This window comes from Trifolium pratense, linkage group LG2 (genome assembly GCF_020283565.1).
Source record: "Trifolium pratense cultivar HEN17-A07 linkage group LG2, ARS_RC_1.1, whole genome shotgun sequence".
Taxonomy (NCBI): domain Eukaryota; kingdom Viridiplantae; phylum Streptophyta; class Magnoliopsida; order Fabales; family Fabaceae; genus Trifolium; species Trifolium pratense.
Genome location: NC_060060.1, coordinates 63,241,884 through 63,313,972, shown reverse-complemented (window position 1 = coordinate 63,313,972; position 72,089 = coordinate 63,241,884). Strand labels below are relative to the sequence as shown.

The 72,089-nt window shown below is 35.8% G+C and overlaps 1 protein-coding gene across 1 annotated transcript; it reads right to left on the bottom strand.

The window, feature by feature from the left end:
• Positions 1-22,707: 22,707 nt before the first annotated feature.
• LOC123905195 (kinetochore protein NUF2 homolog) lies at positions 22,708-65,197 on the bottom strand. Its single transcript, XM_045954821.1, has 4 exons — positions 65,126-65,197; positions 23,977-24,156; positions 23,495-23,584; positions 22,708-22,976 (listed from the first exon to the last, which is right to left on the bottom strand). Exons 1-4 carry the CDS (start codon positions 65,195-65,197, stop codon positions 22,806-22,808), a joined length of 513 nt encoding a protein of 170 aa, XP_045810777.1. The 3' UTR covers positions 22,708-22,805.
• Between the last annotated feature and the right edge of the window lie 6,892 nt (positions 65,198-72,089).

The window sequence follows — 72,089 nt, the reverse complement described above, 5'->3', positions numbered from 1 at the left end:
GTAGGGATTAAGTGAGGAGTTGTAAACGGGGGAGTTTAGCTCCGAATTAATACTACTGATAGTGAATTTCCTCCTGGATTGGTATCCCCCAGATTAGGCTGTTAGGCTGAACTGGGTTAACAATTATGTGTGTCGTTTATGCTTTTCAGTATATGTTTTTAATGCTCTGTTTTATTGTTCTTACTGCTAAGACAAGTGTTGCGACAAGTGTCGGCACATCGTGGACAACACTTGTCTACTGTGTACCAGAATTTCAATTGGTATCAGAGCAGGCATCCTGTTCTGTATCTGGGTGAGATCCTAGGGAAGATACTTTCTGGTTATGAACAAGTAAGGAATACTGAAAAGTTGTTTGGACTTGAAGAAGTTCATATTTGTTTGAATGGTCCCTAGAAGTGGAGGATGGACTATTCATGGCACGATGTATAGCTTTGATGTTTGAGCTTCTGTATGGTTTGATTTATTTTCAAACCTTTGTTAACCTGTTGCACCTGAAGTGTGGAGTTTGTGCAAAGGTCATTATGGTGTGCCTGAAGTTTGTTGAGGAGTTTTCTGGTTTGAATTCCGCTGCATACATATATGATGGGAAAACTCCTGGTGGTTTTGAGTGTGCTACACTCTGTTCTCCTCTAGTGAGGTTCAACTAACTTGTTGGAGATGCCAACGATACTTGAGGGTGATCTCAAGTCCACTCATAAAGGCACTCATATATGAGTTTGTTGAAGAGAGATCTGAACGAAGTTGTGAGCAATTTATTTTTGCTTCTAACCCTAAAAGCCAACTTCCAGTGGCTTTGATAAAGGATCTCTTGGTGTGTTCCTTGAGAAGGGGACTGATGTCGTCCCAGATGTTGCTACATCTGACCAGCAGTATGCAGAATCTTGTTGGATTTATTTTGACACTAGAAACTTATGGTTGACTTCTTGGGTGAGTTTATTTCTGATCCAAGTAAGTGGTAGTGCAGATGTGTGTTTTGCTTTTCCTGTGTAAGCTTGATAAAGGATCTATTATTATGGTACCTGAGAAGGGGACTGATGTGCTCCCAGATGTTGGTACATCTGACCTGCAGATTATGCAGAATCGTGTTGGATGACAATTTGGCATGTAAGGTGCTTGGAATTATGCATAGGAGTGCTCAAGTTGTATGGTCAGAAGAAGCTTATCTGCCTATGTGAATCAGAATGTGGAGGTTCTGATCTTTCTTTAATAGTATGCTCTAGCAATGCATGACTATTGATTCCACTAGTAGTGGATGTAAGGGCAGCAAAATATTGTCAGATACTGAGGTCTGATAATTGTCTTTGGTTATCTACTGCAAGTCACTCGAGAAAAGGGCTGATAATCAGAATCTTAGTCAAGCTTTTAAGCAAACTAAGAAGTTTTGGAGTTTGTGAGTTACTTCACACTTATTAAGCATGACATCTTGCCTATTCAAAAGGTCATGATACAGAGTGTGGTTCTGCAAGGACAGTGATCAAGATGTGTCCTTGTTAAGTAAAAGGGTTAGAGTGTTGTTCAAACATGTGTGGATGATCTGGTATTGAAGGTTAATCAACTACTGATGGTTGATCCTCTTGTGTCCCCCCTGCTGTTGTTAATTGTGACTTTGGTGCTTCCACTAAGGCCACAAGTGATTGTGTTGGTGAAACTCTCAAGGAAACTATCCCTGAGACAAATGTTGTACCAAGTGTAGGTACATTTGTGGCACCTGCAACTGCCACATATTTTGATACATCTGCAGCACCTGAAACTATAATAGATCATAATGTTTCAGATATTTCTTACCAGATGAATACTACTGAGAAAGAGAATACTACAAAAGTAATTATGACTGGTAATAATTCTGCTGATCACTGTGTTGTGAACTATAAATCTGATGAGAGTATTAGGTCTTTGTTTGCTGATAAAGAACATTCTGTTGACAAAAGTGTGGGTGATGATCCTGATGTTGTCATTGTGAATGATATAGTGGCTGGTAACAAGTCACTAGATAAGACACCTAGTGCTAATGTTGTAGGAAGAATCAGAAGTAGGGCTGGTAAAAATGTGACAACTGTCAATACACTTGTCCAGAAATCTAAATCATGAAAGGTGATAAGATTTGTTGGGAAGAAACCTTTTTACGGTCCACCAAGGACAAAGAGTAATAATGTATCTGTTACTGGGAGAAGAAAAAGAGTCTGAAAAGAAAGAACCCCCTTCTAGTAAATCAGACTTTGAAAGGGAGACAAGTGTAGCTACATTTGGTGACACATTCAGAAGAAGTGTGAAAGGAATGAAGGTCTGATGAGAACAGTGTCTGATCTAGGTGACTGTTTTGATAAGCTGGTAAGGGGATTTGTAGTGAATGTTGGTGACAATTGTGATGATCCTAAAAACCCTGAGTATAGGCAGGTTTTTGTGAGAGGAAGGTGTGTTCACTTCTCACCCTCTATAATCAACAAATTTTTGGGAAGAAGTAATGAGGAAGTAGCTGAGCTGGAAGTCACAGATAATATTTGTAGAACAATCACTGGGAATAGGCTGAAGCAATGGCCTTGTCAAATGAAACTTTCTGCATCTCAACTATCTCCTTTATATGCAGTTCTGAATAAGATTGTTGTTGTTAATCGGGTTCCTACCACTCATTCCAGTAATGTAGCCAAAGAATTGGTTAGGTTCATTTATGTTGTTGGAACTAAGGCCAGGTTTGATTATGGTGCTTATGTCTTTTATGCCACTTTGGAACATGCTAAATCTTTTGCTCTACCCATAGCATTTCCTACTTTACTGTGTGGTATTGTTCTTGACCAACATCCAAATATTCTTGTGGACACTGATGTCCCTTGTAAAAGAAAAGGAAAGCTGAATATTGAGCAAAGGCTGCTTGCAGGGACAAATGTTGCAGCAGGTGTTGGTACATCTGTCCAGCAAAAGCTGGTGCTCTCACTAGGCAGCAAATGATAACTGACTTGATTGAGTCTAGTAGAGCTCTCAGGAAACTGAAGACTGTGATGATCCTTTGAGCAAAGAATTCATGAAGGTTTTTGACATGGGTAGATGTGTTGAATTTTCACCTGATGTGATTAATAAGTTTTTGGGCAGGAGTGAAGAACCTGAAGCTGAGGTAGAGTTTTCTGACAGTGCTATAGGCTTGAGTAACTTTATCTACACTGTTGGTACCAAGACCAAATGGGATTTTGACTCTTATATTTTTCAAACTACTAAGCATGCTAAGCCTTTGGATGTGAAGATGCCAACAACATTTCCAATGTGCTTTGTAGTACTATTCTTGATCAGCATCCTAGTATTTTGATCAGCTCTGATGTTATCTGTAAGAGGGAATCTCCTCTGACATTGCACTATAGACTAGTTGAAGGGACAAATGTCTCACATAATGTTGCAACATCTGGCACGAAAACTTCTAGGTTCATGACCAGAAAAAGAGATGATTGCTGATTTGATGAGACCTATGCAAGTTGAAAACCTTGTTCGAAAGAAGTATGTCTTTTTAGTTGTTGATGATTCCTCCAGATTTACTTGGGTAAATTTTATTAATATCGAATCAAATGTTGTTACTCATGTTAAAGGTTCTGTCAGTTCAAATGTTGTGGGTAGTGTTGGAACATCTGTCAGATGTACCTCTGAAACTTTCAATCTGGTATGAATGTTGCTGTTGTTGATGACACTATTGTTGAAATCGTGCATGTGTCATCTTCCAAGGTTGTTGGTTCTGACACTTTGTCATCCCTCACTAAAGTTGTGGTTGAGTCCCCCAAAGGAACCTAACATAAGTCTAATGTCATATCGGATGTTGAAACATCCTGGACCAACCAGTTAGTGTTGTTGAAACCTGTTCTGCAATCCCCCAAACTTATGCTGATATGGTTCTGAGAGTCCTCAATCTAATGAGGTTGAAGATCAACTAATGGTGGTTTGGAGTATTAAGGTTTTGAATGTGGTAGAAGAAACTAATCTTGATGATCTTCCACTTGACCAAAGTTGTTGCTCAAAGTGTGACTAAAAGAGAACTAGCATGGTACGATTGTTTGGATGTGCATTCTGCTGAGAAGTATTATATGTGTTCAAATGTGTTATGATCAGATGCGATAATGCTCAGATATGTGATGATCAAAGGTGATTACTACTATGGTAAGTGATTGTTTCAGACCTGTTTCTGAAACCTCTAGTTTGATGTTCTTATGTGATGACAATATATCTATTGTTGAAGATGCTTTTGGTATATGTCTCTTGAGATTGACACTGAATAATACTCATCTGTGTTGAATAACTTGTCTGTTCTGGTACGAGATGTTGTAACATCTGTCTCAACATCGTGTTATCTCAAGTGTTCCAACATTGTGTACAACATCTGTCACCAAAATGCTAGAATGTGGTTGACTATGAGCCAAATATTGAGGATGATGTTCTGGGCATCATTGTCACTTGACAGGAAGAGAGTTGACATCTCTTCTGTCCTCTTAGAGAATGTTTCATTCATTCTGAAGAAAATGTCTAGAAATAGAAATTTGTGTTTTGAAGGAGATAATGTTATGAGAAGCTGGATTTTTTTTGTGAGTATGTTTTTAATTATGAAGCAAGCTACAACGTTTATGGTGAAGCTACCAATAACCTTTATGGGTGTAATCTCTAAGAGTATTATGAGACAACTCTTTGAGATCGAAAGATCAGAAGCACTCCAAAGTCAAAAAAAAAAAAAAAAAAAAAAGGAGTGTCTTTGACTTCTGACTATAGATTTCTTTTGTCGGACCACATGTTCCTAACATTGTTTTCTCTGTCGGTTGGTACATGTTGGTTCCAAGAACAATGTTTTCTCATGCTCTTGTCATGTTGTGGAAACAAGGGGAAAATGTCTATTTTATGAGTGTTAACTATGGAGTTTGATGTGGTATATGATATGGCTCCTCCACTTCTGATATATATCTGATGAACTATGTATCCCATGGGGTTATATTTGGTTGTAGTAGCTCTGTGCACTATGTGGTTGATGTGATGAAGATAGTATAGGTTTATGCCTTGTTACTTATGATCTTCATGCTATACTGTTGGAGTTTGGTCATGGTATTGTGGATGAAAGCGCGCATGTTCTCTTTCCACTACTTTTGTTCTCCGTATCTTTTGTGGGCTAGGCCATGGATTTCTAGCACCTGTATGTGCCTATGGTCTGGAATATCTGCACTCTGGATATTTCTGTTTTTGCTACTCTGTGTTCTGATATGTATGATGTTTGTCAAAATTATGACTAAAAAGGAGGAGTAGTGTGTGTGTGGACAAATGTGTGGACTGATGTTCTTACATTTGGTGAAGTTGTTGTTCTTATGCTTCTATGCTCGTATTGAGGGGGAGTGTGAGTTATATATATATATGCATGTGTTGAGGGGGAGAAATGCTATTCAGGAGGAGTAGTAGTGTGTAGCTAGCTTGATAATGTGTTCTGCTAGCTTATGCTCTGATAGTGTGTTTAATGGTTGTGGGAGTGTTATGTTCCTGATGTGTGATGTCATGTCTGATGTCTAGACATCCTGATCTGATGTGTGAGAATTTATTTTTCTCAGTATGTGGGAGTTTATTTCTCCCTATGTGGTTCTTTTGTGAGAGTTTAGTTCTCTCTGTTATGTAACTTGCACTTCTGATACTGCTATGGTACCTCTTTGCCTCTATTCTTTTGTTTAATGCACACTGACTTTATTTGTCAGAATTTGTGGCTAAAAAGGGGGAGTAGTGATCTGTGACATCTGGTATCTATCTGTGTGGACAGATGTGCTGACAGATGTGCTGACATCTGGTATCTGCGTGATGTATGGACAGATGTGCTGACATCTGGTATCTGCGTGATGTGTGGACAGATGTGCTGACATCTGGTGTGTATGTTGTTGCGGTTCTTTCTGCGATGTGTTAATCTTCTAGGCCTATGTCTGAGTGGAGTAAATGTTACCTTCAGCTCTGTGTGATGTGTTGCAAGAATTCCAAAAAGCATTTAAATTTGTAGCATAGGGCATGATCATAATCATAGTCATAGAAATATGGATGATTCATCGTGCTTAGTCATAATCATAGAAATATGGATGACTTTTATGCTTAGGATCACAGTCATAGAAATATGGGTGATTTAGGTCACATTCATAGCAATATGGGTGACTTAGTTAGTTACATTCATAGAAATATGGGTAACTTGTACATGCTTATTTATGAATGCACACATGTGTGTCTACAACAACTATTAAGCGTTAACAACTATATGTTGTTGCGGTTCTTTCTGCGATGTGTTAATCTTCTAGGCCTATGTCTGAGTGGAGTAAATGTTACCTTCAGCTCTGTGTGATGTGTTGCAAGAATTCCAAAAAGCATTTAAATTTGTAGCATAGGGCATGATCATAATCATAGTCATAGAAATATGGATGATTCATCGTGCTTAGTCATAATCATAGAAATATGGATGACTTTTATGCTTAGGATCACAGTCATAGAAATATGGGTGATTTAGGTCACATTCATAGCAATATGGGTGACTTAGTTAGTTACATTCATAGAAATATGGGTAACTTGTACATGCTTATTTATGAATGCACACATGTGTGTCTACAACAACTATTAAGCGTTAATCACTCTGATTGAATGCTTCTGCTATTACAAGGATGTTGTAGTTCCTATGGTTGATTACATTGTATGCTTGTGCTCTGTCATGCATAAATTCAGGGGGAGTGGTAGTATGAATAAGTGACAAGTGTGATGCCAGATGCTGAGACATCTTGGCTTTATTCTCTGGTGGCTGGGAATTTATTTTTCCTAGTTCTATGTTTGTGGGAATTTATTTTTCCCTGGTGATCTTTTGTTGAATGGATGTACTCTGATTATAGGAGTTTACTTCTCCTATCTTTGAATCCACTATGAGAGTTTATTTCTCTCTATCTGCTCTGTGAGGCTATATGTGTTTATTCCTGCTATTGCATGCCTCTGATGCTACTTACCTCTCTTGGAAGTAGTCTTACTATGTGTTACTTTCTTTCCTAGTTGTGTGAACATGTTGACTCGAAGGAAAGGTAATACTGTATCTCTCTATATACTGGTCTAATATTGTTTTAGCCAAAATTTGCCAAAGGGGGAGATTGTTGGGTTTTTGTATGTTGGCTACATTTTGCAAAAACATCTTTTAGCCAAGTGTTGAGACAAATGTGCTTACGCCAAGTGTTGCGACAGATGTAGCAACACTTGTATGTCTGATTGTTCGCGCCAGCTAGCGTTTTTATTTTCTACTCAATCTTTTGAAGATTTGATTGAAGAATTGTTTCAAGGTTTCTTACAGAGGAAGGCGCACATGTTTAATGTGTTTCAGGAGGCAGCCGAAACCCTAGTTATATTTTCTAAAGGAATTATATTTTTGGAAAATATATTTTTGTGTTTCAAAAATAGAACTATTATTTTCAAAAATATATCTTGTGAATATTGCTGCAGAAAATATAAAAGATTTATTTCAAATAAATCTCTGTGCTTCCAGAAGATTAGAAGATTTAATTTTAAAATATATTTACAACAAATATATTTATGGAAGGAATATTTGATGCAAAGAAAGATTTGGTAAAAATATATATTTTGCATCTAGAAGATTTCTTGGAGCTGAAGCATTGTGAAAAGCCCACGAGGCTGTGCTATATAAAGGGTGCTGCTAACCCTATTTTATTCACCGAAACTTGAAGCTAAAATAGAATATCAAAGATGTAGTCTTTTAAGGGTTTCGTGTCTTTAAGCCACTCTCTAGGAGAGTTGGTGTAAAGTGAACCACTCGAGTTGTGAGATGGTCACCGTGTCCTCACTCAGAAACCTATAGGTAATGAGTTGAGTATTGTAATTGGAGGAAGCTTTTAAGCAACTCCAAATTGTGAACTTAGTCGTTGGCTAGGTGGTGATGTTATTGAAGTGTGTCTTCATCTTTGTCAAGGAGAGTGTCTCCATTATGTTGTTATTGAAATCCTTACTGGTTGTAAGGTTGAGGGGAGTGAGACGGGGTCTCATATCTAGGAGTTCCTAGGTAGAAGTGTCATTGGGTAGGGATTAAGTGAGGAGTTGTAAACGGGGGAGTTTAGCTCCGAATTAATACTACTGATAGTGAATTTCCTCCTGGATTGGTATCCCCCAGATTAGGCTGTTAGGCTGAACTGGGTTAACAATTATGTGTGTCGTTTATGCTTTTCAGTATATGTTTTTAATGCTCTGTTTTATTGTTCTTACTGCTAAGACAAGTGTTGCGACAAGTGTCGGCACATCGTGGACAACACTTGTCTACTGTGTACCAGAATTTCACATGTGAAGTTGTGAACTGTGAATACTGAGCACTACTCGTTCACATATTTAAATTAAAAAATTTACAAAAATTGTATAAAAAAAATACAAAATTTATTATTTAAGATATTTAATGAGTATTATAAGAACTCTAGTTAGTATTTTTTAAAGAGAAATTATTAATTAGTTTACACAATTGTCATTTATTAATTAATTTTATGAGAAAAGTAAATTGAAAAATTAAGAGAAAATAGAGTACTTCTTCTAGTTCTTTTTACGAGGAACATTTGAAAAAATCACACAGACCAATAAAACACATTGCAAATACATTTAATACTCTTAAAAATTTAAGTTTATTATATATATATACCCTTATTTAATTACTTTTAATTCAACTAACTTACTTATTTTTAAATTCTATCTCATAAGACCATCCACAATTGTTTCAACTCTCAACATCACTTTTTTCAACTCCCAACACTTCACATCATTTTCTCTTTCTTCCACCTACTCATTCAACATTCATTCAACTTTTACCCTCTCCAATAGTTTTTTCATTCAACACTCCACCCCACCACTTTTATTTCATATTCTTATTTAAATTTATATTTTTTTATGATTATATAAAATTACAATTATCGATTAAAATTAAATTAAAATAATTAATATTTAACGATTTATTTTTTAGTTTTTTTATAATAAAAACAAAATTTATTTAAATAATTTATATGATACAAATCATCTTAACTTAATTTAATATACAACACACAAGTAACGTAACTAGTACGATACAAATAATTTAAAATACAATGCAACACACAAGCAACGTAATTAGCAACGTAATTGTTGGGATAATTAGAAAAATTTTGGCTGTTGAAATGATTATTGGGATCCATTTCACAAAAAAAAAGACCAATACTTCAAGATTAACACTAAGACCATTTACAATGGTTTCACCATTCAACACCAACTTTTTCAATTCCCAACACTCCACATCATTTTCTCTTTCTTCCACCTAATAATTCAACACACATTCAACATTTATCCTCTCTAATGGTTTTTCATTCAACACTCTACCCCACCACTTTTTATTTCATATTTTATTTAAATTTAAATTTTTATTTTTATTATTACATAAAATTACAATTATTGATTAAAATTAAATTAAAATAATAAACATTTAATTGAAGGATAAGTAATTGTTGGGATAATTAGAAGAATTTTGGTTGTTGAAATGATTATTGGGATCCTTTTCACTAAAAAAAACTAAAACTTCAAAATAAACACTAATAGAAGGATAGTAATAAGATTAAGATAGTGAAAAACTTGTTTTTTTTTATCCAAATCAAATGAACCAAGTCTCTATTTATAGACAAAAAAAATCATGAATTTTGGTAAAAAAAATAAAAATAAAATTAATTTGCAATGAAATAATTGAATACAAAGTATTAATGTGATAAAAATTCATACAGCCAATGAAAACGCGCCACATGTCCCTCCTTTCAACATTCAACTATGTTGAATTTTTTCAACAACTCTTTCCTCCACATCATTCAACACACATTTTCAACATACCTCTCCAATCATTCAACACTCATTCAATACACAAACTCAACACCATTGTAAATGGTCTAGACCATGTACAATGGTCATGTTGAAGGTGGGTTTCAACTGCACAAACCAGTCCAATGGGTGTTTAAACTAGTGTTGAAAATGACATGGAAGGGAGAGAAGATGAAAAAACTCAACAGAGGTGAAACTGATAAAGGGGGACACGCGGCAGGCGTTTTGTGGTTTGCAGCAGGTGCGTGTACCACATGCGCTAAGGGTGAGAGTGAGGCAGCGAAAAACGCGGAGAGAGTGTTATCCAGCCACATGGCTGGCTGTGATTGGTTGGTTGGATTTTTATCCATTTAATACTTTGAACTCAATTATTTCGTTGCCAATTAATTTTTTATTTTTTTATTTTTTCACCAAAATTCATGATTTTTTTTTGTCTATAAATAGAGACTTGGTTCATTTGATATGGACACAGGAAAAAAAATCGATTTTTTCACTATATTAATCTTATTATTATCTTTCTATTAGTATTAATCTTGAAGTATTAGTCTTTTTTTTTTTTGTGAAATAGATCCCAATAATCATTTCAACAACCAAAATTCTTCTAATTATCCCAACGATTATCAAAATCCCAACAATTTTAAAATCACAACAATTATCAAAATCCCAACAATTTTCAAAATCCAAATCAATATATTTTCCAACCAACATCCTCAAAACATACCTAATTTTGGTTTTGCACCAAATTTCAATCAGTCATCCTCTGTTCCAAACTTTCATCCATATTATGGATCTATGATGAGAAATTCATCTCAAGCATTACCGTTTAATGGTTATATGCCAATGGTGAATGAAAATGTTCCGAGTGGTGGTGCACCTGAATTTCCCGAATTTTCCACACAAATAATTATTGCTAATGAGGATTCAACTCCTAAGAGCAAGAAAAATCAGCAACCAACATGGAACACTGAACAAAATTTGGTGCCAATTAGTAGGTGGATCAAATTTGGAACAAGCAGTGTTGTCGGGAGAAACTAGAAAGGTGAAACATATTGGGGTCAAGTTGCTGACTATTGTAATGAGCACTGCTCATTCGATCCTCCGCGTGATGGAGTTGCATGCCGAAATCGTTTTAATTATATGAACAAAATACTGGGTAAATGGATTGACGCTTATGATGGCGCTAAGCGTTTCCAAGGAAACGGTTGGTCCGATAATGATGTTTTGGCAAAAGCGCAGGAAATATACGCATGTGGGAAGAATGTTCGATTCACTTTAATGGAAGAATGGAATGCTCTCCATGATCAACCACGTTATAGTAGTCAAGTAGGATCTGGAAGTAGTGGATCTAAGAGATCTCACGAGAGTGATGCATGGGGCTCAAACTCTGTAGGATCTAGTGCTCGTCCTATGGGTAGGGAGGCAGCTAAAAAAAAGGGTAAAAAAAAAAAGCAAGGAAACCTCGGAGGTGGTGGAAAAAGAATGGGCTGAATTCAAACAATTAAGGGAGAAAGAGATTGATCAATTGGAGAAAATGACATTGATGCAACAAGAGGCTAACTGATTGGAGAAACGAAAATTGTATTTATAGTTAAGTTCTGACGAGCATCCCGATGACCAGAAGAAAAAAATGTTGGAAAAGTTGACCCAAGAACTATTTAATAATTAATTTCAAGCAAGTATTTGTCTGTAGTGTTTGCTTTAATATTATTGTGTTTGAATATGTCAGTGTAGTGTTTGCTTTAATTTTATTGCGTTGATTTATGTCAGTGTAGTGTTTGTGACATTTAAATTATTGTATGTTATCATTATTGTATGCTATCATTTTGGCAGTGTAGTATCAATCCCACATTATTGTCTGCTATCTTTATCCGATAATTAACTCTATACAATATTTATTTCAAATCCGTCAGTGGTCTACCACCCAATTCGAATCTAATCTTTAACCGATAATTAACTCTATCCGATATTTATTTCAAATCCGTCAGTGGTCTACCACCTAATTCGAATCTAATCTTTATCCGATAATTAACTCTATACAATATTTATTTCAAATCCGACAGTGGTCTACCACCCAATTCGAATCTAATCTTTATCCGATAATTAACTCTATCCAATATTTATTTCAAATCCGTCAGTGGTCTACCACCCAATTCGAATCTAATCTTTATCCGATAATTAACTCTATACAATATTTATTTCAAATCCGTCAGTAGTCTATCATTTATATATAGGGACTCATGCAACCATTTATGTACCAATCTACCTCCAATATCCCAAATCTCACCCAACTACTTCCAATATCCCAAATCTCATCCAATCTACTTCCAATATCACAACAAATGGATCCATCAAAATATCATTTTGATATCGCAACCTAAAAACAAAGACGTGAAATTGAAGACACTTATATACCCAATCGATTTAGAGAGCGTCGACAAAAAATATTGGAAGATAATGCACCTCGTACTAGAAAATATCTCAATAGAGATCATGCAGCGGCAAACCAAAGACTAATTGACGACTACTTTGCCAATGAACCTACATATGACGATGCAATGTTTCGTCGTCGCTACCGGATGCAAAAACATGTTTTCCTTTGAATCGTTGGGGACCTTTCAAGTAGTGATAACTACTTCACCTAGCGAGTTGATGCATCCAATAAAGAAGGTATATCACCTTTAGCAAAATGTACCACAGCAATGCATATGTTAGCATATGGTATGGCAGCAGATGCGGTCGATGAGTACATCAAAATAGGAGGTACACAACATTGGAGTGCTTACGTAGATTATGTAAAGGAATCATACGATTGTATGAGCAAGTGTATCTGAGAGCACCAACCCAAGATGACCTGCAAAAAATACTACATGTTAGTGAAATGCGGGGGTTCCCATGGATGATTAGGAGTATTGACTGCATGCACTGGGAGTGGAAATATTATCCTAAAGCATGGGAAGGTCAATTTACTAGGGGGGGATAAGGGAACCACCATAGTTATTCTTGAAGCAGTTGCATCTCATGATCTATGGATCTAGCATGCCTTTTTTGGATGTCAGGGAACGTTGAACGATATAAACGTTCTAGATCGGTCACTAGTGTTTGATGACGTGGAACGGGGAAATGCTCCTACTGTTAATTTCTTTGTGAATCAACGTCCCTATAATATGACATACTATCTTGCTGATGGTATCTACCCTTCTTATCCAAATTTCGTCAAATCGATTAGACTTCCTCAAAGTGAACCCGATAAGTTATTTGCAAAATATTACGAGGGATATCGAAGGACATAGAACGTGCATTTGGAGTGCTTCAAGCTCGATTTAAAATCATCCGTGAACCAGCTCGCTTGTGGGACATAGCCGATTTGGGTATCATAATGAGATCATGCATCATATTACATAATATGATTGTTGAGGATGAACGAGACTCATGCTCAACGTTGGACCGATTTTGAGCAATATGAGGAAAGTGGATCTAGTGCACCGCAACCATACTCGACCGAGGTGTTACCCTCTTTTGTAAATCATGTGCGTGCTAGATCCGAGTTCTGTGATCCAAAAGGTCATCAAGAATTGCAAGCAGATTTAGTGAACACATATGGACAAAGTTTGGAATGGGACGTGATTGAAGATGATTTGTATCGTACTAATTATTACGTTGCTTGTGTGTTGCATTGCATTTTAAATTATTTGCATCGTACTAATTACGTTACTTGTGTGTTGTATTTTAAATTAAGTTAAGATGATTTGTATCGTATAAATTATTTAAATAAATTTTGTTTTTATTACAAAAAACTAAAAAATAAATCGTTAAGTGTTAATTATTTTAATTTAATTTTAATCGATAATTGTAATTTTATGTAATCATAAAAATAAAAATATAAATTTAAATAAATATGAAATAAAAAGTGGTGGGGTAAAGTGTTGAATGACGAAACTATTGGAGAGGGTAAAAGTTGAATGAGTGTTGAATGAGTAGGTGAAAGAAAGAGAAAATGATGTGGAGTGTTAGGAGTTGAAAAAGATGGTGTTGAGTTATTTTACCATTGTAATTTTGTAAATGGTCTTATAGAAGAAGTACTATTAGGAATATTAATTAAGTAAAGTACTCATCCTTAAAAAGGGTCATGTTAACATGTGCTTTAAGGACATATATTAAGTTATCTAAGAATAAAAATTTAGTATTTAGTGATATAAAATATTTACCACATTTATCTTCTTAACATGTGTACTTAGATCACATGTTAACATTCTCAATTTATTTTTATTTATTAGTAAAAAATACGGTCAAAACAATATCTCTAAATAGTATAAACAATTAACTGGTTCACTTATGAGTTTAATTGTTGCGCACTATCGGTGTAAATATTTTTTACACATACATCCAATGACGCGTTGCCACATCATTTAATGAATGTAACACATCATGTGTTTTTAATTATCATACATGATGTGTCGGTATATTATTGGATGCATGTGCAAAATAATTTTACACCGACGGTGCATATATAAATTAAATTCTTCACTCACTTATTGCATAACAGAGAGAATATTCTATCCATATTTTTAGGGTATGACTCGGTAGAGTTGTAAAAAATGGGCGGATTGAACCAATTTGGATGTGTCAATCCTTAAAAAAGTCTATAGATACAATTGGACACTGATGTTTTCTCTTTAGACCCTCATGATTCTTTTTCTCCTCTGGATTTTACTTTTTTGCCCTCCAATAAAAACATCAGTTTTTACGAATCGATTTTTTTTCCTTGAAAAAAAAATAGCATTTCTGTTAACCAAATTTTTCCTGAATTTAAACTACAAAATACTTCGGTTTTTGCGAACCGGAGTTTTAATCAAAGAAAAAATTGAAATATTTGGGATATAAAAGATATATGAAAAACCTAAAGAGAAAACATCTTGGATACTTGGTCTTATTCTATTTAGCCTATATGAAAGTTGGATTGAGTTAGGCTAATCCATTGGGCTTTGTGATCAACCTATTCTCAAAAAATTTATGTCATTCTTGTAAAAAATAAATATCAATCACCAAAGAAAAAATTAGACGTGCATTTGACCTCTAAATGTCAAACCAAACAATCGTTATATCTTTATAAGAAAAATGTAAATGCATTTTATCATCTTAAATTTATACAAGATTTTAGCCATTTCATTTCAAAATCCATAATTTTTTGTCCTCTAATTTTACACATTGTTTAAATTTTGGTCTCAACCAAGAATTTTTAAGAAAAAAACACAACAGTGATCTTCTTTAGCCTTGAAAGCTTCAACAAGAAACACATCGTTAATCTTAAGAGGAAAAAAAAACTACTACTTCAACAAGAACATCATATGTCAAGGACCAAACCCCACAAGAACCATGGAATGAAAGAACACCTAGTTCCAATCATTTGGGACTTGGGAGCATAGCATAAGAACATGTGCCACATCAAGAAAAATTCATGCAAGATGCTCAACTGCTTAGAGACAAGTTTCTTTGATTCCACCTCTGATTTTTTACTGCTTAGATATTTAGTTCCTTCCTCGGTCACCATCACACCTCTGATTCAACCCTTCCAGATGCTCAACTGAGGAGGAAAAATCAAGCATAAAAAGATGAAGTTTTTTCATAGAAATCAATACAAAATAGCATGGCATAGTGGCATATATAATGTACACCATCACACCGTCCACTTGGAAATAGAGTACCGCCATTGCTCGCTAGCACAAGAACATACCTTTACTTTGCATTTCAACCAATTTGGCATCAAGTGACTTCTCCAGTACTTCTTCATCGCCAAGTTTAGCTTTTATTGCTTTGAGATCCTTTTCAATATATTTAGCAGAATTCACCTATAGGAAGTGCTATGATGGGTGTGTGTATGAAATTATCAGTGTAATTATGAGATATATGATATATATGGAAGGAATAATAATTTTATTAATGGAAAATATGTTTAAGTAGTACAAAACGATACATGGAAAAAACGAAAAAGCATTTGTTAGTACACTGCTAACAGCCAAGAGCGATGAATGCTCCCCAAGTCACAGACAGAGTGACCCCAGCAAAATAACTACTTTCCAGAATATCTTATTCTTTCTCTAACACCCCATTATATAGCAATCATTTTCACATAATTCATGTACTATCCTGCCACGTCATTATTCTCATTTCCTTTAACTTTCTTTCTTGTATAAACTTGCCAGACTCTTGGCTTGGGCTGCAACTCCAAGCCCAAAGTGATATCCACATTTCTATCAACACCCTCCTCCATATAAACCGCCTTGTCCTCAAGGCCAAAATCTGGAAACTGTCCACGGAGCACATCATCATCTTCCCAAGTAACATCATCAACAGACTTGCCCTTCCATTTTTCATAGTCACTCTAGTTCCCATAATCTGTTCAGGATATATCTCAATCTCATCAATAACCTCCAATTCTTTTGGAAGTTCTCCTTGAGTATGATAATTACCAACTGCCTTTTTAAGCAAAGAGACGTGAAAATCTGGATGAATCTTCGATGTGTCAGGTAGTTGCAATTTATAAGCTACCTCTCCAATCCTGGCTATTATTTTGAAAGGGCCATAAAAACGAGCAGCAAGTTTTTGATTAATTCTTTTAACCACGGATTGTTGTCGGTGAGGCCTAAGCTTCAGAAACACCCACTCTCCAATAGAGAAATTCAAATCTCTCCTTTTTCGATTAGCATAGCTAGCCATTTGTTCTTGAGCTTTCTGCAGATGTAACTTAAGTTGACTCAGTGCTTCATCCCTCTCACTCAACTCCAAAGCCACTGCAGCAACCTTAGTTTCATTTGACAGAAATTTCACAACATTGGTAGCTTGCCTTCCATACACTACTTCAAAAGGTGTCTTACCAATAGACACATTATACGTGGAATTATACCAGAATTCAGCCCACAGAATCCAAACAGTTTATCACTTTCTAGACAACGGTTTATCACTTCAACTTAGTTCCCTGCAACTTAAACAATTCCAACCAAAAATTGCTAACAAACAAGGGGTTACGATCACTGATAATTGATTTAGGGATACCATGCAGTCTTACTATTTCCTTCACAAACAACTCAGCAATACTTTTAGCACTGTTTGGGTGCTTAAGTAATATGAAATGGCTGTATTTAGACAATCTGTCTACAACAACCAACACAACATCATAACCCTTAGATTTTGGTAAACCAGTCACAAAATCCACAGATAAATCCTCCCAAATTGCATTAGGAATGGGGAGAGGCTGCAATAACCCTCCTGGAGTAGTGGCCGAGTATTTCTGTCTTTGACATGTGTCACAGGAACGAACAAAATCTCTGACAGACTTTTGCATTCCAACCCAATACAAATTATCAGCTAACCTTCTATTCGTCCTCAGGAAACCAGAATGGCCACCAGTAGGAGTACAATGGAACTCTTCCAATAACAATGGAATATGGTGATGTGGAAGAAATAACTAACCTCCCATGATAAAATAAGACTCCATTGTTGACACTGTATCCAGGCCTAGCAGCAGGATTGATTTGTAATTCTTGCAACAACTTCTGTATGTCAACATCTGTAGCTACTTCATCTAATAATTTTTTTCTGTCCACCCATGTAGGATAAGATACGATGGCACTGAACTCCACTTCATCATAACACCTAGATAAAGCATCAGCTGCCTTGTTATCCAACCCAGGCTTGTACTTCACCTCAAACTGATATCCCAGTAGTTTAGCTAACCACCCTTGTTGATCTGGAGATGTGACCCTCTGTTGCAAAAAATGCTTTAAACTTTTATGATCCGTAGAAACTGTGAATTGCTTACCCAATAGGTAATGTCTCCGATGTTGAATACAAAGTACCAAAGCCATGAGTTCTTTTTCATACACTGATTTGGCCAAATTCCCATCGGATAGAGCTTTACTAAAGTAAGCAATGGGCTTCTTTTGCTGCATTAAAACTGCTCCAATACCTCGTCCCGTTGCATCACACTCCACCTCAAATGGCAAGTCAAAATTGGGAAGAGTCAAGACAGGAGGTGAGGTCATGATTTTCTTCATTAATTGAAAGGTTTGTAATGCCTCAACACTCCACACAAAGTTGTCCTTCTTTGTTAACTCTGTTAAAGGCTTGGCCAACATACTATAATCCTTGATAAATTTTCTATAATAGCCTGTAAGTCCCAAAAATCCACGTACCCCTTTTACTAACTTCGGTTCAGGCCACTCCATAATACATTTAACCTTTTCAGGGTCTACTGCCACCCCCTCACCAGAAATATGTCCCAAGTAATCTATCAGACTACAACCAAATTTGCATTTAGCTTGATTAGCTATAAAGGAATTTGTTAACAACATAGATAGGACTTGCTGCAGATGTTTTTTGTGTTCAAAAACACCCTTACTATAAATCTAGATATCATCGAAGAATACTAGTACAAACTTCCTCAAGAAAGGTATGAAAATGTCATTCATAATAGCTTGAAAAGTAGCTGAAGCGTTCATTAAACCAAACGGCATCACCAAATATTCATAGTGTCCATTGTGTGTTATAAAAGCCGTTTTGTGTATATCATCATTATGTACCCTAATCTGGTGATAACCAGACTTTAGGTCAATTTTTGAAAAAATAGTAGCTCCATATAATTCATCTTATAACTCATCAACGATGGGAATTGGATACTTATCTGGAATGGTAGCGTTGTTTAAAGCTCTGTAATCTACACACATCCTCCAGCTTCTATCCTTTTTCTTCACCAAGATCACAGGGCTAGAATATGCACTCATGCTGGGTCTTATTATGCCTGCAGTGAGCAATTCTCTCACTTATTTCTCAATCTCTTCTTTTTGATGGTGAGGATATCTATAAGGTCTCACATTGATGGGACCATGATCTGGAAAAAGTTTGATGTGATGAACCTTTGACCTCTTAGGTGGCAACTGAATGTGTTCCTTAAATACCTCAGGAAACTGCTGCAAAATCTCATTCAACTCTAATGGAACAGAGTTGTGTGGAATTTCCATGTGTTGGTGTTGAGACCACCACCAATCAGTGCTCTATTTCATTTGTTTATCCTCTAGAAAACTATTCAAATAACTTCCTTGATTATTCCCCTGGCCCTGTAACTTCACCATCTTACTATCATGCAAGAATTGCATAGATAAAGACTTCCAATCCATCACCACTTTACCAAGAGTACTCAACCACGATACTCCCAACACCATATCCAGCCCACCCAATTCCAAAACCCACGCATCTACAGTCACCTCTATCTGTCCCAATTGAACTTTGATTCCTTTACAAATTCCTTTGGAGACAATTTTGTGACCATCTCCCAATTTAATGTGTTTTTCAGCCATTGGCGTGATGGTGAGTCCCAACGCAGTAGAAATTTGTGGAGAGATGAAATTATGTGTTGCTCCACTATCAATTAACACCAACACATCAATTTCTACAATCCTCCCTTCAATTTTCATGGTGCGATGTCCTCCCATGCTTCCTAAAATGCCCATAGATTTGCACTCCACCTCCTTCTCATCGTCTGAAATAGCCTCCTCCATAGCCACAATTTCACCATCTTCATTAACTGTCTCTCCTTCTCCCAAAATCAACACCCTTAGCGCTTTCTCAGGACACTTATGTTGAGTTAGATGCCACTTTCCTCCACACTTGAAACAAAGACCTTTGGCTCTTCTTTCAATGACCTCGTCGCTTTGAATGCTGCGTATACCTTTCCACGAACTGGATCGAATGTCGTTCTCCAGTTTTCGTCCGGTAGATGCAAGAGAAGACGAAGAATTCGTATTTGAGAATGAGTGTGAACCCGATTTTTGACTTAGGTTAGGTTTGGACTCTTTATGGATTGAACCCGACCCGCTTCTATTTGAATTGGGCCCAAACCAATCACTTCGGCCCATACGTTCTCCACCAATTTTCTTTCCAATACGACGCTCACCATCGTCGTCTTCCTCTTTCAATTCTTCTTCGACATTTTTCGCAACCCTCATCATTTGCATCCTTGATGAAGGATTCAGCATTCTTACCCTTCGCCGGATCTGAGCCTTCAACCCACTCATGAAATATCCCAGGTATTGTTCCTCTAGGAGATGCCCAACTTGTGAAGAAAGAAGCTCAAAGGCTTCAACATAGTCCTATACACTCCCTGTTTGTTTCAGCGCTGATAATTCTTCGAATGGATTCTCCAATCTCCTACCCCCGTACCTCGCAATCAACGCCTTCTTCAATTTAATCCATGACAAATCATCCTCTGTTTCAAGCAGCAAATTAAACCAATGAATCGTAGATCCCTCCATGCTTAGTCGAGCTAACTTCACCTTCATCTCTTCTGTGGTGTTCTGAACATCAAAATAGATCTCTGCGCGTGTGATCCACGCTACATGATCTTCTCCTTCAAACATCGGAAGTTTAACCTTCTTCCCAGCCAAACGAGATTCACTCAGTTCGTTTGCAAACGATCCTTCACTCTCCAGCGCCGATGACGCCGTAGTTCTCTTGCCCAATTGATTGCTCAACTCAGTCATCACCCTACTCTGTTGTTGCATCTGCTCAACTAGGGATTTCAAAGTAGCTTGAACTTCTCCCATCTGATTTTCCAACGCATCAACACGATCTCCCATTTTTGGAACGGAAGCTGTCTTTGGCATCTAAGGTATGTGTATTTATGGGTATTGATCCGGTAGGTCGGACCACTTGATGGGTGTGTGTATGAAATTATCAGTGTAATAATGAGATATATGATATATATGGAAGGAATAATAATTTTATTAATGGAAAAGATGTTTAAGTAGTACAAAACGATAAATGGAAGAAACGAAAAAGAATCTGTTAGTACACTGTTAACAGCTAAGAGCGATGAATGCTCCCCAAGTCACAGACAGAGTGACCCCACCAAAATAACTACTTTCCAGAATATCTTATTCTTTCTCTGACACCTCATTATATAGAAATCATTTTCACATAACTCATGTACTATCCTGCCACGTCATTATTCTCATTTCCTTTAACTTTCTTTCTTGTATAAACTTGCCAGACTCTTGGCTTGGGCTGCGACTCCAAGCCCAAAGTGATATCCACATTTCTATCATGCTAAAACAATCAAACAATAGGTTTTGCACAATAACTATCTTTGAAGGAAGAAAAAGCCCACAGATCATCGTATAACATCTCATATCTCTAAGATAGCTTTCCCATCGTGAGCTCCATTCAAATAAAAAAAGAGAAAGTTTTTCGTTCTTCAATATACAGTGGAAAATTCATAACAAAAATTCCAATCCTCGTGTTAAATGACAGAGCAGAAGTCAAATAACCAGAGGACGGGGAATACCTGTTCTTGTATAGCCTGCATCTGCATGTAGTGCTTTGACATTTTTTTGTGAGCCTGAAAAAGAATTGATAAATTGATCTATATTATCGAGGAAAAACATTACATCATGAATATTAGTCATAAACCCATGAGAATGAGATACTGTTTGGTTTTTGTAGTTTGCTTTCTTAAATGAATAAATTGAAGGTGTGAAAATACAAGAAGGGGGGGTTGAATTGTGTTTTAGCTAAGTTAAAACTTTTTCAAAGTTCTTAACTCAACTAAGTTCGCAGCGGATAAAAGCACAACAATAATCAAGATCAGAGAGAGAGAAAAGCACACAACAAATTTATACTGGTTCCTCTCACAAAACGAGAGTAGTCCAGTCCCCTTGCACTTCCAAGGGATTTCACTATAATCACACAAGATTACAATTGCTCAAGTACACAGCAAGAGACTTCACCACAATGCTCAAGCACACAGCAAGAGACTTCTCAAACTAAAGTAAAGTAAATCAGATTGAGAGTTAATACAAAACTCTTAAAAGAACCTTAATAACAAATACAATGAGTACAGAAAAAAATACTTCAAACTATTTTGAGTAAAACTGAGATTCAAGGTTCAGAGGATAAGAGCTTGTATTAGCAGTTGACAGATCAATGAGCGTGCGCGTATGTATATCTTCAAAATAGATGTGAAGATGTATATATATAATCCAATATGACGCTCCAGTAAAGAATGTGACCGTTGTACAAGAATCAAATTGCACAGCTAACGTTATCTTTGCAGTCTGAGATGAAAGCAACGTTTGCAGACCAAAGTGGTAGTGAGGTTTCACTACTTTGTCACGACAGAAGGTGTTTATACCAAACAGAGTAACTTTCACAGTTTGACTTCTGAGCTACGCAAGAGTGGAATAAGGTTAAATAGCTTGTTTCACAGTTAAATAGCTTGAGTAAGGTCCTTGTAACTTGGTTCCAACGTTCTCTGATTTAGCTGACAAGAAAGTGACTTCTCAGGCACACAGTTGATGGTAATCTTCTGAAGTCATGTTGCTTCTGAAGGACTATCTATCAGAGGCAGAGAGATCAGAGTGTAATTGCCTTGCATCTGATTCTCCTTCTGAACTGTTCTGGCACTTTCAGAGCTTCGTTATGTCAGAGGATACTTATAACGGTCCTGCACATTGGATTGAAAAATTAGTACTACCAATTGTTCATTTAATACTTATTGTTATCATCAAAACTTTATAGATTAAAAATCTTGGGGCTTTAGAACCAATTTTGTTCCAACATAAATGGCTACAAACATAATTGTTTAACCAATATAAATAATGTTGAAAATTGAATGATAACATTTATGATGCAAATTCTATAAAGCAGATTAAGTACTCTCATTACCCCCTTTATGTTGATGTTTATTCGTTAAGCCCCATTACAAGGGAAAATTAATTTTGCATATGTACAACAGAATTTCATCAATGGTGGCACCGCCGAATTGACTACTTGACTGATAAATTTGCTATATAGCCCTATTGGTTGAGGTTTCACAAAAGCTGAATCATATTGCAAATTTAGGTTAGGGTTGCAATTGCATCCTAAAGAAATGTTAAGTAATTAAGAAAGAAAGTCATTACAGTCCAACAAAATTATTACTTAACCCAGACCCAAAATGCTGATGAAGAGCAAAAATAAACTAGCCTTTGGCAACATACCTTGGAGAAAACTTCAACAAGGGAAGTCTTCTCATGGAAAGTGTGCATGGATAATCTTTCAGCATTTCTTGTCTCCTCTCGAGCTAACTTCTTTTCCTCTAAAGCCCTCTTCATGCAAGATAAAAAAAAAAAGCAAAGTTAAGTGGGTGGTAGAAGTAGGAAAAACACTCTAGATCACTGTACAGTCTACATGGAAAGAACGTTCTAAAATAACGTACTTTCAATTTAATTCCTACAATTTCTTTTCGATTCAACTCTCTCACACTTAAAAACATCTTCAAAAGAACTTTCTAAAATAAGAATGTGGTTTTAGTTCATCTGAACTGCAATAAAAAAATTGTGGTTAAAATAAATTTTAAACCGCTAGTTTCCACTTACTTTCAATTTAATTCCTACAATTTCTTTTCTTTTCAATTCAACTCTCACACTTAAAAACATCTTCAAAATAGTCTCCACCACCACTTTTCATTGAGTAAAAAAGAGCAATTGTTTAAAACTATCACTGTGTTAGCTGAGAACGTATTAAGTTTGATTTTGCGAACAATAGAATAGACTAAAATACAACATTAAATTTTTCATTGGCAACTGATTTATGAGGAATGGAGATAATGAACTGAAAAGGATACCTGTACTTTGTCAGGTGATTGGACAATCTTTGATCGTAGATTTCCATTCTCTTTAACATTTTGTACCAGTCTAAATTCAGCACCAGAAATCTGGGCCGAGAAAAGGAAATAGAAATTAGAATTACCAACAAATATTATAATCTATCATCAAATACCCGCAAAGCTGCAAAGGAACTAACATTTACTAGGAACTAATCAGATTAAGCTTTAATTACCGATGGTTATAAACAAAAAATGAACAAAAGGAACCTTCCAAAAATGCATCCTGCTATACATGTTCAAGTTACAAAAACAACTAGAGGTTCAATGTCCTAATCCTAACATCAATTGTTCATAGAAACCTATGCATCAATTGGCTTTTCTTCTATATACTGTTCAAAAAACCCATAAATCAAGAATATTATGTAATTCATTATGTTAACTAAGCTTCAATTATTGTTCAAAGCATATTATGATTGTGATCTATCAAATGAAAACCTCACCTTATCATCCATTTCCACAGTTTTCTCTTTCAACTTCTTTAAAGTAGTCCTCAGAGACATATGTTTGTTGTTCAGGTTTGCGATAGTTTGACGTAGCTCTTTCACTTTTGCATCTACTTCCTGAACAGAAGGCATCTCCCTTTCCCTGGATTCTTTGATTTCAGCAAACGCCGGTTTCAACTATAACAACGGAATCAAACTCAATTTATCACTACACATACAATTGGCAATCCAAAAAGAATGAAGATGTTCGGCCAAGTAATATTAATAGTTTCACTGAGTTATATCTTATCGACGATTATGCATACCTCTTTGACTTATCGACCGAGTAATATTAATATTTTCACTGAGTTATATCTTATCGACGATTATGCATACCTCTTTGACTTATCGACTTAGTAATATTAATATTTTCACTGAGTTATATCTTATCGACGTTTACGATCTTATTATTATTTTTCTATTAGTGTTTATTTTGAAGTTTTAGTCTTTTTTTAGTGAAATGGATCCCAATAATTGTAACACCCAAACCCCATATTTTAACACATGAAAACTAATAATTTGAAAATTGGGTCGTTACAATAATCATTTCAACACCTAAAATTCTTCTAGTTATCCCAACAATTATTTAAATAAATTTTGTTTTTATTACAAAAAACTAAAAAATAAATTGTTAAGTGTTTATTATTTTAATTTAATTTTAATCGATAATTGTAATTTTATGGAATCAAAAAAAAAAAATATAAATATAAATTTAAATAAGAATATGAAAAAAAAGTGGTGGGGTAGAGTGTTGAATGAAAAACTATTGGAAAGGGTAAAAGTTGAATGAGTGTTGAATTATTAGATGGAAGAAAAATAAAATGATGTGGAGTGTTGAAAATTTAAAAGGTTGGTGTTGAATGTTGAAACCATTGTAAATTGTCTATTAAAGAAGGAAATCCATAATCTTCACAACAAGAGTAGATCAAATCTTACCGTAGATTTCAAAATTAAAAATTAAAAATCAAAATTAAAATAAATATTAATTAAAACAAACATATATCAATTTTGATTTTTAAATGATCGAGTCATTTTGACTATATGCACTATTCACATATCTTGTTTTGATTTTATTTTTCTACTAATAAATAAAAATAAATATTAACATATAAGATGTTGTTGGATTCATCTCGATGAGTATTTTCAAAATATCATATTTTTATAATTTTTACTATTATACAATTAAAAATATTAATCGGCAAAGTTATGCATTGACATGCATGACACAGTCAACTGACTCACTTATTTTGGAGGGGAATAAACTATAAACAATTTTATTGAGTAAACAGTCACATTAGTCTCTGAAAGTGTCATTCGCTATCAAATAAGTCCTTGAAAGAACGAAAAATAAAAAAAAACTCCCCGATTGTTAATTCCATTAGTCAATTTAGTCCAAAACGTTAAAGATCTGTTAACTTGTGATGATGTGTCTTATAATATGCTGATGTGACACTCTGACTAGGATGTTTTAATGATTTGTTGAATTTTTTTTAGTACACTTGGTGTAACACCCAAACCCATTATTTATATATTTCTACCTTTAGTAAAAATCTTTTTCAAAATACGCAACGGAAAATCACATTTAATTTATTGAATATTGGTTCGAGTATTACACTCCTCTATCAAAATAATACTAATGTAATTAATTAGTAAAAACAGTGTTTATACAAAATAATCATTTCTCAAAATGTATAGTCTTACAAATAAATATCGAAAGTCATAAAGACCCTATAGTCTAAATACAACCCTTTCCCGTGTCACAATCAGAGCGGAGCTTCATCGACGACTCGACATCGAATACCACAAAATCCTGAAAAATCTGGACCCCCAACGATCCAGCACATAACACATAAAAGAGAGTTAGATAACATACTCAAAATATAAGTGTAAGTAAATGGTACTTAAACACTTCTTCATAAAGACATGCATAATCATACATTATACATATACACCACCATCATTCATGCATATTCATATATCATGCATATTCTTCATCTATCACATAATCGATCATCCACAATTATACACCAAACATATAGTTTCACGTCGTCTCGGACAATACCAAAACATCAACAAATACACATAACTCAATTACAAATAGGAATACACATAAAGTTCCTAATGTAATCTAACACCACAAATACACGGTTCAGATTATGGTCATGACGGACCCTGCGTTGTTCATTTTATAGTCATGACGGACTCTGCTCCTCACATACGGATTAACAATCAACATTTACCAAGTACGTGTCAAACATTATTTATCATAAAATGCACACATAATCCCTAATGCAATCTAATGCTTCACATTCATGCTATGTCCTCTAGACACCTCTAATGCATGTGGTACCATCTTCTTTATTAGAGTATCTCACCTCTAATATCCTTCTTTATCGGATAAATATAATCCGACATCCTTCTTTATTGGAATATCCAATATCACATATATTCATGAATGCATGTATATGTTTTTCATGAATTCACTCACAATCATTTTAATTAGCATTAAGCTCTTCCTTTACTAATGTGGAACACTATCCAACATTACTTCTTTATTAAGATAACACTATACCTTAATATACGTCTTTATTAGAATAATATAATTCTAATATCCTTCTTTATTAAGTTGATTAACACCTTAATATACTTCATTTATACTTCATACATGATTAACAATCATTATAAGCATCAACAAGCATTAACAAGCATCAACAATCATCAACAAGCATCAACAATCATGTAAGAATAAGACACTGATTGAAAATACATGCAAAGGAAGACAGCAGATGAAAATCTGGTGAAATCTGCAACATTTTCGCCTGGGGCGAAACTAATTTCGCCTGGGGCGAAATTCTACTGGTTGCCCACTGCCCTAATTTCGCCTGGGGCGAAATATATTTCGCCTGGGGCGAATTCTCTGCAGAATGGACTGGTTCTCACACAGACAAATTGTGCAGGATTTCTGCAGGACAGCCTCTCATTGCAACGATCATAACTTGGGCTACGAAAGTCCAATGGAGACGCACATATACTCGTTGGAAAGCTAACAAACAGGGCTACAACTTTTATGTTGGCCACTAAAATCAGTTCACAACGAAAAGAGGTAAAAAATGCACGTAAAGGTTCAGACTTCATAGATAACAATTTTCTACATTTCTCATTTCAAACTCTAAACTCTCAAGACTCTCACATAAACCATTTTTCATGTTATAAACCCCAAATAAGTTTATATTCAAGTGCAACAAGCATATCTAAACACAAAAGGACAGTTCATTTATCAGATCTACATCATAAACATCGAAAAAGTAAAGATTGAACACTTTTTCATCAAAACTCTCAAGAACACAAAGTTCTTGAGTTTAATCTTTCATAAACTCGTTTTAACCATTATTTCCGTTCATTAATCATGTTACAAGCATGTTAAACATATCAAGAACCTTAGGAACGATTTCCATCAAGAAAATCCATTCCAAGCTAAAACGAAAATGGGGTGGAGGAAGTTCGGGTGAGGAGAAATCGACATTCTCCCCTTCCTCGAGTCACCCACGAATATGGAATCTACTCTCTTACCTGGATTCGAAGAAAACTCGATGAATGATCTTGAATCCCTAGCTCTCCCTTGCCCTAGCTCCTCAAGCTCTCTCCTCCTCTCTCAAGAACACAAAAGACATGAGAAATGAATTTCTCTCTCTCTTCCTTGCTTCATGGCCATAAGGGCGCCACACACACACCTCACAAGGCCCATTGGGCCTCAAGCCCAATTGGCTTGGCCCAATTACACGTTAACTCACTCTACTCGCCTAATAACTAAAGTACTCGATAAATAACTCAAGTTATTAACTTAATTAAAATGCCACGTTAAATAAAATATTTTAACACATAAAAATAACAATATAAAAATTGGGTCGTTACAACTCTCCCCCACTTAGAAGATTTTCGCCCTCGAAAATTACGCGACTAAAACAACTCCGGATAACTCCTGTATCCGACCCTCCAACGAAACGCTCAAAACGCTACACATTACCAAGTATGACAAAATTAGTTTATCCCATCCAACACAATTTTTGTCCATTTATCAACAAGAGATCAAGGACGGCCAGTTCCTCAATTTGTCGATAGATAGTCAACAATCATGATATCGGCATAAACCATTCTTATCAAACCGCTAAAATTCCCACTCCGCACGAAACATCCATAGACTCACATTCTACGACCTCACAACGTTACCCTAAAATAGGTACAACCAATCGAACACACTCCGAAAGGTACTCCCGTGGAATACTCCACAACTCCACAAATCCTATAAGTCTCTGATTCCCTCATGAATCACTCAACCGTGGTACACCACTTATTCATATTCGAACCTTATTCCAACATATCACTCGATAATTCAATTCCAACAATCACTCGATGACCAACATTCTCAAACTTTATTGACACATGTTAAAAACTACCGTCTCTAACCGTCAAATTCCTTTTCTCACATATCTTCAATCATTGAGTCGAATCCCAACACGACTATTCCGTTCCCAAGTAATCTCTCAACCAACATTTGCATTCCTTAACGCAACATTTTCCAATACCACTTCTCTTTAATACATTCGATCCCAAAATCAAACTCTTGAATTAAATCCACAAAGCTCCAAATACTCGTCATACGATCTAACTCTATCCATTAAATTCTAATATAAGGTACAAGGTCTTCCAATATCAACTCTTTGTCTACTCCCAACATGACATTTCTAGAAAATTTCTAAAAATTCTCGTCCAAAATACATTTTAAGTTATGCACCAAATCACTACCGTTCCATCATCCATGATGAAACAATTTAAAATCCTTTACTTCATTGTCACCGATTACGACCATACTACATCAACATCCACGATGCATCTAACAAAACTAGTCTCTACCGACTCTTCCATTCCACAAATCCAAATTCCTTAACAAATACTTACTCACTCTTATCTTTTGGGCACTACAAAATGCTCTCCGACACTTACTTTGGGCATCGCCTTCAACTCCTTACTATACGTGCTCAAACACAACATCTACTCACATGTGCGGTAATCCTTTTCGCAACTCTCACCTAGCACAAGTCACTTCCAACATGACTTCATACTACTCATTCTCAACACGTTCTCCAACGGCTAACTTCCTTATTCTTCATCATTCAAAATGATACCTCTCATTTAGCTTCATCTCCACTTCTAGGATCTCATTCAACTTCGACACAAATTGCCCTGTCATTATCCAAATCCAATCACTCTTCGACAAGCCTCTCACAAAATCTTTCGAATAAACTCGACTACTCATACAATCCTCACTTCCAACGATTCAACAAACATACCAAACCTATTATGATATTTCTCAATTCCATTCTCATTTACTTTAAAACCTACTTCCCTTCATCGATTAATTAACACCAACGGTTCACTAATCTTCACATCTCTTTCTCTAAGCTTCTCAAAGTTAGGAAATTAAAACAACACAAGAAAAATGAACATTGCAACGCAATAATCCATATTCACATTTATTCTAGTCCTAACAAACACAAGAAGACAAGAAACTCACATCCAATCAACTTAGGACACGACATCAACAAAATAAAATTCTTGTCTGGCTCCCTCGCTTAGCAAAAGCTAGCGAGTTCCCGGCGAGACAAGTCAAAAACATTCACAGGATATAGCAAGACTTAGCGAGACTCAGCGAGGTTCATTCTTCGCCTAGCGAGCACATCCAAAAATCTGGGTGCTCTGCTACGGTTTTGAACTTACGCTCACTAAACTCTCGTTTTCTCGACCCACTAATCCACAAAATCCAAAACATCAAGCATATAACATCATTATAGACTTGAAAGCACAATTAGAATCATGCATCACAATTACAACATAGGATTATGAGATCTTCATGTTTTTACTCATAAAACGCATAGCAATTCAAATGCCTAGTAATCATCTAGCACATGTTATAAACAAACATATAACAAACACATACCAGGACACATTAATATCCTACTCTTCTCACCATTTTGAAAATTAATTTTCACTCACCCAAAAGAAAATAACTCTATATTTTCATCAAAATCTTCAAGAAATAATATTAGTTTTTAAAATTATTTCAAATCATTACCACATGCAGTTTTATATCATGCCGGATCGTCTCATGCCGGATCGTCACATGCAGTTTTACATCATGCCGGATCATCAACAATTAGCAAATAAGCATCAATCCATCAAGTTTAAACTACAAAAAGGTTAAACTCTACGCATATACAACTATTATAAACATAGAAGTATAGCACTCACACCATTACTCAACAAAACAATGGATCTATTAATCCAATTCACACCACTCATAGTTCCTAAATGAACAACATGAATGATTTCACAAAACTGTTGGAACAAAATTGATTTGAAAATGTTTGCCCCTAAATCTATAAAGGTTTTGATGATAACAAAGTATTAATTAACAATTGAATGGACTAAAAATTTACTTTAAGTGCGCAGATATAAGCATCATATAAGCTCTGAGTGAAGTTCAGAGGATGTGAATTCAGAAGTTCAAGCGCTCAGAAGATGTTGGACTTCAGAGGTTACAACGTTCAGAGGATGAAGACTTCAGAACTTCTTGTCTGTCTACAAGCTTCATCAAACTCTGAAGATCTCTTTGAAAGATGTGAAGATTCTCTTTACTAGTCAACTCTTCTACCAATGAAGAAAAGGACCTTTCAAGCCTGATCAGTTCAGCTACCTCTGTTTTGTCTGTCCTATCTTGAGAACGTGGGTCTTCAGTTTTGTTAGCTGAATAAGGAAAGTCCACTCTGCAGTAGTCAAAGTACCTGAAACTCTTTCTTAGTTTTGGATACAATCAAACTGCATCAAGACAGGCTGCTTGAAGACAAAAGATTATCAACTCCAACGGCTCTTTTTGCAACGACTCCTTTCTAGTGGTATATATACTAGAAGATTCAGCTACAACAAAATATACAATTATCAAGAATTGAACGTGCGCTGAACAAACTCTGAACTCTGTGTATACAAGCTCTGAACCTCTCATTAAGTGTTTTTGCACTTTAGCCAAATACTTTGTACTATCTGTATTTGCTCTCTTTAGGTTCATCTAAGAGCTCATGTATATTTTTATATACTTTACTTTTACTTGAGGAAACTTAAGCTTGTGTGCTTAAGTGTGAAACTTAAGCTTGTGTGCTTAAGTGTGAAGTCTTAAGCTTGTGTGCTTGAGCATTGTTGAGAAGTCTCTTGCTTGTGTGCTTGAGCAGGTGTAATCTTGTGTGATTATAGTGAACTCCCTTGGAAGTGCAAGGGGACTGGACTACTCTCGTTTTGTGAGAGGAACCAGTATAAATTGCTTGTGTGATCTCTCTCTCTCTCTTGTTATTATTTGTGTTATTTATCCGCTGCGAACGTAGTTGAGTTAAGAACTTGAAAAAGTTTTAACTTAGCTAAAACACAATTCAACCCCCCCCTTCTTGTGTTTTCACACCTTCAATTGGCATCAGAGCACCTGGTCTGTTACTTTCACTTAACAGTGAGACAGTAAAGATCTTGTGAGAACACTATGTCTGGAGGAGACGATAGTAGCACTAGAACCGGTGAGGTCAGTGGTGCTGGTGGTGGTCCTAGAAATGCTTTTGGTTATGACTACTTAAGTAATGAATCACATGAACATAGTGGCAACAGAAAAGCCCCTATATTCAATGGTGATGCTTCATTATTTGAGTGGTGGAAAGAGAGATTGTATAGCAATATTACTGCTATTGATCATGAGTTGTGGGATTTGGTTGAGTTGGGAGTAACTTTTGAAAACTTAAATGAACATGGAAGATTGTCCATTGAGCATAGAAAGTTACTCACACCAGCTAACTTAAAAACCTACACTAAGCATCATAGAGTAAAGGACATTGTTGTTGGTGCTATTAGACATGAAGATTATGTCAGAATAGAGGACAAGTCTACTGCTAAATCTATCTTTGATTCTATGTGTGCTACCTATGATGGTAATGAAAAGGTTCAAGAGGCTAAAGCTAGTCTTTTGATAAGGCAATATGAACTATTCACTATGCAACAAGATGAAAACATTGAGACTATGTTTACAAGGTTTCAAATCCTTGTATCTGGTCTTAAAGCTCTCAAAAGAAGTTATTCCACCTATGATCATGTTCAGAAGATTCTGAGAAGTCTTCCTATTGCTTGGAGACCCAAGGTCACTGCAATAGAGGAAGCTCAAAATCTCAAGACTCTGAGTCTTGAAGCTCTGATAAGCAATCTCAGAAGCCATGAGATGGTTCTGGATGCTGACTCAGAAACTAAGAAGAAGTCCAAGTCAGTGGCTTTACAGTCAACTAAGACTACTTCTAAGGCTCTTAAGACTCAGCTTCTTGATATTGAAGAAGAATCTTCTGCTGATGGTCAAGAGGATGAGATGAATGAGGATGAGTTTGCTTTATTCACCAAGTTTCAGCAATGGAACAGATTTAACAAAAGAAATTTCAGAGGAGGTAACAGCTCCAGAAATTTTGTCAGCAAAAAGGATGATCAGAAGAACTGCTTCAACTGTAAGAAGCCAGGACACTTTATTGCTGACTGTCCAGAAATGTCTGCTAAAGACAAAAGCAAAAGATACAGCTCAAAGAAGCAACAATTCAAGAGTAAATTGAGAAAGAGTCTGATGGCTACCTTTGAAGAGCTATCATCTGAGGAAGAAGTTGAGGAAGAAGAAGAAGCAAATCTAGCCCTGATGGCTTCAGCTGACTCAGATGCAAACTCAGACGATGAATCAGAATCAGAATCAGATTCTGAAGTAACTGATGAGGTATTTTCTGACTGCTCTAAATCTCAACTTATAACAGCACTTAACAAGGTCATTGAGAAACATCTCAGAGTGTTAAGTAAACAAAAAGTTTTACAAGAAAAGCTTAACACTCTGACTGAACAAGCAGAACATTTTCAAGGTCTATATCAAGAAACTCTGAATAGAGTAAATGACTTTGAAAAGGGTTGTGCTGTTTGTCACAAACCTATTGATGAGCAGGAAATAGCTCTTCAACAGTTTGTGCATCTCAACCTTGGTAAGAGCAAAGCTGCTAATCTTGTTTATAATTTCATGAGACATAGAGGAGAGGGACTTGGCTATGAATATGGTAGAACATATTCAAAGCTAAAGACCTATCCCAAAAAGGTTGGAAAATCTTGGGTTTACTATGTTGTACCTCAGAGTGAAGAAGGAAAGAAATTTGGTACTCTGGAAGATGAGGACAATAATCTGAGAGATTTGGGAAATGACAACTCAGAGGAACCAAGTTCCTCAGGATCTGGGAAGAAAAGCTCAGAAGATAAAAGCTATTCAGAACTTGACAGTATTAGTTCAGATGTTCTGAAAGTTTCAAAATCTGAGGCTTCAACTTCTGGAACCAGAGGAATTCTTGTTCATGAGAAAAGTCAACCTAAGGGCTCAGAAATTCTTAAAAGAAAGTCAAACCTCAAACCTCAGAGGCAACATAAGACTAAGGTTATTTATGATTCTAGAGTCAGTAAATATAACCAGTCAAATCAATGGACTGGTGATAAATACAAACTCTGGAAGCATAAACAATCCAAGTCCTGGAATAATAACAGAACTCAAACTAAGAAACATTTTCAAAAGAGTTATTATTCCAAACCAAAATCTTTCTCTCACACTCAACAACACAGTAAACATTTGTGGACTAACAAGCGTGGACCCAGAAGATGGGTACCAAAAGTTGAAATTATGTATCATTCAGATTTACCAACTAGGAAAGGATATGTCCTACCTAGAGTATGGAAACAAGTCCTATGCAAAGGAAGAAGGGCTTATGTCCTAGACCAATGGCTGACAAGTTCTCAAGTTAACAATCAGAACTTGATAAATGAAGAGGAAGAATATTGGGATGACTTTATCATTAACTGTGATAAAGAGTTCCATCTTAGTGATTAAAGTTGTTTCTCATACAGCCTGCTACTCAAAGAAATATCATGAAACACTCATGGTATCTGGATAGTGGGTGTTCAAGGCACATGACTAGTGACAAACAACTGTTTTCCAAGCTAACCATGAAAGAAGGAGGTTCTGTTGGCTTTGGAGGAAATCAGAAAGGAAAGATAATAGGTACAGGTACAGTAGGTAATTCTTCCCTATCTATTAATGATGTTTGGTTAGTTGATGGACTTAAGCATAATCTATTGAGCATAAGTCAATTTTGTGACAATGGTTATGTAGTCATTTTTAATAAGGAATCATGTACTGTAACCAAACAATCTGATAACTCCATTATATTCAAAGGTCTTAGAAAGAACAATGTTTATAAAATTAATCTTTCTGATTTGAATGAACAAAAAGTGATGTGTCTTTTGACCTTGAGTGAAGAAAAATGGATCTGGCATAAGAGGTTAGGCCATGCTAACTGGAGGTTAATCTCTAAGCTTAGCAAGCTTGACCTTGTCAGAGGTTTACCTAAAATCAAATATCACTCAAATACACTTTGTGGTTCATGTCAAAAAGGAAAGATTACAAAATCTTCTTTTAAACCTAAGAACATTGTTTCTACCACAAGACCATTGGAACTTCTTCACATTGATCTTTTTGGACCAGTTAACACTGCTTCTATCAATGGAAAGAAGTATGGATTAGTAATTGTTGATGATTACAGTAGATGGACTTGGGTAAAATTCCTTAGAACAAAGGATGAAGCTTATGATGAGTTTAGCATCTTCTGCAAACAAATTCAAAATGAAAAAGGCTACACTATTTTAAAAGTTAGAAGTGATCATGGTGGAGAATTTGAAAATGAACCTTTTGAAAACTTTTGTGAAAAATATGGCATTCTGCATGAATTCTCTTCTCCTAGAACGCCTCAACAAAATGGGGTTGTAGAAAGGAAGAATAGAACTCTGCAAGAAATGGCCAGAACCATGATGCATGAAACAAATGTAGCAAAGTTTCTGTGGGCAGAAGCTGTAAACACAGCATGTTATGTTCAAAATAGAATCTATATCAGATCTAAGTTGAACAAAACTGCTTATGAATTGTTCAAAGGAAGAAAACCTGACATTTCTTATTTTCATCAGTTTGGATGTACATGTTATATCTTGAACAACAAAGTCCATCTAAAGAAATTTGATGCTAGAGGTTATAAGGGTATTTTTATAGGATACTCTGAACGCTCAAAAGCATACAGACTGTATATTTCTGAAACACACACTGTGGAAGAAAGTATGCATGTCAAATTTGATGACAAAGAGCCTGACCAAGTGTCAGAGCTTGTGGAAGGTTTGTCTAGATTTCAGGTATCAGAGGATCAATATTCAGATATTCCAAACTACTCAGAACATCCATTTTCTGAAGAACCTCTGAATACAACAGTTCCTACAGACTCTGTACAACAAAGAACTGAAGCAACTGCTGAACCTGATGTTGATGAGTCTGAAGATGATGAGCCTCCAAGAAATACCTTCAAATACAAATCATCACATCCAGAGGAACTGATCTTAGGCAACAAGGATAGTCCAAGGAAGACAAGATCTCAACTGAGAAATGAGGAATCATTAGTTGGTCTTATCTCAATGATGGAACCATCAAAGATTGATGAAGCTCTGAAAGATGATGCTTGGATTGTAGCAATGCAAGAAGAGCTGAATCAATTTCAAAGGAATGATGTGTGGACTCTAGTGCCTAAGCCTTCACACAAGAACATTATTGGAACAAAATGGGTATTCAGAAACAAGCTGAATGAACAAGGTGAAGTGGTAAGAAACAAGGCTAGATTGGTTGCACAAGGTTATAGTCAACAAGAGGGGATTGACTATACTGAAACCTTTGCACCAGTTGCTAGACTTGAAGCAATCAGGTTACTTCTATCTTATGCTGTTAATCATGGAATAACCTTGTATCAGATGGATGTTAAAAGTGCCTTCTTAAATGGTTTCATTTCTGAAGAAGTGTATGTTAAGCAACCTCCTGGTTTTGAAGATGTCTCAAACCCAGAACATGTTTTTAAACTGAAGAAATCACTGTATGGTCTGAAACAAGCTCCAAGAGCTTGGTATGATAGACTCAGTAATTTCCTTCTTGAAAAAGGTTTTGAAAAAGGAAAGGTTGACTGCACACTCTTTAGAAGAATAACCAAAGAAGACATTTTAATCATTCAAATTTATGTTGATGATATTATTTTTGGTTCAACTAATGCTGCTTTGTGCAAGAATTTTTCTAAGATAATGCAGGATGAATTTGAAATGAGCATGATGGGAGAGTTGAAGTTCTTTCTTGGAATTCAAATCAATCAGAAGAAGGAAGGAACTTATGTTCATCAATCAAAATACACTAAAGAACTTCTGAAGAAATTCAATCTAGATGACTGCAAGATAATGAATACTCCTATGCATCCAACTACCAACATGGGCAAGTCAGATGATGAAGGAAAGGTAGATCAAAAGGTCTACAGAGGTATGATTGGTTCCTTACTCTATCTGACAGCCTCTAGACCAGATATTTTATTCAGTGTATGCTTATGTGCAAGATTCCAGTCAGATCCTAGAGAATCTCATCTTACAGCTGTAAAGAGAATCTTCAGGTATCTGAAAGGAACAACTAATCTTGGACTTCTCTATAAGAAATCCAATGATTATGCGCTAAATGGATTCTGTGATGCTGACTATGCTGGAGATAAAATTGAAAGAAAATCCACAAGTGGCAATTGTCAATTTGTTGGTGAAAACCTTATCTCCTGGGCTAGTAAGAGACAAACTACTATAGCTTTGTCTACAGCAGAAGCAGAATACATTTCAGCAGCTAAGTGTTGTACACAACTACTCTGGCTAAAATATCAGTTAGAAGATTATCAGGTAAGCAGTAACAATATTCCTTTATATTGTGATAATACTGCAGCCATTCATTTATCTAAAAATCCTATTCTACACTCTAGAGCCAAACATATTGAAATTAAACACCATTTTATCAGAGATTATGTTCAGAGAGGCATTATAGATATCAAGTTTGTTGATACTGAAAATCAATGGGCTGATATATTTACTAAAGCTTTATCTGTTGAAAGATTTGATTTTATAAAGAAACATCTGAACATGTTTTCAATCTCTGAATGAAAAATTTTTTTTGGCAATTAAAGTGTAAGAGGTTATGTATATCAGAACTTATGATTCAGAACATCTGATACATAAGCTCTGAAGTACTTAACTCTGATAGAGAATTTTAAATAACTCAGAGGCTCTGAACTATTTAAGTGGGAAACGTTTAGTATTCACTGCTGAACAGTTGTCCATTAAAATAGCAGTTACCAAGTAAATTTCTGCACGTGGTCTACGTGTGTCAGGTAGTGGGTGGTTAATGATGATTTTTGGTATTCAACTTTCTGTCAATTAGCGTAACTTCCCAAATTTGCTATTTTCGTGTTAACTGTGTGCATTTAAATAAAACTTACACAATACACTTGCACACTATTCACTTTCACAACCTACACTTTCATATTCTCTCTAAACCTCCATCAAACTTTCTTTCTCTCTCGTTAGTTTTTCCAAACCTTACCCTAATCTCCAACAATGGCTGGTGCTTCGTCTTCTTCGTCAAAAAGGATTCCACCGTTTATATTTAAAAATCTTCAGATCGTTGGGAACGAGATGGAGTTTCCAGAATCTGAACTCACTTTTCTTTCAGAGAAGATGGTTGATTTCGACGGTCTACAAGCTAATGGGTTTGAAGTTAAAAAGTACTTTATCACTCAAGGTTGGGATAAGTACTTCGACATGCTTAACGGTCCTATCTACCCAGATTTGTTGAAGAAATTCTGGATGAAAGCAAAGGTGTTTGATAAGCATGAAGCTAAGAAGGAAGAGCTTGCTGCAATAGAAAGGAATCCTAGTCTGAAGGGTAAAACTAGGAAGGAAATGGGTTTGCTGGATTATACAGGTGTACAGATTAGGTCAAATATCTGTGGGATGAACATGGCACTCTCGCCTATTCATTTCAATGCTCTTCTTGGTCTACCTAACTCTGGGATAGAGTTAGATGTGTTTGAAAAGGATACAAGATACAGAGATGATCTTCTGCATCTCATTTGCACAGACTTCTCCTTAAAAGGGAAAGTCAAGGGTTTGACTGATGAATGTAGAGTTCTTTTCAAGATCATCTTAGCAGCTATCAGTCCAAGGGTTGGTGGGACTGATACAATCTCCTGGACTCATCGTCATCTGCTGTATTTCCTTCTGACAGGAAAGAAGGTTAATCTTGGAGATTACTTTTTTGAAAGGATTTGTGAAGCCATTTTTGCAAGTAAATCTCAGAGGAAAACTACTATAGTTTATCCTAGGTTGCTGTCAGACCTTCTGCATCAAGGTCATGTTGTTCAGAACTTAAGGAAATTCCACCCAGAATTGGTTCAGAAGAAGTTTTATCCAGAGATTCTGAACGCCAGTTTTCTGTCCAAGATGCGTTTGATTGCATCTAAGCCTGTTGCTCCCCCACAAGAGTTCTCTGTTAGGCTTGAAGATCGTCTGTATGTAGAAGGCTACCCAGTTATATCTGAAGCTGATGCTGAGCATGTAATTCAGGACTACTTGGAAGTGCTCAGACAAGAAGGTTTTGTTGTTGACAGGAGTATGGTTCCTCCTGCCCCTGTAAATCTGTATAACCCTAAGAGGAAACCAAAGAGAAAGGCTGAAGCTCAAGATGTTCTACCTAAGCCAGATCTTTTGGCTCAGAAGAAAGTCAAAGTTGAACAATCTATGGCTGAGCAAAGGACTAAGAGGAAGCATGAAGAAACTGCAAACAAGGCTGCTGAGGGAGCTTCCAAACAGCCTATTGTTGTTGAGGAAGACAGTTCATCTGAAGAATCTACGTCAGAAGATGAGACTGAATCTGATGAAGAGACTCTGGCTGCTCGTTTGAGGAAAAGACCTGCTCCTAGTTCCAAAGATAAAGGTAAGTCTACTAAGTATGATTTTAATGAAAATGAGATTGGAATAGGTTACACCAAACCTCTCAGAACTATTTTACCAACCTCTGATATTCCAACCTCTGATAACCCCCTATCTGAACTTGAAAAACATCTGAGCCCTGACCCTCTCAATAATCACCCTCCTTCTCATGAAACTCAACACAAATCTAGCTCACCTCCTAAACCTAAATCACCTCAACCTCAACCTCAACCTGACATTCTACCATCTGAACCTCAACCAGATATTCCAAATGCTGAACCAACCTCTCCTATCAAACAACCTTCTCCACTTAGATCTCCTAACACCACCCCTGAACACATTGCTCCTGAACCAACACCTGACCATAAATCTCCTGAACCATCTCCTGAGCATATTTACCCTGAATCCACTTCTGACATCTCATCATCTGAACCAACCCCTGAACCCCATCCTAATCCAAGTACTGAACATGCTTCTCCTGAGCATATTCACACTTGTGCTCCCAAGCCTTCAGACGCAGAAGTTGTGATTATTGACAACCCTGCTACTGAAACACCTACTCTCTCTACCATTCCCAATCCTTCACCATCATCATCCAACCCTTTTGGTAATCTATTCGCTCAGTTTCATCAAGACTTAGTTAGATTATCTTCGCTTAAGGACAGGTTTCTAGTTTGTCCTTCTGATGTGGACCTAGAGGTTTCAAGCATTAAGGCAAGGATTTGCAATGCTTTGGATGTTGCTGCTGCAGAGATTAAGGCTGTGATTGGAAGAAGAGACTTGGATGTGATAAGCTTCCTGAGGGAAAGTATGGCTAGGGCTGAATTGAAAAGGTTAACCATGTTCAATCATGCTGGATTTGAACTTGCTAAGCTGGAAGCAATTGCTGCTGTTGAACACCGTCTGAACGCTTTCAAAGTCATCTGGATAGACTCCAAGCTGTTTCAGAGTCTTGAAGCTCAGAGGTCTGAGTCTGAAAGGTTAGAAGAAGCTGCTGCTAGAGTTGCCGAGTTGGCAAATGAGCTACATCATGAGGATGCCACAGAAGAGGATGTACTGAATGTGCTGAACCAGGATGATGTCCTGATGATTGATTATCCAGAGGAAGGTGAACCCTCTGATAAAGGCAAGGCACCTTTGGTTGAAGAACAAGTGCCTATGGTTGAAGATCAAGCTCCTGTTGTGGCTGATCAATTGCAGATATTTCAAGAAGCCCTGAGGGAACAGCAAGAAGGTTTAGAACGTCAAAGAGCTGCTCAAGAGACATTGGAAACCAAGGTGGATGGTTTAGTTTCCAATGTGGGATCCTTGAATGACAAATTCGACCAGCTCTTAGCCTTTCTTAAGAAACCCTAGGATTCTCTGCACTTGTTTTAAGTTTTCTTTTTATTTTCTGTTTATCCTCTGAACAATTTTTTTTTTAAGCTATGTTTGCTTTTCTTGATTATGTGGTTTGTCATTTGTTTTGTTTGTTTTGCTTGTGCTATTTTTATTGTCTTGATAAATAAGAACATAAGAACACAAGATGCTTTTTAAAACGAAAAATTTTTATTCATGATCTAACCATGTTGAGTACATTGGTAAAAAGAAAAAGAAAAAGACAACCTAATCCTAATCAGATGGATAAAACTCAGAAGAAATCTCTGATTTCTCCTCAGCATCCTCTGATGAAATTTCTATGGGATCTGGGTTTTGCTCTTGTTCTTCTTCTTCTTGTTCCTCTTCTGGAACATAGCTAGCCAAGAACTCAACATAGTCAGCATCATCTTCATTCTCTTCAGCCTCAGAATCTGATGAGATGATTATTATCTCAGCCTCTTGTGGTTTCTTGTTGTCTTCTTTATCTTTCTCATCGTCTTCGCGTTTCTCTTCGTTCTTCTTTCTCTTAAACTCAGCGATGCGTAAACTAAATCTTTTCATTATTCCTCCCTTCTCTTGCTTCACTTGTTTATTCTTGTTTTTACGTGAAGATGGCATGTTAACTTGTTCACCTTTTTATAAACCTTTGAGCGCGTTGGTTTTCGTTTTTGAAATTAATTCACCTTTGTAACAACCACTCTTCTTCATTGACTGTCTTGATTATATAAATTTTTTTTACTTTTTGATAATGACAAAAGGGGGAGTAGTTACGCATTAATTGATAAGTGATAAGTTCAAAACTGAAACCACGTTTTTATCCTTTTATCTCGCTTTTATCCGTTAAATTAAAAGTTGTTTTACGTACTTTAATACGGAGACTAAGTTAGTTGAAACTAAAATAAATTTCATAAGTAAGGATAAGTTAAGAGTGCAATTTTAACTTAGCCTTATGAGACTTAGGGGGAGAGCTTGCAAACCTCTCACTCTGAAGAAAGATATGAAACTTGTTTTATTTCAGATTATCTTAATCTTATACTAAATTAAAATATCATGGATATAACTTAAAGTTTTGGCTTTAAGGAGTATCAATCTTAGGGGGAGCTTGCAAACCTCATAAACCTAAGAGAAACATGATAAGTTAATTTAACAACAATTGTCAATTAATACTGTTGTTTGTCATCATCAAAAAGGGGGAGATTGTTGGAACAAAATTGATTTGAAAATGTTTGCCCCTAAATCTATAAAGGTTTTGATGATAACAAAGTATTAATTAACAATTGAATGGACTAAAAATTTACTTTAAGTGCGCAGATATAAGCATCATATAAGCTCTGAGTGAAGTTCAGAGGATGTGAATTCAGAAGTTCAAGCGCTCAGAAGATGTTGGACTTCAGAGGTTACAACGTTCAGAGGATGAAGACTTCAGAACTTCTTGTCTGTCTACAAGCTTCATCAAACTCTGAAGATCTCTTTGAAAGATGTGAAGATTCTCTTTACTAGTCAACTCTTCTACCAATGAAGAAAAGGACCTTTCAAGCCTGATCAGTTCAGCTACCTCTGTTTTGTCTGTCCTATCTTGAGAACGTGGGTTTTCAGTTTTGTTAGCTGAATAAGGAAAGTCCACTCTGCAGTAGTCAAAGTACCTGAAACTCTTTCTTAGTTTTGGATACAATCAAACTGCATCAAGACAGGCTGCTTGAAGACAAAAGATTATCAACTCCAACGGCTCTTTTTGCAACGACTCCTTTCTAGTGGTATATATACTAGAAGATTCAGCTACAACAAAATATACAATTATCAAGAATTGAACGTGCGCTGAACAAACTCTGAACTCTGTGTATACAAGCTCTGAACCTCTCATTAAGTGTTTTTGCACTTTAGCCAAATACTTTGTACTATCTGTATTTGCTCTCTTTAGGTTCATCTAAGAGCTCTTGTATATTTTTATATACTTTACTTTTACTTGAGGAAACTTAAGCTTGTGTGCTTAAGTGTGAAACTTAAGCTTGTGTGCTTAAGTGTGAAGTCTTAAGCTTGTGTGCTTGAGCATTGTTGAGAAGTCTCTTGCTTGTGTGCTTGAGCAGGTGTAATCTTGTGTGATTATAGTGAACTCCCTTGGAAGTGCAAGGGGACTGGACTACTCTCGTTTTGTGAGAGGAACCAGTATAAATTGCTTGTGTGATCTCTCTCTCTCTCTTGTTATTATTTGTGTTATTTATCCGCTGCGAACGTAGTTGAGTTAAGAACTTGAAAAAGTTTTAACTTAGCTAAAACACAATTCAACCCCCCCCCCTTCTTGTGTTTTCACACCTTCAAAAACAAGCAACACAAAATTGTTAGACAAACGCGACTGACACACAATACTCACTTGGTCTGACTGCACAGACCTGCTCTGATCGACACATAACCCACACAGTCCGAAGACAACGGGGCTCTGATACCAATTGTAACACCCAAACCCATTATTTATATATTTCTACCTTTAGTAAAAATCTTTTTCAAAATACGCAACGGAAAATCACATTTAATTTATTGAATATTGGTTCGAGTATTACACTCCTCTATCAAAATAATACTAATGTAATTAATTAGTAAAAACAGTGTTTATACAAAATAATCATTTCTCAAAATGTATAGTTTTACAAATAAATATCGAAAGTCATAAAGACCCTATAGTCTAAATACAACCCTTTCCCGTGTCACAATCAGAGCGGAGCTTCATCGACGACTCGACATCGAATACCACAAAATCCTGAAAAATCTGGACCCCCAACGATCCAGCACATAACACATAAAAGAGAGTTAGATAACATACTCAAAATATAAGTGTAAGTAAATGGTACTTAAACACTTCTTCATAAAGACATGCATAATCATACATTATACATATACACCACCATCATTCATGCATATTCATATATCATGCATATTCTTCATCTATCACATAATCGATCATCCACAATTATACACCAAACATATAGTTTCACGTCGTCTCGGACAATACCAAAACATCAACAAATAAACATAACTCAATTACAAATAGGAATACACATAAAGTTCCTAATGTAATCTAACACCACAAATACACGGTTCAGATTATGGTCATGACGGACCCTGCGTTGTTCATTTTATAGTCATGACGGACTCTGCTCCTCACATACGGATTAACAATCAACATTTACCAAGTACGTGTCAAACATTATTTATCATAAAATGCACACATAATCCCTAATGCAATCTAATGCTTCACATTCATGCTATGTCCTCTAGACACCTCTAATGCATGTGGTACCATCTTCTTTATTAGAGTATCTCACCTCTAATATCCTTCTTTATCGGATAAATATAATCCGACATCCTTCTTTATTGGAATATCCAATATCACATATATTCATGAATGCATGTATATGTTTTTCATGAATTCACTCACAATCATTTTAATTAGCATTAAGCTCTTCCTTTACTAATGTGGAACACTATCCAACATTACTTCTTTATTAAGATAACACTATACCTTAATATACGTCTTTATTAGAATAATATAATTCTAATATCCTTCTTTATTAAGTTGATTAACACCTTAATATACTTCATTTATACTTCATACATGATTAACAATCATTATAAGCATCAACAAGCATTAACAAGCATCAACAATCATCAACAAGCATCAACAATCATGTAAGAATAAGACACTGATTGAAAATACATGCAAAGGAAGACAGCAGATGAAAATCTGGTGAAATCTGCAACATTTTCGCCTGGGGCGAAACTAATTTCGCGTGGGGCGAAATTCTACTGGTTGCCCACTGCCCTAATTTCGCCTGGGGCGAAATATATTTCGCCTGGGGCGAATTCTCTGCAGAATGGACTGGTTCTCACACAGACAAATTGTGCAGGATTTCTGCAGGACAGCCTCTCATTGCAACGATCATAACTTGGGCTACGAAAGTCCAATGGAGACGCACATATACTCGTTGGAAAGCTAACAAACAGGGCTACAACTTTTATGTTGGCCACTAAAATCAGTTCACAACGAAAAGAGGTAAAAAAAGCACGTAAAGGTTCAGACTTCATAGATAACAATTTTCTACATTTCTCATTTCAAACTCTAAACTCTCAAGACTCTCACATAAACCATTTTTCATGTTATAAACCCCAAATAAGTTTATATTCAAGTGCAACAAGCATATCTAAACACAAAAGGACAGTTCATTTCTCAGATCTACATCATAAACATCGAAAAAGTAAAGATTGAACACTTTTTCATCAAAACTCTCAAGAACACAAAGTTCTTGAGTTTAATCTTTCATAAACTCGTTTTAACCATTATTTCCGTTCATTAATCATGTTACAAGCATGTTAAACATATCAAGAACCTTAGGAACGATTTCCATCAAGAAAATCCATTCCAAGCTAAAACGAAAATGGGGTGGAGGAAGTTCGGGTGAGGAGAAATCGACATTCTCCCCTTCCTCGAGTCACCCACGAATATGGAATCTACTCTCTTACCTGGATTCGAAGAAAACTCGATGAATGATCTTGAATCCCTAGCTCTCCCTTGCCCTAGCTCCTCAAGCTCTCTCCTCCTCTCTCAAGAACACAAAAGACATGAGAAATGAATTTCTCTCTCTCTTCCTTGCTTCATGGCCATAAGGGCGCCACACACACACCTCACAAGGCCCATTGGGCCTCAAGCCCAATTGGTTTGGCCCAATTACACGTTAACTCACTCTACTCGCCTAATAACTAAAGTACTCGATAAATAACTCAAGTTATTAACTTAATTAAAATGCCACGTTAAATAAAATATTTTAACACATAAAAATAACAATATGAAAATTGAGTCGTTACACTTGGCTTTTATTTTAATTAACATTAATTTAAAAAAGAAAATACAATAAAATACAAAAAAAATTAAAACAAATTCATACTAAAACAAATTCCACTAACTTAGAAATCAAATCTGACACACAAAATCCCTAAAACATCTTAACATGTGAACTGTGAATACTGAAGCTTCACTAGGTCACATTGTAGACTGACGCAGTGAGGAAAGAAAATGTAAAAAAGGACGAGACTTGTCGATGAGAGTGTCAGTAGGATGAGACTTGTGAAAGAGAGTAATAGAAGAAGCAAATATGCATGCTGCACTACTCGTTCACATGACATGAGCATGTCCATGACCATGAGCACTACTCGTGCACATATTTAAATTAAAAAATTTACAAAAATTGTATACAAAAAAAATACAAAATTTATTATTTAAGATATTTAATGAGTATTATAAGAACTCTAGCTAGTATTTTTTTAAAAGAGAAATTATGAATTAGTTTACACAATTGTCATTTATTAATTAATGGTATGAGAAAAATAAATTGAAAAATTAAGAGAAAATAGAGTATTTTTTCTGGTTCTTTTTATAAGAAACACTTGAAAAAATCACACAGACCAATAAAACACATTGTAAATACTTTTAATACTCTTAAAAATTTAAGCTTATTACATATATACTCTTATTTAATTACTCTTAATTCAACTAACTTACTTATTTTTAAATTCTATCTCATAATAAATAAGAGCATAATATTTGTATTATTACTTGATTTCGGACTGCTTAGCTTGAAAAAGTCATATTGCTTGTTGCTTGCTGCAGTGAGTAGCGGGTACGTGAACCGTTTTTGTGTTGACGGCCGATTCATTCACCTTGAATTTTTTTACTTCTATTTTGTCTTTTAGGACTAGAAGTTGGTATATATTTCTGTTCTACACGTTTTTGAGTGGACTCCCTGAGTTAGGTCTATGTACCCCAGGTTATGTATATTTTTTTTTCTTTGTTAATAATAATATAAGTTATAAATGGAGGACGGGGAAAGATGGATGTATATGTCTATCCCGACCTTGATATCTACTACCTCTGTCCCATTTTATAAGACCAAGTTTGACTAAATGCACTATTTATATGTTTTGTTTTGACCGTATTTTTCTAAAAGTATATGAATGCAAATATTATCATTTGAGATCTTGTTTGATTTGTTTCGGTGAATATTTTCAAAATATAAAATTTTTATTAATACACAATTAAATATATTTATAATCAAAATTATGTATTGACATACGTGCAATGATCAAAGAGGTCTTATATTTTGTATATGCTCTTAATTTATCAAAAAAAAAAAGGGCATAAGTGAAATTAAACATTTTAAACATTTTAAAAATTTTGTCAAAAAAAATATATTTTAAAATTGATCAAAGTTTCTTATAAAAACAATCAAAAAAATTTCCAAAGTATTCCTTATATATATATAAAGAACCTAAGGGAGTACTAAATAGTTAAAAGTATATATAAAATAGATAAATAAATAACTGCTTCAATTATATCGTAAAACAATTTATAATTTGATATAATTTTTTTTTAACTAGAATGGTGCCCGTGCCAAGTACGTGTATACGGATTTTTCGAATAATTTAAGTATTTGTTGGCTTGAATGCAGTTTTAATTCTCTAATTATATAAAATGTGCAATTTTGGTACTCTATTTTTTGGCACAATTTTGTCCATCCATTTTAAAAATTTAGACATTTGATCCTCTCTATATTTAACCTTAATTTTTGACGACCTGACTCATTTTTTAAATGACATAACATGTGATATATTCTAATGGTTACTTCATATTTAATATTTAATTTAATATTTAAACCAAATTTGATTATTTATAAAATTAAAAACATGATTATTACACACAAAAACATGAAAGTTGGTATATTTAAAAGGATAGAATGTGTAAAGAAAATTTTAAAAGGACAAAAAATAAATATTTTGATAAAACTTTATTTAACTTGCGGCTGAATTCTAGATTATCGGAACAACTTAAAAAAACAGACAAAAAATATATTTAATCGGTTTATTTATTGGTGGATCCGCAAAAACCTATCGGAACACTTTCTTTAGTTTATTTATTCATCAGGTGGGCTGAAAGCACGCCGCTCTTTTATGTAACTCATCTGGCTCTTATGTGTTTGGGTTATGCGGAATGAAAGAAATCACATATATATTATTCAAAAATTCAGAGTAGTCCTTACCTTAACTGTTGGACAAAGTCAAACTCTACTCCTTTAGGTGGATGAAGGCAAAGCATCCTACTATAGTCTCTGATGACAGTCAATTATATGATGTTTAGGGTAGTTTTAATAGCAATTGAAGTCCAGAAGCAAGCAAATATCTGGAAAACTGAAGCTATTTGGCCCATAAGCAAGAAAAGTGGAAAAAGCATCAAAAAAGGCAAAAACGTAATAAATAGCGCAAGCCATCGTACCTACGATGAGATCCAGCGTGGCGCGATGAGAAGGCGGTTTAAATCGAAGAAAATTTGCAACAAATCTTTTCCATCGTACCACGATGACTTGTCATCGTGGCACAATAAAGGCGGTTGAAGAAAAACAGAAAATCTGGAGAAAATCTTCCATTGTACCACGATATGATCCATCGTGGCCACAATGAGGCAAAATTACACGTCATCGTGGCCACGATGGGTGCGCAGAAAAAGCCCAAATCCCGCTTAAAAACTATAAATAGAGCTTTTCTCCTTCACTATTATTCATTCAGAAATCACTCAGCAACAGTGATACTCAGGAGAGAGTTATGAGAACTCTAAGGATGAGGCAAGGAGGGCAGGGGAACTCCAAGGCCAATAAGGTTCTTTTCTTTATTGTCTTTGTAATTTATTTTTCATATGTTCAGTTGAGTAGATGAACTCCCTTATGAATGCTTGAGATATGTAACTGTTGACACCAAAATTATAAAATTAATGGTATTGAAAAACTTATTTCGACTGGCTATATATATGAGTATTTCGACTAAAAATATTGTCATTCGACTAACATATAGCAGGTTAATGAAGCATGGGATGATGAAGTATATTTTCGACTTCAATTGTAAAGGAACGTGCAAGACAAAGTGGAAACAACACATAAAAGAAAATGGAGAATTCTATGATGCAGTCGCCTTTTTGACTGCATTGAAAAAGTCTGATTCAGTGTTACAAGTGCAACTTTACTTTTATTTTATAGATGTGTGACATGTGGCAAAGTTAAATCCAATGGTAGGGAATTAAAAAGTTACAATAGTTTTTGTTTAATTATTAAAAAATAAAACGAAGCTTTTTCATCTTTCTCTAATACAACAAATGGACTTTCACCCTCACCTCTTCATCTTTCTCTCACCGTTGTCGCCATTGCCACCGCCTTCACTCTCCGCCACTGCCACCGGCGAATTTTTTTTGAAGCAAAAAAAAAAAATCTTAAGTGAGTCCAACGAGAGAGAACGTTATTTTTTTAGATCTGATTTTCTGGATCCTTTGTTTCATGATGATAATGAAGATGATGAAACTATGGGTTTTTTTTTCCTAGAGTCCTTGTTTGATGAAGCATCTGTTTGCTTCTGCGTTTTTTTATGTCAAACACGAGTTCAGCACCAATTTCTTTGATGTTTGAGGCGTTGGAATTTGATTTTTGTTGACAAAAATATATTTCCCCTAAACTACCATGAATGAGTGACTTCATGTTAATTTTTCTACAGAGTTACAACCAATTTCCTTCATAGCAATAATTTTGCAATTCTCAATTTTTTTCTCGGCACTGTTTAAAAACAACCTCCAAACTAACAACACCATCTCTCTTTCTCTAGGTTAGAGAAGAAGTTGGAATTGGGCTCTAAAAGTCCATTAATTTCCCTTCTTTATTTGTTTAACATTAATTTCCCTTCCTTAGACCATGTACAATGGCTATCAACTCTCAACACCATTTTTTCACTTCCCAACACTCCACATCATTTTTTCTTTCTTCCACCTAATCATTCAACGCAAATTCAACTTTTATCCTCTCCAATAGTTTTTTCATTTAACACTCTACCCCACCACTTTCTCTACCGCACCACATTTTATTTCATATTCTTATTTAAATTTATATTTTTGTTTTTATGATTAAATAAAATTACAATTATCGATTAAAATTAAATTAAAATAATTAACACTTAGCGATTTATTTTTTAGTTTTTTGTAATAAAAAAAAAATTTATTTAAATAATTTATACGATACAAATCATCTTAATTTATAATACAACACACAAGTAACGTAATTAGTGCGATACAAATAATTTAAAATGCAATGCAATACAAACAACATAATTAGTACGATACAAATAATTTAAAATGCAATGCAACATGTTGGAACAAAATTGATTTAAAAATGTTTGCCCCTAAATCTATTAAGGTTTTGATGATAACAAAGTATTAATATACAATTGGAAGGACTAAAAATTTATTTTAAGTGTGCAGAACTTAGCTTCAGACAAGCTCTAAAGAAAGCTCAGAAGACAAGTCCTCAGAAGTTCGCAAGAACTCAGAAGATAAGAATCTTCAGATGTTACTTACATCAGAGGATGAAGACATCAGAACTTACTAAAGTCTAAAGTGAATCAAACTCTGAGGTATATTTTGAACGGTGTGAAGATTCGAATTTGAAGGTCAACTCTCTTACCAATGAAGAAAAGGACCTCTCAACCTTGATCAGAACAGCTACTTAGATTTTGTCTGTCCACAATGGAGAACGTGGGTTATCAGACTTATTAGCTGAATAAGGAAAGTCTTCTCTGCACATGGTCAAAGTTACTGAAACTCTTACTCTGTTTTGGAAACGACCAAACTACATCAAGACAAGTTGCTTGAAGACAAAAGATTATCTTCATCAACGGTCATCTTTGCAACAACTCTTTATCAGTCCTATATATACTAGAAGAATCCAGTTGCAAAGAAATTAACAATCTTTACACGCGCTCGAACAATTCTGATTTGCGAATACAAGCTCTGAACCTCTGAACTAGTGTTTTTAACTCTTAGTCCAAATACTTTGTTCTCACTGTATTTGTTTATTAAGGTTCTCTTAAGAGCAGTTGTATTCATTCAACAACTTTATTATCTCTGTAAATTTGTGAAGTCTTAAGCTTGTGTGCTTAAGTGAGAAGTCTTAAGCTTGTGTGCTTGAGCATAGTTGTGAAGTCTCTTGCTTGTGTGCTTGAGCATTTGTAATCTTGTGTGATTATAGTGAAATCCCTTGGAAGTGCAAGGGGACTGGACTACTCTCGTTTTGTGAGAGGAACCAGTATAAATTGCTTGTGTGATCTCTCTCTCTCTCTTATCTCGTTATATTGTGTTATTTATCCGCTGCCATTGTAGTTGAGTTAAGAACTTTGAAAAAGTTTTAACTTGGCTAAAACACAATTCAACCCCCCCTTCTTGTGTTTTCACACCTTCAATTGGTATCTAGAGCTCTGGTCTGTTACTTTCACTTAACAGTGAGACAGTAAAGATCTTGTGAAAACATTATGTCTGGAGGAGGAGACGAAAGTACTAGAACAAGTAATTCTGGTGATGCCAGTGGTGGTGGCAGAGTTGGAGTTGCTTTTGGTTTTGATTATTTAAATAATGAATCACATGAACATAGTGGCAATAGAAAAGCCCCTATATTCAATGGTGATGCTTCATTATTTGAGTGGTGGAAGGAAAGACTTTATAGCAATATCACTGCTATTGATCATGAGTTGTGGGATTTGGTTGAGCTGGGAGTAACTTTTGAAAACTTAAATGAACATGGAAGGTTGTCCATTGAGCACAGAAAGTTACTCACACCAGCTAACCTAAAAATCTACACTAAACATCACAGAGTAAAGGACATTGTTGTTGGTGCTATTAGACATGAGGATTATGTCAGAATAGAAAACAAGTCCTCAGCTAAATCTATCTTTGACTCTATGTGTGCTACCTATGATGGTAACGAGAAAGTTCAAGAGGCTAAGGCTAGTCTCTTGATAAGGCAATATGAACTCTTCACCATGCAACAAGATGAAAACATTGAAACTATGTTCACAAGGTTTCAAACCCTTGTATCTGGTCTCAAAGTTCTTAAGAGGAGTTACTCTACCTATGACCATGTTCAGAAGATTCTGAGGAGTCTTCCTATTGCATGGAGACCTAAGGTCACTGCAATAGAGGAAGCTCAAAATCTCAAGACTCTGAGTCTTGAGGCTCTGATAAGCAATCTCAGAAGCCATGAGATGGTTCTGAATGCTGATTCAGAAGCTAAGAAGAAGTCCAAGTCTGTGGCTTTACAATCAACTAGGATTCCTTCTAAAGCTCTTAAGACTCAGCTTCTTGACATTGAGGAGGAATCTTCTGCAGATGGCCAAGAGGAAGAAATGGGTGAAGATGAGTTTGCCTTATTCACCAAGTTTCAGCAATGGAACAGGCTTAACAAAAGAAACTTCAGAGGAAACAGTTCAAGAAATTATGTCAGCAAAAAGGATGATCAAAAGAATTGCTTCAACTGTAAGAAGCCAGGACACTTTATTGCTGACTGTCCAGAAATGTCTGCCAAAGACAAAAGCAAGAGATACAGCTCAAAGAAGCAACAATTTAAGAGTAAATTGAAAAAGAGTCTGATGGCTACTTTTGAGAAGCTATCATCTGAGGAGGAAGTTGAGGAAGAGGAAGAGGCAAATCTAGCCCTAATGGCTTCAACCGACTCAGATGCAGATTCAGAGGATGAATCAGAATCAGACTCAGAAGTTACAGATGAGGTATTTTCTGATTGCTCTAAAACTCAACTTTTAACAGCTCTCAACAAAGTAATTGAGAAACATCTCAGAGTGTTAAGCAAACAAAAAGCTTTACAAGAAAGGCTTAATGCTCTGTGTAACGACCCAATTTTCATATTATTATTTTTATGTGTTAAAATATTTTATTTAACGTGACATTTTAATTAAGTTAATAACTAGAGTTATTTATCGAGTACTTTAGTTATTAAGCGAGTAGAGAGAGTTAACGTGTTATTGGGCCAAGCCAATTGGGCTTGAGGCCCAATGGGCCTTGAGTGTGTGTGAGGGGGCGCCCATTAAGGGCAAGGAAGAGAGAGAGAAATTCATTTCTCATGTCTTTTGTGTTCTTGAGGGAGGAAGAGAGAGCTTGAGGAGCTAAGGCAAGGGGAGATCTAGAGATTCGAGATCTTCGTCGTGTTTTCTTCGAATCCAGGTAAGAGAGTAGATTTCATATTCGTGGGTGACTCGAGGAAGGGGAGAATGTCGATTTCTCCTCACCCGAACTTCCTCCACCCCATTTTCGTTTTAGCTTAGAACGGATTTTCTTGATGGAAATCGTTCCTAAGGTTCTTAATATGTTTAACATGCTTTTAACATGATTAATGAACGGATTTAATGGGTAAAATACGAGTTTATGAAGGATTAAACTCAAGAACTTTGTGTTCTTGAGAGTTTTGATGAAAAAGTGTTCAATCTTTACTTTTTCGATGTTTATGATGTAGATCTGAGAAATGAACTGTCCTTTTGTGTTTAGATATGCTTGTTGCACTTGAATATGAACTTATTTGGGGTTTATAACATGAAAAATGGTTTATGTGAGAGTCTTGAGAGTTTAGAGTTTGAAATGAGAAATGTAGAAAATTGTTATCTATGAAGTCTGAACCTTTACGTGCATTTTTGACCTCTTTTCGTTGTGAACTGATTTTAGTGGCCAACATAAAAGTTGTAACCCTGTTTGTTAGCTTTCCAACGAGTATATGTGCGTCTCCATTGGACTTTCGTAGCCCAAGTTATGATCGTTGCAATGAGAGGCTGTCCTGCAGAAATCCTGCACAATTTGTCTGTGTGAGAACCAGTCCATTCTGCAGGAAATTCGCCCCAGGCGAAATATATTTCGCCCCAGGCGAAATTAGGGCAGTGGGCAACCAGTAGAATTTCGCCCCAGGCGAAATTAGTTTCGCCCCAGGCGAAAATGTAGCAGATTTCACAGATTTTCATCTGTTGTCTTCCTTTGCATGTAGTTTCGAATCAGTGTCTTATTCTTACATGATTGTTGATGATTGTTGATGATTGTTAATGCTTGTTGATGATTGTTAATGCTTGTTGATGCTTGTTGATGCTTATAATGATTGTTAATCATGTATGAAGTATAAATGAAGTATATTAAGGTGTTAATCAACTTAATAAAGAAGGATATTAGAATTATATTATTCTAATAAAGACGTATATTAAGGTATAGTGTTATCTTAATAAAGAAGTAATGTTGGATAGTGTTCCACATTAGTAAAGGAAGAGCTTAATGCTAATTAAAATGATTGTGAGTGAATTCATGAAAAACATATACATGCATTCATGAATATATGTGATATTGGATATTCCAATAAAGAAGGATATCGGATTATATTTATCCGATAAAGAAGGATATTAGAGGTAAGATACTCTAATAAAGAAGATGGTACCACATGCATTAGAGGTGTCTAGAGGACATAACATGAATGTGAAGCATTAGATTGCATTAGGGATTATGTGTGCATTTTATGATAAATAATGTTTGACACGTACTTGGTAAATGTTGATTGTTAATCCGTATGTGAGGAGCAGAGTCCGTCATGACTATAAAATGAACAACGCAGGGTCCGTCATGACCATAATCTGAACCGTGTATTTGTGGTGATAGATTACATTAGGAACTTTATGTGTATTCCTATTTGTAATTGAGTTATGTGTATTTGTTGATGTTTTGGTATTGTCCGAGACGACGTGAAACTATATGTTTGGTGTATAATTGTGGATGATCGATTATGTGATAAATGAAGTATATGCATGATATATGAATATGCATGAATGATGGTGGTGTATATGTATAATGTATGATTATGCATGTCTTTATGAAGAAGTGTTTAAGTACCATTTACTTACACTTATATTTTGAGTATGTTATCTAACTCTCTTTTATGTGTTATGTGCTGGATCGTTGGGGGTCCAGATTTTACAGGATTTTGTGGTATTCGATGTCGAGTCGTCGATGAAGCTCCGCTCTGATTGTGACACGGGAAAGGGGTTTTATATGTATATAAAGTCTATTGTCTGGGTTGTTTTGTATAATCAATAAATACATTATTTGATTCAAAGATTTGTATAAACACTATTTTTACTAATTAATTACATTGGTATTATTTTGATAAGAGGAGTGTAATACTCGAACCGATATTCAATAAATTAAATGTGATTTTCCGTTGCGTATTTTGAAAAAGATTTTACTAAGGTAGAAATATATAAATAATGGGTTTGGGTGTTACAATTGGTATCAGAGCCCCGTTGTCTTGGGACTGTGTGGGTTATGTGTCGATCAGAGCAGGTCTGTGCAGTCAGACCAAGTGAGTATTGTGTGTCAGTCGTGTTTGTCTAACAATTTTGTTGTGTTTGTTTTGTGAAATCACTTATGTTGTTCATTTAGAAACTATGAGTGGTGTGAATTGGATTAATCGATCCATTCTTTTGTTGAGTAGTGGTGTGAGTGCTATACTTCTATGTTTATAATAGTTGTATATGCTTAGAGTTTAACCTTTGTGTAGTTTAAACTTGATTGATTGATGCTTATTTGCTAATTGTTGACGATCCGGCATGATATAAAACTGCATGTGATAATCCGGCATGATATAAAACTGCATGTGACGATCCGGCATGATATAAAACTGCATGTGGTAATGATTTGAAATAATTTTAAAAACTAATATTATTTCTTGAAGATTTTGGTGAAAATATAGAGTTATTTTCTTTTGGGTAAGTGGAAATTAATTTTCAAAATGGTGAGAAGAGTAGGATATTAATGTGTCCTGGTATGTGTTTGTTATATGTTTGTTTATAACATGTGCTAGATGATTACTAGGCATTTGAATTGCTATGCGTTTTATGAGTAAAAACATGAAGATCTCATAATTCTATGTTGTAATTGTGATGCATGATTCTAATTGTGCTTTCAAGTCTATAATGATGTTATATGCTTGATGTTTTGGATTTTGTGGATTAGTGAGTCGAAAAAACGAGAGTTTAGTGAGCGTAAGTTCAAAACCGTAGCAGAGCACCCAGATTTTTGGATGTGCTCGCTAGGCGAAGAATGAACCTCGCTGAGTCTCGCTAAGTCTTGCTAAATCCTGTGAATGTTTTTGACTTGTCTCGCCGGGAGCTCGCTAGCTTTTGCTAAGCGAGGGAGCCAGACAAGAAAGTTATTTTGTTGATGTCTTGTTCTGAGTTGATTGAATGTGAGTATGAATTATTGCTATGCAATGTTCATTTTTCTTGTGTTGTTTTGATTTCCTAACTTTGAGAAGTGAGGGAAGTATAGGTTACTTGAATGCTTGCATGAATTTGTGTTAGTGTTTAGGTATCGTGGGTTAGGTTTTGTCCCCTGTATGCGACATGCGTATAAACGATGTCGATACTAGTTTCTTCTTAGGAAGAATATGTTTAGAGACGATAGAACCGTTAGGTGTGAGCACCAGAAGTTCTAATGGAAGAGTGTAGGTGGGTTTGAGATAAGTGGGGGAGAAGGTTATATCCCTCCGAGATGTCTCGATCGTGAGAAGATGAGATGAGTAGAGATGTTCTTGAAGCGGAATATTCAGGAATTGGCGACGTCGTTCGAAGTGGAATGAATGGGCGTAACAAGTTGTGAGAAACTATTAGAAGAGGAGTTGTCGGACCAAGTGTTTCGCCGAGAGGCGTTAGTGAGATTGGTTAAGTAAGATGAAGAGTATTCGGAATGATTGGAAATCGTGTGTTGCACTAAAAGTATGGAGGCGTGTTTTGTGGACCAAAGTTGAAGTACCTGTTTGATCGAAATGAGTCGAATATGAAGAAGAAGGATTGATTAAGATTCTTGAGGAGGTGATGATTTTGAAGTAAGTTGTCATCCAAGTGGATCGGATGTTGTACCGGATTCTTGAGTAAGAAGCTTTATGTGAGTCGTGCATATGATAGTAGGATGAATTGGTTGAACAATTTGGAGTTCTAAGTCTAGTGTGTGGAGTGACTTTCGGAAGAGATTTGAGAAGCTTAGAGAAAGAGATGTGAAGATTAGTGAACCGTTGGTGTTAATTAATCAAGGAAGGGAAGTAAGTTTTAAAGTAGATGAGAATGGAATTGAGAAATATCATAATAGGATTGGTATGTTTGTTGAATCGTTGGAAGTGAGGATTGTATGAGTAGTCGAGTTTATTCGAAGATGGAAGTAGGATAACAATTCAAAAGATTTTGTGAGAGGCTTGCCGAAGAAAGGGTAATTGGATTTGGATAATGACAGGGCAATTTGTGTCGAAGTTGAATGAGATCCTAGAAGTGGAGATGAAGCTAAAAGAGAGGTATTATTTTTGAATGATGAAGAATAAGAAAGTTAGCCGTTGGAGAACGTGTTGAGAGTGAGTAATAGGAGGTCATGTTGGAAGTGACTTGTGTTAGGTGAGAGTTTGCGAAAAGGATTACCGCACATATGAGTAGATGTTGTGTTTGAGCACATATAGTAAGGAGTTGAAGGTGATGCCTAAGGTAAGTATCGGAGAGCATTTTGTAGTGCCCAAAAGATAAGAGTGAGTAAGTATTTGCTAAGAAAATTTGGATCTATGGAATACGAAAGTCGGTGGAGACTAGTGTTGTTAGATGCATCGTGGATGTTGATGTGGTATGGTCACAATCGGTGACAATGAAGTAAAAGATTTTAAATTGTTTCATCATGGATGATGGGACGGTAGTGATTTGATGAATAAACTTAAGATGTATTTTGGACGAGAATCTTTAGAAATTTTCTAGAAATGTCATGTTGGGAGTAGACAAGGAGTCATTAGTAAGAATACTAAGACAAAGGTTGATTAGAATTTAATGGATGGGATTAGATCGTATGACGAGTATTTGGAGCTTTGTGGATTTAATTCAAGAGTTTGATTTTGGGATCGAAGGTACTAAGCAGAGGTTTAAAGATAGCTATCCATAGAGAGATGATGATTGGTAGAGATCGGAGGTGAATAAGAAACCGATGAGTGAATAAACGGAGAAGAGTATGCTTGTTGCAATGCAAGATGATGAGGAACATCGATAGATGGATTATGGGCGAATTGAAGATGTCGTTTGGAATTAACGAGATAGAGGTTATGATTGTTTGGAGAACCAATTTTAGGCAGTAGCCTAAGTTTGAAGTAGCGAATTGCTAAGGGATTAAGGAGAAGTGGTATTGGAAAATGTTTGCGTTAAGGAATGCAAATATTGGTTGAGAGATTACTTGGAAACAGAGTAGCCGCATTGAATTCGACTCAATGTGAGAAAAGGAATTTGACGGTTAGAGACGGTGGTTTTAACATGTGTCAATGAAGTTTGAGAATGTTGGTCATCAAGTGATTGTTGGAATTGAAATATCAAGTGATAAGTTGGAATAAGATTCGAATATGAATAAGTGATGTCACACGGTTAAGTGATTCATGAGGGAATCAAAGATTTATAGGATTTGGGGAGTTGTGGAGTATTTCACGTCCTTTCGGAGTGTTTTCAATTGGTTGTTTTAGGGTAACGTTGTGAGGCCGTAGAATGTGAGTCTATGGATGTTTCGTGCGAAGTGGATGTTTTAGCGGTTTGCTAAGAATGGTTTGTGCCGATGTCATGATTGTTGAATATTTATCGACAAATTGAGGAACTGGCCGTCCTTGATCTCTTGTTGATAAATGGACAAAAATTGTGTTGGATGGGATAAACTAATTTTGTCAAACTTGGTAATGTGTAGCGTTTTGAGCGTTTTGTTGGAGGGTCGGATACAGGAGTTATCCGGAGTTGCTTTAGTTGCGTAATTTTCGAGGGCGAAAATCTTTTAAGTGGGGGAGAGTTGTAACGACCCAATTTTCATATTATTATTTTTATGTGTTAAAATATTTTATTTAACGTGGCATTTTAATTAAGTTAATAACTAGAGTTATTTATCGAGTACTTTAGTTATTAAGCGAGTAGAGAGAGTTAACGTGTTATTGGGCCAAGCCAATTGGGCTTGAGGCCCAATGGGCCTTGAGTGTGTGTGAGGGGGCGCCCATTAAGGGCAAGGAAGAGAGAGAGAAATTCATTTCTCATGTCTTTTGTGTTCTTGAGGGAGGAAGAGAGAGCTTGAGGAGCTAAGGCAAGGGGAGATCTAGAGATTCGAGATCTTCGTCGTGTTTTCTTCGAATCCAGGTAAGAGAGTAGATTTCATATTCGTGGGTGACTCGAGGAAGGGGAGAATGTCGATTTCTCCTCACCCGAACTTCCTCCACCCCATTTTCGTTTTAGCTTAGAACGGATTTTCTTGATGGAAATCGTTCCTAAGGTTCTTAATATGTTTAACATGCTGTTAACATGATTAATGAACGGATTTAATGGGTAAAATACGAGTTTATGAAGGATTAAACTCAAGAACTGTGTTCTTGAGAGTTTTGATGAAAAAGTGTTCAATCTTTACTTTTTCGATGTTTATGATGTAGATCTGAGAAATGAACTGTCCTTTTGTGTTTAGATATGCTTGTTGCACTTGAATATGAACTTATTTGGGGTTTATAACATGAAAAATGGTTTATGTGAGAGTCTTGAGAGTTTAGAGTTTGAAATGAGAAATGTAGAAAATTGTTATCTATGAAGTCTGAACCTTTACGTGCATTTTTGACCTCTTTTCGTTGTGAACTGATTTTAGTGGCCAACATAAAAGTTGTAACCCTGTTTGTTAGCTTTCCAACGAGTATATGTGCGTCTCCATTGGACTTTCGTAGCCCAAGTTATGATCGTTGCAATGAGAGGCTGTCCTGCAGAAATCCTGCACAATTTGTCTGTGTGAGAACCAGTCCATTCTGCAGGAAATTCGCCCCAGGCGAAATATATTTCGCCCCAGGCGAAATTAGGGCAGTGGGCAACCAGTAGAATTTCGCCCCAGGCGAAATTAGTTTCGCCCCAGGCGAAAATGTAGCAGATTTCACAGATTTTCATCTGTTGTCTTCCTTTGCATGTAGTTTCGAATCAGTGTCTTATTCTTACATGATTGTTGATGATTGTTGATGATTGTTGATGATTGTTAATGCTTGTTGATGATTGTTAATGCTTGTTGATGCTTGTTGATGCTTATAATGATTGTTAATCATGTATGAAGTATAAATGAAGTATATTAAGGTGTTAATCAACTTAATAAAGAAGGATATTAGAATTATATTATTCTAATAAAGACGTATATTAAGGTATAGTGTTATCTTAATAAAGAAGTAATGTTGGATAGTGTTCCACATTAGTAAAGGAAGAGCTTAATGCTAATTAAAATGATTGTGAGTGAATTCATGAAAAACATATACATGCATTCATGAATATATGTGATATTGGATATTCCAATAAAGAAGGATATCGGATTATATTTATCCGATAAAGAAGGATATTAGAGGTGAGATACTCTAATAAAGAAGATGGTACCACATGCATTAGAGGTGTCTAGAGGACATAACATGAATGTGAAGCATTAGATTGCATTAGGGATTATGTGTGCATGTTATGATAAATAATGTTTGACACGTACTTGGTAAATGTTGATTGTTAATCCGTATGTGAGGAGCAGAGTCCGTCATGACTATAAAATGAACAACGCAGGGTCCGTCATGACCATAATCTGAACCGTGTATTTGTGGTGATAGATTACATTAGGAACTTTATGTGTATTCCTATTTGTAATTGAGTTATGTGTATTTGTTGATGTTTTGGTATTGTCCGAGACGACGTGAAACTATATGTTTGGTGTATAATTGTGGATGATCGATTATGTGATAAATGAAGTATATGCATGATATATGAATATGCATGAATGATGGTGGTGTATATGTATAATGTATGATTATGCATGTCTTTATGAAGAAGTGTTTAAGTACCATTTACTTACACTTATATTTTGAGTATGTTATCTAACTCTCTTTTATGTGTTATGTGCTGGATCGTTGGGGGTCCAGATTTTACAGGATTTTGTGGTATTCGATGTCGAGTCGTCGATGAAGCTCCGCTCTGATTGTGACACGGGAAAGGGGTTTTATATGTATATAAAGTCTATTGTCTGGGTTGTTTTGTATAATCAATAAATACATTATTTGATTCAAAGATTTGTATAAACACTATTTTTACTAATTAATTACATTGGTATTATTTTGATAAGAGGAGTGTAATACTCGAACCGATATTCAATAAATTAAATGTGATTTTCCGTTGCGTATTTTGAAAAAGATTTTACTAAGGTAGAAATATATAAATAATGGGTTTGGGTGTTACACTCTGAGTGAACAGGAAGGTCATTTTCAAGGTCTATATCAAGAAACTCTGAACAGAGTAAATGACTTTGAAAAAGGCTGTGCTGTTTGTCACAATCCTATTGATGAGCAGGAATTGGCTCTTCAACAGTTTGTGCATCTCAACTTTGGAAAGAGCAAAGCTGCAAATTTAATTTATAATGTCATGAGACATAGAGGAGAAGGAATTGGCTATGAATATGGTAGAACATATTCAAAGCTAAAGACTTATCCCAAAAAGGTTGGAAAATCTTGGGTTTATTATGTTATACCACAAAGTGAAGAGGATTATGATCTGAGAAAATTAGAAGCTGACAGCTCAGAGGAACCAAGTTCCTCAGGATCTGGAAAGAAAAGTTCAGAAGATAGGAGTTATTCAGAACCTGAGAATATTAATTCAGATGTTCTGAAAACTTCAATCTCTGAGACTTCAACTTCTAGAACTAAAGGAACTTCAGTACTTGAGGCAAGTCAATCTAAAAGCTCAGAAGTTTTTAAAAGAAAAAAGTCAAACTTCAAACCTCAGAGGCAATACAGGACTCAGATTATTTATGATTCTAGAGTCAGTAGATATAACCAATCAGAACAATGGATTGGTGATATATACAAATTCTGGAATCATAAACAATCCAAATCCTGGAATAATAACAACTCTCAAACAAAGAAAAAGTTTCAAAAGAGTTATTATTCCAAATCAAAATCCTTCTCTAACACTCAGCAACATAGTAAGCATTTGTGGACTAACAAGCGTGGACCCAGAAGCAAATGGGTACCAAAAGCTGAAATAATGTACCATTCAGATTTACCAACTAGGAAAGGATATGTCCTGCCTAGAGCAAGGAAACAAGTCCAATGCAGAGGAAGAAGGGCTTATGTCCTAGACAAATGGCTGACAAGTTCTCAAGTTCGCAATCAGAACTTGAGAAATGAAGAGGAAGAATACTGGGATGACTTTATCATTAACTGTGATGAAGAGTTCTACCGCAATGATTAAGTTGTTTCTCATACAGCCTACCACTCAAGGAGGTATCATGAATCGCTCATGGTATCTGGACAGTGGATGCTCGAGGCATATGACTGGTGACAAACGATTATTTTCTAAGTTGACTCTGAAAGAAGGAGGCTCTGTTGGCTTTGGAGGCAATCAAAAGGGAAAGATAATAGGTACAGGTATAGTAGGTAACTCTTCCCTTTCTATTAATGATGTTTGGTTAGTTGATGGACTCAAACATAACCTATTGAGCATAAGTCAATTTTGCGACAATGGTTATATAGTTGTCTTTAATAAGGAATCATGTACTGTAACTAAACAATCTGACAACTCCATTGTATTCAAAGGTATGAGAAAGAACAATGTTTATAAAATTAATCTTTCTGATTTGAATAAACAAAAAGTGGTGTGTCTTTTGACCTTGAGTGAAGAAAAATGGATCTGGCATAAGAGGTTAGGCCATACTAACTGGAGGTTAATCTCTAAGCTTAGCAAGCTCGACCTTGTCAGAGGTTTACCAAAAATTAAATATCACTCAAACACACTTTGTGGTTCTTGTCAAAAAGGAAAGATTACAAAATCTTCTTTTAAACCTAAAAACATTGTTTCTACCTCAAGACCATTGGAACTTCTTCACATTGATCTGTTTGGGCCAGTTAACACTGCCTCTATCAATGGAAAGAAGTATGGATTAGTAATTGTTGATGATTACAGTAGATGGACTTGGGTGAAATTCCTAACAACAAAAGATGAAGCTTATGATGAGTTTAGCATCTTCTGCAAACAAATTCAAAATGAAAAAGGCTACACTATTTTAAAAGTTAGAAGTGATCATGGTGGAGAATTTGAAAATGAACCTTTTGAAAACTTTTGTGAAAAATATGGCATCTTGCATGAATTCTCTTCTCCTAGAAATCCTCAACAAAATGTGGTTGTAGAAAGGGAAAATAGAACTCTGCAAGAAATGGCCAGAATCATGATGCATGAAACTAATGTAGCAATGTTTTATGGGCAGAAGCTGTAAACACAGCATATTATGTTCAAAATAGAATCTATATCAGATCTAAGTTGAACAAAACTGCTTATGAATTGTTCAAAGGAAGAAAACCCGACATTTCTTATTTTCATCAGTTTGGATGTACTTGTTACATTCTAAACAACAAAGTCCATCTAAAGAAATTTGATGCTAGAGGTTATAAGGGTATCTTTATAGGATACTCTGAACACTCAAAAGCATACAGACTGTATATTTCTGAAACACATACTGTGGAAGAAACTATGCATGTCAAGTTTGATGACAAAGAGCCTGACCAAGTGTCAGAGCTTGTGGAAGGTTTGTCTAGATTTCAGGTATCAGAGGATCAGTATTCAGATATTCCAAACTACTCAGAACATCCATTCTCTGAAGAACCTCTGAACATGACAGTTCCTACAGACCCTGAACATCAAAGCAATGAAGCAGCTGTTGAACCTGCTGTTGATGAGTCTGAAGATGATGAACCCCCTAGAAACACTTTCAAATACAAATCATCACATCCAGAGGAATTGATCTTAGGCAACAAAGATAGTCCAAGAAAGACAAGATCTCAACTGAGAAATGAGGAATCTTTAGTTGGTCTTATATTAATGATGGAACCTTCAAAGGTTGATGAAGCTCTGCAAGATGATGCTTGGATAGTAGCAATGCAAGAAGAGCTGAATCAATTTCAAAGAAATGATGTATGGAGTCTAGTGCCCAAACCTTCACACAAGAACATTATTGGAACAAAATGGGTATTCAGAAACAAGCTGAATGAACAAGGAGAAGTGGTAAGAAACAAGGCTAGACTAGTTGCACAAGGTTATAGTCAGCAAGAGGGGATTGACTATACTGAAACCTTTGCACCAGTAGCTAGACTTGAAGCTATCAGGTTACTTCTATCTTATGCTGTTAATCATGGAATAACTCTGTATCAGATGGATGTTAAAAGTGCCTTCTTAAATGGTTTCATTTCTGAAGAAGTGTATGTCAAACAACCTCCTGGTTTTGAAGATGTCTCAAACCCAGAACATGTTTTCAGATTGAAGAAATCACTGTATGGTCTGAAACAAGCTCCAAGAGCTTGGTATGATCGACTCAGTAATTTCCTTCTTGAAAAGGGTTTTGAGAAAGGGAAAGTTGACTGCACACTCTTTAGAAAAACAACCAAAGAAGATATTTTAATCATTCAAATATATGTTGATGATATTATTTTTGGTTCAACTAATGCTTCCTTGTGCAAGAATTTCTCTAAGATAATGCAGGATGAATTTGAAATGAGCATGATGGGAGAATTGAAGTTCTTTCTTGGAATTCAAATTAATCAGAAGAAGGAAGGAACTTATGTTCATCAATCAAAATACACAAAAGAACTTCTGAAGAAGTTCAACCTAGATGATTGCAAGATAATGAACACTCCCATGCATTCAACTACCAACATGAGCAAGACAGAAGATGAAGGAAAAGTAGACCAAAAAGTCTACAGAGGTATGATTGGTTCCTTACTCTATCTGACAGCCTCTAGGCCAGATATTTTATTCAGTGTTTGCTTATGTGCAAGATTCCAGTCAGATCCTAGAGAATCTCATCTTACTACTGTAAAGAGAATCTTCAGGTATCTGAAAGGAACAACTAATCTTGGACTTCTCTATAAGAAATCCAATGATTATGTGCTAAATGGATTATGTGATGCTGACTATGCCGGAGATAAAATTGAAAGAAAATCCACAAGTGGCAATTGTCAATTTGTTGGTGAAAACCTTATCTCCTGGGCTAGTAAAAGACAAACTACTATAGCTTTGTCTACAGCAGAAGCAGAATACATTTCAGCAGCGAAGTGTTGCACACAACTACTCTGGTTAAAATATCAGCTAGAAGATTATCAAGTAAGCAGTCACAATATTCCTTTATATTGTGATAATACTGCAGTCATTCATCTTTCTAAAAATCCTATCCTTCACTCTAGAGCCAAACATATTGAAATTATACACCATTTCATCAGAGATTATGTTCAGAGAGGCATAATAGATATTAAGTTTGTTGATACTGAAAATCAATGGGCTGACATATTTACTAAAGCCTTACCTGTTGAAAGATTTGATTTTATAAAGAAACATCTGAACATGTTTTCAATCTCTGAATAATTTTTTTTTTTTTTTTGGCTTCTAAGGTGTAAGAGGTTATGTACATCAGAACTTCTGTTTCAGAACATCTGAACACAAAAGCTCTGAAGTACTTGACTCTGATAGAATCTTTTCAACTCAGAGGCTCTGACCTATCTAAGTGGAAAACGTTCAGTCTTCGCTACTGAGCAGTTATTCACTAAGTTGGCAGTTACCAAGTAATCTTTTACACGTGGCTTATGTGTGTCAGGTAGTGGGTGGTTTATGATGACTTTTAGTATTCAAATTTTTTGTCAATAAGCGTAACTTCCCAAATTTGCCATTTTTATGTTAACTGTACGCATTTAAATAAACTTACACAATACACTTGCACACTTTTCACTCTCACAACCTACACTTTTCTTTCTCTCTAAACCTTCAACAAAACTTTCTTTCTCTCTCTCTCGTTAGCATCAACCCTAACCCAAACCTCCATCATGTCTGCCTCAACTTCAACTCCAACATCAACGTCAGCGAACCCTACTAAGATTCCTCCGTTCATGTTCAAGAATCTACAAATAGTTGGGAACGAGATGGAATTCTCTGAATCTCTGCTGACTCTACTCCCTGAGAAGATGGTCGACTTCGAAAGTTTGAAAGCTAATGGGTTTGATGTGAAGCCCTACTTTACTACTCAGGGTTGGGATAGATATTTTGAGATGCTAAATGGTCCTATCTACCCAGATCTCTTGAAGAAATTCTGGATGAAAGCTAGAGTTTTTACTAAGTACGAAGCTAAGCAAGAAAAACTTGCAGCTATTGAAAGGGATCCTAGTTTGAAGGGAAAAACTAGGAAAGAAACGGGTCTTCTGGAATTCACCGGTACTCAGATTAGGTCAAATGTGTGTGGTATCAATCTCACCTTTTCTAAGATTCATTTTAATGCTCTACTGGGTTTGCCAAACTCTGGGTTGGTCTTAGATAATTTTGAAAAGGATACTACTTTTAGAAAAGATCTTCTGCATAGGATGTGTGTGGATATGCAGCTAAAGGGAAAAGTTAAGGGTTTGACGGATGAATGCAGAGTTTTGTTCAAGATAATCCTTTCTTCTATCAGTCCAATAGTGGGTGGTACTGATACTATCTCCTGGACTCATCGTCATCTGATCTACTTTCTTCTGACTGAAAAGAAAGTAAATCTGGGAGATTATTTCTTTGAAAGGATCTGTGAAGCCATCTTCTTAAGCAAGTCTCAGAGGAAAACAACTATTGTTTATCCTAGATTGCTATCAGATCTTCTCTTTCAAGGTCACATCATAGAAAATCTGAAGAAGTTCTATCCAGAACTTGTGGCTTGTAAGATTACTCCAGAAGTTCTGACTGCTAGTTTTCTCACCAAAATGCATCTCATCGATACTAAGGTGGTTCAACCTGCTCAAGAATTCACAGTTCATCTAGAAGATCGATTGTATGTAGATGGTTATCCTTTAATCTCTGAATTGGATGCAGAGGAAGTCATTCAGGATTATTTGAAGAAGCTACAAGATGAAGGATTTACTGTTACCCGAGAAATGGTTCCTAAGGCTCCTGAGAATATGTATAAACCTAGACAGAGGAAGTCTAAGAGGAAAGCTGATACACAAGAGGTGAAAGTTCAGCCAGATCTTCTTGCTCAGAAGAAAATCAAAGTTGAACAATCTATGGCTGAATAGAGGACAAAGAGGAAACATGAAGCTGCTGTTGAGAAGATTGCTGAAGAATCATCTCAAAAGCCAATCAATCTTGATGAGGATGAAAGTGATTCAGAAGAGACTAGTTCTGATGAAGAGACTCTTGCTGCTAAGCTGCAAAAGAAACCAGTTCTTGTTACAAAAGGTAAGACTCCTAAGTATGTATTTAATGAAGCTGAAATTGGAATAGGTTTTACCAAACCCCTCAGAACTATCCACCCTAACCCTATTAACATTTCATCTTCTGACAATTCAGAAGAACTTGCTTGTTCTTCTGATAAATCTCAACAGAAGGATAAACAAGTTCCTTCTGACAACCCTTTTTCTGAACTAGAAAAACATTTAAGCCCTGATTCTTTGAACAATCATCTTTTTACTCATGAAACCACCAAGCCCACATCACCTCCCAAAACAAAATCACCACCAACTCAACCACAACAAGAAACTTCTACCAAACCATCATTTGAACCTCAAACCAGATATCACACATGCACCAATTAACTCTCCCATCAAACAAACCTCTCCTAGAAAATCTCCTGAACCAACTTATGAACCCACATCATCTGAACAAGCTCCTGGACTTAACCCTAACTCAGGTGCTGAACATGTTTCTCCTGAGCGTGTTCATACTTGTGCTCCCTGCCCTTCAGAGGTAGATGTTGTTCTTATTGACAACTCTGCTCCTGAATCACCAAAACACTCCACAATTCCCTATATCTCTCCCACACCTTCTGACCTTTTTAGTAACCTATCCAATCAGCTTTATGATGATCTTCTTAGGTTGTCTAATATTAAGAACAGGTTCTTGGTCTGTCCTTCTGATGTGGATGTTGAAGTATCTACTATCAAGGCCAAGGTTTGTCATGCTCTGGATTTGGTTGGTAAGGATATCAAGGCTGTGATTGGTAAGAGGGATCTGGAAGTTGTCAATCTTATGAGGGAAGGTCTTGCAAGGGTCAGTCTGAAGAGGTTAACCATGTTCAATCATGAGGAAATTGAGCTTGCTAGGATTTCTGCTCTGTCTGCAAGGGAAACTGCTGATGAATTGCTACTTAATGTGTTCAAGAACTGCTGGGTGGACTCCAAGTTGTTCAAGAGTTTAGAAGATCAGAGGATTGAATCTGCACGAATTTCTCAAGAGACTGAGAGGATTGCTTCAGAGGCTGAACTGTTGAATCAACAAGAAGTTCTTATGCTTGGGTTTTCAGAGGATGATGGATCTTCCTCTGATAAAGGAAAGGCTCCGTTGGAAGCAGATGTGGATCAATTAAGTGTCTTGCAGCAGGCTATTGAAAGACAGCGTTCTGATAACCAAGTTCTTGAAACCAAGGTGGACAAGCTGGATTCCAAAGTGGACACTCTGAACGACAAATTTGATACCATCATAGCTCTTCTTAAGAAACCCTAGGCCTCTAAGCACTTTTCATGTTTTTGCTTGTTTTTATTTCTGGTTATTATTTGTTTTACTCTCTGAACAATTACCTTATAATTTTTATGTCTTTGCTTATTTTGTTTATGTTGTTTTTGATTCGTTTTATTTTCCTTTTTCAATTTTCATTAAAATTGCTATTAAAAAAAAAAAAAAAAAAGAAACACAGAAACACAAGCAGAATTTCATTAAATTTTTTTTAAAAATAGCTGAATATGCTCTGAATACATTAGCAAAAGAAAAAGACAACCTAATCCTATTCAGATGGACTCTCAGAGGAAATCTCAGATTTCGCCTCAGAATCATCTGAAGAAATTTCTATAGGCTCTGGGTCTTGTTCTTCGTCTTCTTCTTCTTGTTCCTCTTCAGGAACATATCCAGCTAAAAACTCAGCATAGTCAGCATCTATCTCATCTTCTTCAGCTTCGGACTCTGAAGAGATGATGATAATTTCTGACTCTTGTGGTTTCTTGTCTTCTTCTTTCATTTTCTCTTCTTGTAAGACCCATAATCCTGTAGGTTCTGGTCCTGGCGCAACGCGCGCAGGCTTGGTTTGTGAGGGTTGACTTTTGTTGACTTTTTAGGGATTTTTGCACCCGGAACCTATTTTGCTTAGTTTTTCGCGTAGATTTCGATTCCGAAGTTTGTTTGTTGAGCTAAGGAATGATTTTTAGGTTCTTCGATTGAAAGACCATGGGTTGTGGATAGGTTAATTAGGGTTTGAAGGTTATTAGTTCGAGTATCGTCGTTATAACGACATAGTTTGCTGAGATCGTGCCTGTTTTGTGCTCGAGTGTCGGAATGGCACGGGGTTTATTTTCCTAGTCTTCTTATAGGAAGGAGGATGTTCTTGTATCCTTGGAATTTTATTTTTCGCGTTATTCTAGTTTTTGAAAAAACGGGCAATAGTTTACCCGCTGTTCCGAATTTTCGTTAACTCCGAATCCGTTTATATTTTAGATGGGAACTTTATATATCGGCTTGAGTTGGGATATGACTTTAGAATATTTTTAAGAGTTAGGAATGAAAAATACAGTCGGGGAAAAATGTTTCGCGATAATTTTTGGAAATCGTTTAAGGCGAACGTTTAGTTTCTAAATTTTCTAGTTTCGCGAGTTTGGTCCGTAAGCGTAATGCGACTCGTCTGTGAGGCGTGAGTTCTCATGAGAGAAAGAAAATATCTTAAGAGGATAGACTTGGATCGATCCAATGGTTAGGGTTTAATCTTGTTTTAGTGGCACTATTTGATCCTATGGCTAGGAATGATCATGATGCCTTTACATAGGATGACTTTGGTCATTGTTTTGTACTTAGAAAATATCACAAAGACCTCTCCTTTCTCTTGCTTGGCCGTGAGTCCCTTCCATGCCCTAGCTCATCACCAAATTTTCAATCCTTCACCAAATCATTCCATTTCAAGCTCTTTGGAATCCATAGGTTTGCAAGAGTTCTTCTCTAAGGTAACTAGTTCCTTTCCTTTCTCTTTAGTTGGTCAAGAACACCAAGTTTGGTTAGATTTTGGTTCATGAGAAATTTTTAGAAAAGTTCATAAAAGATTTTTGATCCATGGAAATTGTTTCTAAGAGCTTAACTAGTGTTGTTTAAGCTTAGCTTGTTTGATTCCATGAGATTAGTGAGTTTTTCATGGATTTGTTCTTGGTTAGGGTTTTTGGAGAATTTCTAATTGATCAATAATATGAAAAATGGTTTTGTTAATTGTGTATTTGAGGTTGTTTTAAGACTTTTTAGAAGTTAAAAATCTTGGCAAAGATTTATGTTTGAAAAATTATTTTCATGCTCAAAAGACTTAGAAAATTTTATGAGATTTTGGGTGGGTTTTGGAAAATGTTTTGATTGATCAATGAAATAATTTTGGGGAACAAAATGATCAAGGCCATGGTTTTGAAATGAAAAATTCAAGGAGCTAGCCTTGTTTGTTGTTGTTGGCCGTGGCATACCTTAGTGTATGGCCATGTGTTTTCAATTTTTTTGAGTCCTAAATGAGAAGGCTTGATCATGGTTTTAAAAGAAGATTCTTCAATGGTGCTTGTTTGAAAAGAAAACTAGTAACTTGTGATTTAAGAAAACAAGTTATTTAGCAAAGAGTTTTGGGCTTTGTTTTGTGAAAAACTTTGAAGAGTTTTTGTGTTGATTGAAAAGGTTTTGGTGTATAAAAATGATCATGCTTTGATGAAATGATCATAGGTGGGTCAAAGTATGATTATAGGATGGTATTTGGAAAGAAAAACTTGAAACTTGCGACGCAAGAAAAACTCGATTATTTTGTCGAGATATTTTCGTAAAATTTTTAGGTTGTTTTCAAGTGTTTTGGTAGTGTGTGAAAGTGTCCTTTGAAGTTTAAAACCATAGAGAGCAATGGTATGCTTTGAAAACGAAAATGTGTTTGTTTCGTGAAAAATAGTGTATTTAACTTCGGGAATTTTTAATCACTATGGGGAGGACTCGGAAATAATATCCGAGAGTGTTAGGAAGTGCCTTAGACACCTCTAGACCTTTGTTGATAGGTTTAGTTTCGTTAAGATATTTTGGGAGAAACTTATGCATTGTCCGCTCGTTATTTTTAGGAAACGCGAACGGTAGATAGTGTGAAACGTTGTGGTTTTTGGTTGGAAGCATTGCCGAGGTAAGGGCACCTTTTTATTTCCGTCAATAGCATTAGGGTATGCTTGTGGTTATGCTTGTTGTGGTTCCATGCTTGTGTGCTTGGTTGTTTTCGATGTTATTTGTCTTACGTATAGGTGGGAAGTATATGTGTTGACATGTGGTTATGAATATGTGTATGTTTGTTGCATTAGTATATGTAGGGACGTATGCTCATGCAAACATTGTCGGTATTTGATCTGGGTGATTGTACCGGGTGATACTTCCGCCTTTAACGGAGACGGTATTTGATCTGGGTGATTGTACCGCCATTAACGGAGCCGGTATTTGATCTGGGTGATTGTACTCCGGAGTATCCACCAATTGAGTTGGCATTTGATCTGGGTGATTGTGCCGGGTGTAATCCACCTTTTTCCGGAATTCATGCATGTGGCATTCGATCTGGGTGATTGTGCCACAACCATTCATTAGAGGTCTTGCATTAGGGTATGTGTGCACTTTATTTATTCTTCTTGGTGTGAGGATGTGATAAGTGTTTACCGCTTTCTATTCTGGTATGTGTATTCGGTATTTTATTACTAGTTTCCAGTTGGTGACCCTTATTTTGCATGCCATATCGCGGGCTCCTCCCACCCCCAGACGATGGAGCGCCATCTGAGACCGTAGGCCGTGTGGACGGCGAGGACTTTGTGGACTATCCCGGTGTATGTTTTATACATTATACTCAGACATGTTAGTGCCGTTGGGCCTTGTGATATATTCGGTTCATGACTCGTGTCTTTTTGGTTGATGAACTTGCTATATCCGTTGTATGTAAATTATTCAGGTACACACTTTGCTTCGAGGAAGCCCTGTAATATAATGTGTTGATGTTATATTTATTTTCTATTGAATGATGAATTGCCGAGATAGCTGCGGGCGTTCACACGCGCCATTTTATTTAAGCGTGTTGATTTAAAAAAAAAAAATAATACCCCTTTTTATGCTTTGAAAAACGGGGTGTTACACTTCTCGTTCGCGTTCCTAATCCTTTCTTCTACGAAATTCTGCGATACGAGCACTAAATCTCTTCATTCTTCTTGATCTCTTTTCTTTGTATATTGTTTGCGTTTTGTTGTGAAGAATGTTTGTCAAACTCGTTCTCTATTTATAGCCTTTTTGGCGCTTTGGTTTTTGCTTTTGAAATAAATTTCACCTCCGTAACAACCAATTCCTATCTTTGACTGTCTTGGTTTCCTAACTTTTTGTTTTTTTTACTTTTTGATAATGACAAAAGGGGGAGTAGTTACGCATTAATTGATATGTTTCAAAAAGCTGAAACCACGCTTTATGTTTGTTATGTTATTAAAGTTGTTTAGCAAATATTTGTTTTATTGCGGAGACTGAGTATTTTAAACTGAAAATAAATTTCATTAGTAAGGATAAGTTAAGAGTGCAATTTTAACTTAACCTTATGAGACTTAGGAGGAGAGCTTGCAAACCTCTCGTCCTAAAGAAAAATATGGAATTTAATTTTATTTTAATTACTTAATCTTATACTAAATTAAAATATCATGGATAAATCTTAAAGCTAAGGCTTTATGAAGTATCAATCTTAGGGGGAGCTTGCAAACCTCACAAACCTAAGAGAAACATGATAAGTTAATTTAACAACAATTGTCAATTAATACTTA

Coding starts and splice junctions, on each gene's coding strand:
- LOC123905195 (XM_045954821.1), bottom strand. CDS start 65,197: ATGAACGGAGGAATCTTAGTAGGGTTCGCTGACGTTGATGTTGGAGTT. Junction 24,157..65,125: donor TTGAGGCAGACATGATGGAG/GTTTGGGTTAGG, acceptor CCGTTGTTATAG/TTGAAACCGGCGTTTGCTGA. Junction 23,585..23,976: donor CTGTGGAAATGGATGATAAG/GTGAGGTTTTCA, acceptor TTCTCGGCCCAG/ATTTCTGGTGCTGAATTTAG.